We start from the raw sequence: 72,089 nt of genomic DNA, 5'->3' as shown, positions 1-72,089 counted from the left end.
AAGGCTGATTCACCATCACTTACTCCTGAGACCTCCAGCCAAAATTTGGCAAAACCACTCATACCTTTGCCATCAACATTAAGAGCCGAATCTTGTGCCCAGATAAGCAGTAAGTTAATTATGCAACATTGTAATCCGCACCATTAACAAATGTCAGGGGTAGTAGGTACCTCCTGTAGTCATATTTTGATATTCGACGATCCGTTGAACAGATCCTGGAAACATAAAAATAGACAATTTCAATTAGTATCACCTTGTAATGTTAAAAAAAACGAACAATACGTATAAGTTTTTTAATGTTTTTGTTCTATGTATTTTATGTTAATGTATTAATATCATAGTAAGCCATTGACATAACATACAGTAGTTAAATCTGACATAAAATCGTTGGTGTGGAATTGTATTTTCTTCAACTTTTGTAGTAAACTATTTTTGCCATCTCTTACCATTAGGCCAGTCTCACTAATTACGTTCAATGTAAAAAATTAAAATATACAAAGTTTGAAATGAGAAAAAAATTAAGAAACTCAATAAAAAATCTTGTTGTATTTTTCCTGATGATTTCTGGTCACGAGCTTTAAGTCAATCTGAGGGGGGTCCGATATCAGGAAGTGCCTAAGACTTAATGTCAGATTAATATAAGTAGATAGTGCAGCACTCGTTGACAGCTATACGAAAGGGTCTTCGAAATAGAGAAAGAATTCGTGGAGAAAGAATATTAGCGATGCTACATTTAAGACGCACCAATGAATCTTATAATACATTGGGACTCGGCCATAGTTTTAAAACGCATTAATACTATGGAAAACGCATTAAGGGAACCTGCAGGGTTAACTATTAAGAATATAAAATTATTGCAACCTCTGGTGTTTAAAGTTTAAAAAATTGTACTGCTGGAAGTCGATGGTGACGCTTTAACCACAATAACTTTCTTTGCAATAATTAACACGACACAATTGCAAGCAGATATTTAAATAAGAATAATTATAGATGTTGGATGGTTGAATAATTTTAATCAATCCACTAACATAATCAGTCACTAAAGTGATCAATCAATCATTTTGATGTATTTCAAACTTCGTCAATGTATATCCTGGCAGAAAAAATTGTTGAATATTATTAGCTAGCATAAGTTATTAGCTAAATATTACATAGTGTAGACTATTATTTGATTTTCAATTTATAACTTAAATTATCGTATTAAAACTCAACAAGAATAAGAAGCGGAAAAAGAAGAAGAATAAAACTCTCAATAAGAAGCGGAAAATAGACCAAAGAGAAGCATCAAAGAAGGGGATAAATTTGGACCGGTACAAATTTGCCCCATTGCATTTGGAAATACTAATGTGAGCTGGTTGTAAATGATGCTAATTTGAATTAATATTAAAATTAACTCTTAATTATCATGCCTATAGTAAAATACCAAGTTAATATATTATTCCAATAGCCTAATCTTAAAAAAGTCCTATCCTTTGTTTATGGTAGACCTAGGCCAACAAAAAAAAAACAAAAAAAAACCAACTTTGTTAAAAATCAAACTATGAGCACTAGTTTTCATTGCAATATTGCAGAACCTACATTTGTTACCTTAGAGAAATCTTAAAGAGTTGTTAATTAACCTATCTTTCTTTATTTTTAGAGAAATGCCTTGAAGTTCCAAACCACAACCCGGCAAAAGGCAGTATGGGACCAAGTCGGCATACTCTGCCCAGCTGTTGCAATCCGTAGTCGAAGAATTATAAGAAGCGGAAAATAGGCCAAAGAGAAGCATCAAAGATGTATAAAATCCCTCGCCAAACTTTGGTAAATAAGTTAATAATAAGCATTGCCAGTAAGTATGAAAACCTGTAATATTTAGTGAAGAGGAGGAAGACTGCTTTCTTGTCCACACAATTTATGTCAGTAAAGTGAGCATTCCAATTGGCATGTATGATTTACGACTAACAATAAAGGGATACCTTCATTCAACCAATAGGAAGAAACAATGTTTTAAAAACAATATGCCAGGATATGAGTGGGGGAAATGTTTTCTCAAACTACTTAACACAGCTCTAAAAGAATGTTTTGCAAAATCATTTCGTAGAAGCGTGCTGCAGTCAAAGAAGAAATAATTAATAGTTTCTTTGACAACTTTAAGAAAGAAATTGAAAATGTTCCCGATTGCAACATATTTAATATGGATGAGACTGGTTTTTATGACAATCCATCATCAAAGAAATTACTTTTCCCAAGACCGTTGCGACACCCTGAAAAGGTCCTGAACAAAAAAAAAACTTGCTATACAGGTGTGGTTTGCGGAAGTGCTGATGGGAAACTTCTCCCTCCTTACTTCATTATGAAAGGCAAAAATAAATGGGGTGATTTGCTCCTAAATGCTTCGCCAGGAGCAAGATTAAACATTACAGACAACGGGTGGATGGAGCAAGATGTAATGAAAGATTAGATCGGACACATGTTTTTACCTTTGGCTACACAAGAATGATATAGTCCGAAAAAAGATATTTATTTGCGATGGGCCTCCCGAAACTCTTCAAAAGCATATACATATAACAATGCAATCGGTGTAGCGAAACTTTTAGCTATGCCAAAATGTCCCCTAGAGCGGCAGAAAGGATTTGTAGAGCTGCCGCCTCGGCGAATACTATTACAATTGTGAGGTAATAGAAAAAATAAAGGCAAATTGATTATAGCAAGAAGGCCAGAAAAAAATGATGACACATCTTACAACAAATTTGGACCCTGTCCAGATAGTTTATGGTTTTCCAAAACACTTTGTGGCATCATGCCAAGTATAGTTGTAGTAATAAAGATACTGATGAAAATGATAGAAATCATTTCACTTTTGTCACTTGATAGAGACATTTTCTCCAACACAAGATCAACCAGAAGTTTGGCTCCAACAGGGCGGAGCCACAGCTCACACTGCTGGGCGGTCCATGGAAATGTTAAGAGAGTTGTTCTCTGGATTAAGAGGAGACATTTCCTGGCCCCAAGGTCACCCAACTTATCACTTTGTGATTTCTTTCTGCGGGGCTACCTAAAGGCTGAAGTGTACAAACATAGTCCCAGAACTCTGCAAGAACTAAAAGAACTATGGAAAACTTCAGGGAAAGACTTCGGGAATGTCTTAACAGTTTGGAACATCATTTATCGGACATAATTTTCAAAACCAAATAAAGTGTACTAAGTGATGTAAAATAGCATCATATAGTATATTCACAATAATAAGTAATTGTTCTGTATGTTCTTATTCTTTTTGCAATTGCATATTGAAACCAGTGAGGTTTTTTTGCTGGATTTTCCTGATTGGTACTCTTTTTGTAGGGTGCAAGAACTAAAAGATGCCATTAGGCAGGAAGTGGCAGCCATTCCAAGGGAAGTTAGACGAAGAACCATGGAAAACTTCAGGGAAAGACTTCGTGAATGTCTTAACAGTTTGGGACATCATTTATCGGACATAATTTTCAAAACCAAATAAAGTAAACTAAGTGATGTAAAATGGCATCATATTGTATGTTCACAAATATAAGTAATTGTTCTGTATGTTCTTATTCTTTTTACAATTGCATATTGAAATCAGGGAGGTTTTTTGCTGGACATCCCTGATTGATACTCTTTTTGTAGGGAGGTTTTTGTTGATCTCGTCGCGAACCAAGATATCCGAATTGGTGGTGTTAGACATATAGTAGAGATTGATGAAACTAAGTTCGGAAGGATGAAATACAATCGAGGGCGTTTAGTAGAGGGACAGTGTTTTTTTTTTTTTAGGTATTGATCGTGAGACAAAGGAAACATTTTTGGTACCGGTTGAAAGCAGGGATAGGGACACGCTGTTGGCTGTAGTGAAGCAGCACATTGTACCTGGGACGAAGATCATTAGTGACTGTTGGCGGGCTTATAATTGCTTGCAACACGAAGTTTATGTACACGAAACAGTAAACCATTCAATTGATTTAGTCAACAGTCACAATCAAGCCCATGCCAACACTATTGAGAGAACGTGGAGGGGTGTTAAAGATAGAATCCCAAAGTACTGAAGGCGTAGAGTTCATTTTGTGGGGTATTTAGCTGAGTATTTATTTAAGGCTAAATACCCTAAACTAAACGATCGAATCCACCACTTCTGTTTCGCTGCAGCAAAAGCCGAACCCACCTCAAATAAGGTAACTAATAATTATTGTACATATTTTAAACTGAGTAAAATTAGGCTAGATTTATTCATGTTTATTTAGTTAACACTAATTATCTTAATAATAACGTGGATGATACATGGTCCATTGATAGATTTGTCATTTTTATGGATCAGGTGGCTGAAGGCTACTGTAATTTGTAAGGCCCCGAAAGAGCCGCAATTCTACCTACAGGTCCGAACGGTTATATTTAACCACAGTACACAAGCCCGGTAACATTCCTTCACCAAACATGATGAGGGTGCCACTCAACAGACGGACATTTCTCGAACCAGCAAATTTATGTCCCTCGTCCAATGCTGCAACCTTCCCTGAAACTACAGTATAACATTAAAGACCCTGTTAGAATATGTTCCAAATGCAATCATAGGAATGCCTTAGACTGGTTGAAACGTCCAAGAGCTAATGCCGTAATTTATTTAAAAATTATATATTTATAGTTATCCATTTAAAATTTAAAAGTAGCTGGTAAAAAAGAGTTAATGCCGTAATTTATTCGTTACCAATGTATCTTAATATCTTCTTTAAAATAATAGCCAGCCAACGTACACACCAGAGGGGACAATTTACAACAATTATCCTCAGTACAAGCCATAATAAACCATAAAAATAAACTTATATCAGTTTCGGGCTTAAGTCTCATTGTGCCACTTACGGAAAGAGCTACTTCCAAATCAGGAAATTAAAAAAAAATAATGTTCTCAGGTTAAATTTAGATTTCTGGAATCTAAATTTAATTTACTGGAATCGATAAATTCATATATACTTTTAGATTGGCTTTTAAATCTATTCAAATCAATAAAGTTAACTTTCATTTGTTATAAATGCCTTTAGGTCAGTAACATGCTATTACAACTGAAGTAAGCCTTAAAAATGTATTACTTTTTAGAAATCTTGAAGATGCCCAAGCGGAGGAATTATGATGTAACGTTTTCAAACCTAAGTTGGCATGGTAAAAGAAAACGGTTAAAGCAGATGGAAGAACTCTCCCTTAAGATGGTAGAACAATTATGAACACACCAAAAGATTTTGAGAGTATGCAAGTACCTCCTGGGAATTATATTCATATAGGATTAAAAAAATCAATTGTATTTTATTTAACTATTTAATTTAGCTATTGACATTAAAGTACTACATATCTTGGTTAACATCAATGGTCTGAGCCTGTATCGAAGTTCTCCAAGTGAAATGATTCCGATCCTCTTTTCATTGCCAACAATCCAGCAGTTGGAGAATCTTGTAATCCCAGTTGGTATTTACTATGGTACAAAGAAGCCATTTGACCTTTCATCTTTCTTGTGTTTGTTTATAGAAGAAATGAATGACATATTAATTAATGAGGTGTCAATGAATGACAGATATGTACAAGTTAACTTTCTTGGGTTTTGCTGTGATGCAGCTGCAAAGAGTTATTTAATGGGTGTAGGGGGTCACAGTGGGTACAATAGTTGGACAAGATGCAAGGTAAAAAGGAGTGTCAGTTGGCCCAAAGAGAAGAAAGAGAAGAATCTTCTTACAAATAAATAGTCAGACAAGGACCAATGAACAATTCCTAGAAAACAGTGATCCAAGACGTACAACACCCTTAACACAAATTCAAAATCTCAACTTTGTCAATGATTTTATTCTTGACTATATGCATTTGATCTGTCTTGGAGTAATGCGTAAAATGCTATTCACTTGGTGTTCAGGGCAGCCTATTACAGCAAGAATTTCAGTCAGCCAACAAACAATTTTGTCCGAAAATCTTCTCTCTTTAAGGAATGCAGTCCCTGAAGAACTTGCACGACCTCGTGAACTATAAAATCTGAAATATTGGAAGGCAACTGAATTCAAAACGTTTTTACTTAATTTAGGATCTGTTGTTTTAAAGGATATTTATCCAGACAAGTCCGGAGACTTTTTGACACTTCATATTGCTGTAATTTTACTTAATAGCAATACATGTAAACATAATTATAAGCTCCGTTATAATCAAGATTTGTTAGAACTCTTTGTAACAAATACAATTAACTTGTATGATCAAAGTTTGATAACACATAATTTTCATGGGCTAATACATGTAGTTGATGATGTCATCCACTTTTCTCAAACAATTCCTAATGTCACTTTACACACCATTTCAGCTTTTCGATTTGAAAATCATATGCAGAAAATAAATCGAATGGTTGGATCCAAATCTAAACCCTTAGAACAAGTGGGTTAAAGAGTTGGTGAGCTTAAGGAATGCCTTAGACTGGTTGAAAGGTTCAAGAGTTGATGCCGTAATTTATTCGTTACCAATGTATTTTAATATCATCTTGAAAATAATAGCCAGCCAGCGTACACACAGGAGGGGACAATTTACAACAATTATCCTCAGTACAAGCCCGGTAACATTCCTTCACCAGACATGATGAGGATGCCACTCAACAGACGGACATTTCTCGAACCAGCAAATGTATGTCCCTTGTCCAATGCTGCAACCTTCCCTGAAACTACAGTATAAAATTAAAGACACTGTTAGAGTATGTTCCAAATGCAATCATAGGAATGTCTTAGACTGGTTGAAACGTCCAAGAGTTGATGCCGTAATTTAATCGTTACCAATTTATCTTAATATCTTCTTTAAAATAATAGTATATCACTATCATTTGTTTTAGATAGGCCACTATCATTTGTTTTAGATAGGCCTAGTGCTGTGTTATAAGTTAACTAGTCTATAGATTACACAAACAATATGTACGAGACGGGACACAACCTTCAAGGTTACATGATGGTTTTTAACGATTAACTTATTATGAATATTGTGACCCCCGTAAATTAATATTTTTAATTATATTATCATGCTTTCGTTTTTATCTATATACCATTTTGATAACGGCTGTGTCACTGCCCTATAAATATATTTTAAAATGCTTGTCTTGTTTTATTATAATTTTTATATTTGTATAAACTTGTTACAGAGTCATTGGCAAAAGCCAGAGAAAATGTCAAGGTCTCCGAAATCCATTCTGATCTTGGTAGTGGAACAGAAGAAGGAAAAAGAAACGGTCTGAAAACATAAAACAATTAATTGTAGAAATTCAGATCCGGCTGTATAGTATTTAAATAAAAAGCCAAAGATTAAATGTGGACGATACGAGATAGGCCTAAGCAGTGACTCAGAAAATTCAAGCTGTGTCCTTTTGTTGCCTCTACCTGAATTAAAAAAATTCTATTTCTTATATAACTGATGTATTAACAGTTTCTCCCAAGACAATTTCTGGAAAAAGATATAGGGAAAAGGAGCGAGAAGAGTCAATAACAGCAAAGTAGAACTGTGGAAACTTCACAACACCATAACATACTTCTCAGATACTACTTCTTCGACTGGCAAAAAGCTATCAAAGATGATCTTTTTTTAATTTAGGCCTAGAATTGATTTAAAATCATTTCTTTTGATATAAATCTGCAAATGTTTAATGATGAAATAACATAGTTTAAAACTTTGGACGGTAAAATGTTATGATGGCTAGATAAAAAAAAATCTATATAGGCTACTCACTTTATGTCACATGGGTTTTAGCGAATTTCCTATATAGGGAATAAGCTAATACCGTAGTACTCATGGTAAGACCTGGACCCGGGACCGATTTACTTTTTCGTTTTGAGGTCCCTAGAGGCCAAATACACAATCCATTCAAGTTCATATATAGCGATGGTATATATATTTATATATATATGAGTCGTATAGTTCCAAAACCTGCCTTGTCCACAAAAATTGGAAATTTGATTTTTTACGCCATTTTTTCCAACACTGAAACTTGCATCTGTTAAAGTAAAAAGTACGACCCGAAAAAATCCTATACCATAAAAAGAGCTGAAAATTTCAAGTTAATTCCAGAAACAGTCTTATCCAAAGATAAATGGTTCCAAAACGTGCCTTATCCATGTAATTCCAAAAGAAGCCTACTACAGATACTTCCACTATATTAAGTACTCTGTGGTAATTTCCATAAATTTGACGCTAGAATTTTGGTACATTTTCTTCGTTCTTGACGAACTTATGTGCTAAACTAAGACAAAATTACTTATCACGATGGATTCTAGTAGCGATGGTAGTTTTGTTTCTGTTCAAGAAAGAGGCAGGAAGAGAGTGAGAGATGTCGCCATTTGGAGAAAGAGTGTAGCCGAGCATGAAAGGTACGTTTCGTAATAACGCTAAGTAGGCCTAGCCTGGGCACATTTTTTAGGTTAAGATATCCTTTCTTTTAGCATCGTTTGCCAACTGATCAGAAAGTTTAGCCTACAACCATAAAAAAACTTTTAAGATCTAGATAGCCTTCATAATTTTGTAAATTTTTCAGCTAAACTTCTAAAAAGTAGGCCTAGTGTTTCAAGATTTTGGTTTTGTTACGGATACTCAGGTCAAGGTCTCCCATGGGATGCCTGATTGTGGACACAATAAGAAACTACAGTACGTTTTAACGAGTTTTGAGGGACGTCGGTTTAACCGGAAAACCTTTTATTCGGACTGGCCTCGGTCCCGAGGAGTCCAGATAAGAGGGAGTCTACTGTAAGTACAGATTTGATGATTAAAATTTGATGAATTGGTGATAAATTTCTGTTGCATGTAATTAATCTAGATTTTTGTTTGACGTGTGCTTATTTTGTACACATTGTGCATAATGATGATGTTAATTAAGTAGGCCTGCTGTGGGGCTATAGAATACGGGGGCTGGCTCACATCGCACTCTGATGAGGGTTTTCTCAATCGTACTTAACTTTTACAACAAGCAATTAAGTTTAACAGCCAATGTTTTTGGCCTTGGGTGACCATAAAAATAAACTTAAAACCGTTTCGGGCTTAAGTCTCATTGTGCCACTTACGTAAAGAGCGACTTCCAAATCAGGAAATTCGATAAAAAGTTCTAAGGTTAATTTTAGATTGCTGGAATTGATAAATTAATATATACTTTTAGGTTGGCTTTTAAATCTATTTAAATCAATAAAGTTAACTTTCATTTGTTATAAATGCCTTTAGGTCAGTAACATGCTATTACAACTGAAGTAAGCCTTAAAAATGTATTACTTTCTAGAAATCTTGAAGATGCCCAAGCGGAGGAATTAAAATGTAACGTTTTCAAACTTAAGTTGGCATGGTAAAAGAAAACGGTTGAAGCAGATGGAAGATAGCAGTTCTGAGAGTTTAAATTATCTAAGTGAAAATGATTCCCCAACAAATATTATCACTCACACTCTACATCAGTCAAATTCAGAAAATGAATCCACTGACACTGTAGTTGATAGCAGGGCCTCTGTATTCCCAGGTGGTATTTACTATGGTACAAAGAAGCCATAAATTACCTTTTATCTTTCTTGTGTTTGTTTATAGAAGAAATGAATGACATATTAATTAATGGGATGTCAATGAATGATAGATATATACAAGTTAACTTTCTTGGGTTTTGCTGTGATGCACCTGCAAAGAGTTATTTAATGGGTGTAGGGGGTCACAATGGGTTCAATAGTTGCACAAGATGCAAGGTAAATAGGAGTGTCAGTTGGCCCAAAGAGAAGAAAGAGAAGAATCTTCTTACAAATAAATAGTCAGCCAAGGACCAATGAACAATTCTTAAAAAAACAGTGATCCCCGCAATGCTGAATCTGAACAGAGAAATAAAGATGCCGCGGGCGCTTTATCGGGATACTCTGCAAGGCAGCAACGATTCAATCGAACCCCCACTTGAGGCGGTCATACTGGAGCGAAATGCTCGTATGCACGCGCTAATAGGGAACGTAAAGGAGAATCTGGAGAAAGCGTACCAGAACCAAGCTCGATACTACAACCTCCGCCGCCTACTTGAAAGGAGGAGTCTTCTGGCCCCCGCTCCACCCACAATATGGTCATTTGATTCTATCTTCTTGGTGGCGTGGCGACAATGTGGATTCGCTAGGGTCAAACGCTGGACTGGGGAACAAAATATCCTAGACCGGGACGTCATATTGTTTCCCGTTCATTTAGAGGAAGAATTCCACTGGGTGTTGGCGGCAGCATTTCCTAAGATTTTGGAAATCCACATATATGATTCCCTGCGACGATCACGCCCCAAACTGACCAAGGAGATTCAATCCTACCTAAGCGAGTATGCGACATTCCGGAAAAGTCCTACTATCAGCTGGACACTCGTCCCGAGCTCAGCCTGCCTCCAGCAAAGCCCCGACGGGAATGATTGTGGGTCCTTCGTCTGCTTCTTCGCAGAACAGATATTGAAGAGGCAGTCAACTGACGAAGTCGAATTCAACCCCAGGGAATACCGCAAAACTGTGACCACCGCCCTGAGAAGAACAATCATTATTAGGAATGAACCTCTCTTTCCACTGACCGACAGTCAGCTGGAAACCAGTCGTTGAAATTATGGTTTCAAGTCCGAGGGGGGAAGAAGTGATCGTGATTGCCTGGGATCCCGTGCTAGAAGCCCTCAACGAGGCCATAGAGGAAGATTATGGTGGGACCCCGAGTCCATGTAGGGCCGTAAGACCCGGGGAAAACTCAGACGCCATAGAAGACATATCGTCACCGTCGTCACCTTGTTTGTCAATTCATCCTGTGGAGGATCTAGACATAGAAGAGGAATTTATTGAAGCCCCAGACGAGGTTACCTTGGAAGAGCCGCCTCATGAGGACTGTGCCCTCAGACCCCTACCTAAGAACCAAATCGAGCTTCCACCGAGATCTCCACGGAAACGTTCACCTTCACCCGACCGTCCTTTCCAACCACCACCTCCAGTGGTTACACAGCGGTACAGAAGATATCGCGCTAAACGGAAGCGAGTGTGGTTCCCTGACGGCAGTTTAGTGAGAGTGGACGTTCGGAAACTATCTCCTCATATGCGCTAGAGGACGCAATAGTTTTGTTAATGCTCACCATATTGTTAATAGTCTTACTTCATTATTCTTCCAATCTTGATTTTTGTTATAGATTTCTATACCGTTGGGATTCGCTATTTCACTAAGTTTGTATGTGATCCAACATTGTACATATAATTGATCCGTCCATTTGAACTTATTGTGTTTGTTTTACCACTGACTCTTATTATTGTTGTAGGCGGGGAACTTTGTTTGTAAATATTGAGCTTTGTGAAGAATCAGAATTTTGTATTTCCAATGTTTTTTAAAGTCCTACCCCTGGATTATTGTTATTTTGGAAGGATCTATGCTTAAAAGTTCCTTAATGTGTGATATTGTTGTGTTTTAATGTGTGATATTGTTGTGTTTGTATTGTTTATCGTTCTTCTATAAAATGTTTGATTGTTTGATATGATAATGGCTCGACTTCTTCTACCAGGTGTCACTATAGTTTATATTGTTTGTAATGGAAAAATAAAAAAAACCCACATGACTAATACAAGGCCTAAACCCAAATTGTATATCGTAAGCCTATACTTACAGATTAATCGGAATCGCCATGATAATCGTAGGCGTAATGAGAAAACAATTGTTTTGGACTATGCCTCTGCAGACTGGATTAGGTTGTAAATTGTTAGGCCTATATGTAAATCAGGGGCTAAAAATGAATTTTGATCAACTTAAGTTATTGTAGTAAGCCTATATTTCATTATCATTACTTACCACTTTTTGCTAAGACTTTCCCGGTGTACTCCTTGGTTTTTCTACCACTTATTTTCCCCTTCCACATAACCTTTACAGTTTCGTTCACTTCAGGTTCACGATCAACAATTAGTTCGGCATCATTTCTAAATAGTTCTGAATCTTCGTCACAGTCTATTAAATAAAACACAATGTAAGTTACTTATTCTAGAAATGAAACTGTAACGAGATGAGAAACAGAAAAATGGCGTTGTTTGGTTGTTTTGTTTAAACACTCCTACTCTACTGGTATCTAGTTCAGTAGAATAGGCAATGTTTTCCAAGACTACCACACTGCCATTCTTCAAGCCACAGCAGTTATATGGTGGAATAATTAGTACAGGTAAAATAATACAAAAACACTCCATATAAACAACAAAATTTGTACATTCATGAAATTTCACCTGTGAGTTACTAATAATATGAGAAATGAAGATCCGATGAGTCCCCAAAATTTTGGGCGTGCTAAGGCCCTTTTTGGGGCCCTTTTTGTTCCGAAGGGCCCTTAAACCTGAATAATTTTGTTTTTACGTTTAAGGTCGTGTGAGGTGTGGTTTTCGATGGTTTTAGTTATTTTAAATCGATTGGGACTAGTTTTATGTGTATTAAACCACTCCGTACAGGGTGTTTAGAAATATTATTACTTTTTACGATATTTAAACATTTATTCATAAAGTGATAAAATTAGTTACCTCCATGCATGCTCTATATAAAAGGGGATTATTGAAAATAACTAATTCTTTACTATATAAGAGGGAAGGATCTCAAGGAGTAAGAGAAAATATTAAATACCCCCGTCACAGCAAACCTGCAGACTAAGCGAATTTTAATTTGCCCGATTTTCAATTAAATCTAATAGTTTAATGAAAAAAGGGTCTAATAGTTTAATGAATACTTAGGTTTGCTGCTACAAGGAGGCTAATAAAGTGTGTTTATAGTAAAATCTTAACAGCCTAGTATAAAACAAATACCACTCCATACAGGGTGTTTCGAAATATTATTACTTTTTACGATATTTAAACATTTGTTCATAAAGTGAAAAAAATTAGTTACCTCCATGCTCTATATAAAAGGGGATTATTGAAAATAACTGCAATTCTTTACTATATAAGAGGGAAGGATCACAAGGAGTAAGAGAAAATATTAAATACCCCCGTCACAGCAAACCTGCACACCTAGCGAATTTCCGTTTTACTTACTTGATTTTCAATTAAATCTAAAATAGCGTTGCGTTTAATGATAACCTAGGTTTGCTGCTACAAGGCGGCTAATAAAGTGTGTTTATAGTAAAATATTAAAAGCCTAGTATAAAACAAATAAATTTAATAAGTTTGAGTGCTAATAATGGACCTTCACAGTGGCGAATTTTGAACAGTGGTTCTTCTAAAATATGAGTTATTTATTTTGAAAAAAGCTCACCACCTCTTCTACCCACTTGTTCTAAGAGTTTAGATTTGGATCCAACCATTTGCTTTATTTTCTGCATATGATTTTCAAATGGACAAGCTGAAATGGTGTGTAACGTGACATTAAGAATTGTTTAAGAAAAGTGGGTGACATCATCAACTACATGTATTAGCCCATGAAAATTATGTGTTATCAAACTTTGATCATACAGGTTAATTGTATTTGTTATAAAGTGTTTTAACAAATCATGAGCATAACGGAGCATATCATTATGTTTACGTGTATAACTATTAAGTAAAATTACAGCAATATGAAGTGTCAAATAGTCTCTGTACTTGTCTGGATTAAAAATATCCTTTTAAACAACAGGTCCTAAATTAAGTAAAAACGTTCTGAATTCAGTTGCCTTCCAATATTTCAGATTTGATAGTTCACGAGGTCGTCGTGCAAGTTCTTCAGGTACTGCATTCCTTAAAGAGAGAAGATTTTCGGACAAAATTGTTTGTTGGCTGACTGAAATTCTTGCTGTAATAGGCTGCCCTGAACACCAAGTGAATAGCATTTTACGCATTACTCCAAGACAGATCAAATGCATATAGTCAAGAATAAAATCATTGACAAAGTTGAGATTTTGAATTTGTGTTAAGGGTGTTGTACGTCTTGGATCACTGTTTTCTAGGAATTGTTCATTGGTCCTTGTCTGACTATTTATTTGTAAGAAGATTCTTCTCTTTCTTCTCTTTGGGCCAACTGACACTCCTTTTTACCTTGCATCTTGTGCAACTATTGAACCCGGCCTATTATCATTGCCTACTAATGAGGTTTGAGGTTTGAGGTTAATACCGTAAAGGTTTACTTACCTTAGGCCTAAGACCACAGCGCAACGTATAGTCCAAATTAAAGAAAATATAAATAGTTGATAGTGGTATTTAATCCGATAGTAAATAAAATTGCATATTCTCTGCGGAACTGTAATTAGCAATATAATAGCCTATCGATATATTGTATAACTTACCTAAGGTGTATATAAAGTTGTTTCCCAATATCTGTTCATGTTGCGTAAAATGATTAAAGATAATTTTTTTCAACGTAGGTAGCTTAGAAACAAAGCACCCCTGAGTTCGTATAATTAATAAAAAATAGGGTAAATTTTTAATGAAGCGTAGGCTACAATTAAGATAAAATGACTAAAACATTTTTTTGTGTAGGCCTACCCCATGTCGGTAAAATGAAATCAAAGGTTTAAGAGTTTTAGAAGCATAAATAGGCTAGGCCTATTATGCTTAAAGGTAGAGGTATCATAGTAGATTTTATCACTGATTTTATTTGAAAAAACTAACAGTTGTCTATTGGATCATACAGATTTGTTAATTTAACTTAAACCACTCAGGCAAGCCACTGTGCCAACTGATATAAAATGGGTTTTCCAGACTTTGTTGCCGTATGCATTTAAGCAAAAAGCCGGAAAAGCCCCAACAACCCTTGATGATGATGAGGTCGATGCAGACGAGCCAACCATGGGCCTACCAGAAATGGAGACAGTCGCCAAATTTACCAAAAGCCCACGGATTTTGCAGCCAGCCATAACAGATTCAGTAAAGAGAATAGAAAGCTTCTCAGGTACCGTCAGTCGGGGCTACTTTGCTCCTGGGGGTATAACTTTGCCCCACTTCTGAGAAAAGATGTCAGTGCCATCTAGTGGCATTTTAATGTAACATAATGACTTAGTTACAGGTTTCCCCACTAGGTATTATCACTGTTCACATTTAGATACAATCTTGTGCTCTTCGGCTATCTTGTTTAGTTGTTTTGGTGGTTTAAAGTTGATGAGGCAAATGTTGATCTAAGTTTACCTCCAAAAAAGTGTTACCTGTACGAGATTCAGCGTAATTCTGAAGGTAAGCAGAGTAATATTTCATTGCCTAAGCTAATAATAACTTAATTTATGCAGTCATTTCACATATAAAACGTATTTGAACCCGCTCTTATGGGTTACTTTGCCCCACTTAAAAAAAAATAAAATCATAACAGTTGATTTTCATGTTTTTTGAGGGTAGCACTACTCTTTCACATTAGTTTAGAGTACAAATCAATATTTATACCTGAATTTAAGTGACAAACAGTGGTGTTTTTATAAAATAATGAAATCAAGTACTCAAAAATGGAGCAAACTAGCCCCGACTGACGGTAAGCCAATTTTTCAAATTAAACAACTTGTGTCGCTTCGTTAAAATGTTTGTAGTCCAAATTTATCATTTTCTAAAAGCGAACACGTTAGTCCTCTATATTATTAACTAGACTATTAAAGGAAGCACCATCAATTGATCGATACTTTAATTTACTGTCAAAGATGGCATCGTGTATGTTAAAATGCATCACAATTTAGGCTAAGCCAACGTAGGAGTAAAAAGTTATCAAATTTACTGGTGGTGGCGGATATTAAAGAGAATCTTTGTATCTTTTTTTTATTTTACTTCAAAAATGTAGTCTAATCTTAAGCCTGGCTACACTTCTGTATGAGTCATATAACTGAATATACAGAATGCAGCCAAGATTTATGCTACGCTGCAGCCTTGTAAGTATCAACAGTATTCAAAAATCAATAAATGCACAAGATACAATTAGTTTTTTTTTCAGGTGGTGGTTCCAGAGAACAACAATTGACTGATGGAATTATTCATATTGTTACGCATGACCTGCAACCTTTGTCATTTGTTGAAGATAAGGGCTTCAGAGGTCTCATGAGAACAGCTGTGCCCCTATATCCTGTCCCGTCTAGGAGGACCATAACAACTTTTCTCAAGTACAAGTATGAGGAAGTGTCAATGCAGTTAAAGAACTCGTTGAGCGAACTTAGTTCGGTTGCTCTAACTACTGACATTTGGACGGACAACAACACACAAAGTTATCTTGGAGTGACGGTGCACTACCTTAAGCAATTAGATATAAAGAGTTGCACATTGGGTCTTAAGCCCTTAAGTGAATCCCACACTGCTGATTATATTGGAAACAATTTGGTGAAGATTTGGGTATCGGCATAGATAAAATAAATGCCGTGACCGCAGACAATGCGGCTAACATTGTTAAAGCGATTGAAATGAACATTGGTAGAGGGAAACATGTCCCCTGTTTCGCGCATACGTTGGCTCTTGTGCCAACAAAGGCTATTGCAGAAACTGCAACTTTACCAGACTTATTGCAAAGTGTTAAGAACATTGTAACTTTTTTCCGTCAAAGCGTCAATGCTAGAGTCATGCTAGTGAAATCCCAATCAGAAAAAGGAGAAAAGTTTAAAATTAAAACAAGAGGTTCCTACCAGATGGAACTCCACTTTTTTATGCTGGAACGTTTTCTTCTATTCAAAGACATCGTAAACTCCATCTTAATCAACTTTCCTTCGGCACCAGCAATGTTGTCTGCACAGCATCTTCTAGTACTCGAAGAAACCTTATCACTAATTTAAGTCCCTTGAAAAAGCGACAAGCGATATTTCGGGGGGGAAATTTGTCACATGCAGCAGAATTATTCCTTTGGTAAGAATGATATTCCTTAAAACTGAAAACACTGTTGTAATCACTGACACAGGAAAGTTGTTACAAAAGAATTTGATTTTGGAACTTAACAAAAGGTTTAAAACTGTCGAAGACAACATGCTGTACGCAATTTCCACGCTGATTGATCCGAGGTTCAAACAAATGCATTTTAATGAACCTAGGGCTCTTGCCAGGGCAATAAACAGATTAGGAGTCTTGATCAAGTCTATTCCAACAATTCAAGGAAATTCCAGTGAGGAAGATGAAGATGGCACTGCAGGCAGTCAAGTAGATGATTCTGACGACATTTGGAGCTTCCACAAAATGCAGGCGTCCAAAAGTATTCCTATTGGTGATGACAACGAAGGTATGCCGACTGAACTCCGGCAGTTCCTAAACCAACCAGTGATACCTTTAAAATCAGACCCACTGTCCCAACTAGAAATATATAAAGCTGCATTTCCAAGAGTCTACCAGGTGGCACGAGACTATTGATTCATCCCAGCAACGTCAGTTCCAGCAGAAAGGTTGTTTTCGAAATCCAGGAACGTGATGAGTTTGAAGCGAAATAGAGTAACTCCAAAACATCTTCATGAAATAATTCTTTTGAATTCTGTTGACAACGGTGTTGCTTACGATTGTTAAAATGTTCACTTACTACAATCTGGATTGACTAATTTATAGCCTTTTAAAGACTAAGAAATCGATCATGATACCAGTTCACTAAATTTTTATTTAATGTATATTCCATAATCTTACGTTTAAGTTGAATTGTTTACTTACGATTGACCTTTTGATTTGTTTGTATTTTTTCTTATATATTATTATCTGCTTAATGTTTGTAAATAGTCTTCGGTTATATGATAGGCCTACTTTTCTTATGTGTTATACAGAATACCTTCTCGGTTCTCGGTTACTGCCCTAAGTTACCCATCTACCCTAACCTACCATATGTACCTTGTAACATGTTAAATTTCGCCATGACATTTTTTGTGTAAGGGGCCGATTAGCTCCAATGCAATGTCACAAATGTAAATTTGTAAATCCCGCCAACGTTTGAGTCGGCGGCTTCCATTCGCACAGCGCCGGGCGCTCTGCGCATGCCCGACTGGACCTGCGCACAAGCGTCGTCCCCGGCAATTGCACCACACGCAGCTCCTAGAGACAGTCGAGGCCAGGACACGAGAGAGCAGACTTCACGTTACCTGATAGTCGAGTCAGGGAGTCGACCATACCCCCTGGTACGAGGGCACGAGACAGACGACTGTCAACCACGCACGGGTCTCCGAGGACCAAGTACGACGACTCTGTATAAGGTAGTCATCACCTTGCTTTAAATAGACATTTGTCGTACCGTTCGTTCAAGTCTAGTACAAGATCAAGTTTCATTGAATATTCTGATAGTCAGCTTAACGTAAAACTTGCTTGCGCTAATTGTTCAGTATATTTAGCATTGATCAAGAGTTAACATCATTGCAGCTATACATTGACATTTTGCCTCTCACATAATTCGATACTTTTACATGTAATTAGTAACTGAACTCGATTAAACAATAATTACATTCAACTTACCGTATCTATCATCCTCACACATACGAGGAAACCATTTAGCTGTTGTAGTCTTATTTACTGTGTGTTGTGTGGTTTTAAATTATTAACTCAACGGCTTTAATCGAAGATATCTAACGTTTTGTGGGACGAATTATCTGTAGTGTGACAGGTAAATACTGTGCGACATCAAGACGTGTTATTTGATTGAATTATCGAGATACTAGCCTATTTGTGTAAATATCTGTGTAAACCATCCCGAACTGTGGTTCGCCCGCAGCATCCTGCGATCCTACCTGTGGTTCGCCCACAGCAAATAGCTTTAGTTAGCTTTAATTCCCTGTGGTTCGCCCACAGCATTTAGCTGTAGTTAGCGCTAATTTCCTGTGGTTCGCCCACAGCAATTAGTCTTACTTAGTAATAGTTACCTTTCCCTGTGGTTCGCCCGCAGCATCCCCCGATCCTACCTGTGGTTCGCCCACAGCAATTAGCTTTAACTAGCGATAATTCCCTGTGGTTCGCCCACAGCACTTAGCTGTAGTTAGCGATAATCCCCTGTGGTTCGCCCACAGCAATTAGCTTTAGTTAGCTTTAGTTCCCTGTGGTTCGCCCACAGCATTTAGTCGTAGCTAGCGATAATTTCCTGTGGTTCGCCCACAGCAATTAGTTATAGTTAGTGATAATTACCTTTCCCTGTGGTTCGCCCGCAGCACCCTCCGATCCTATCTGTGGTTCGCCCGCAGCACTTAGCTTTAGTTAGCGATAATTCCCTGTGGTTCGCCCACAGCACTTAGCTATAGTTAGCTTTAATCTCTGTGGTTCGCCCACGGAAATTAGTCATAGTTAGCGATAATTCCCTGTGGTTCGCCCACAGCACTTAGCTTTAGTTAGCTTTAATTCCCTGTGGTTCGCCCACAGCATTTAGCTGTAGTTAGCGATATTTCCCTGTGGTTCGCCCACAGCTCTTAGCAATAATAACCTATCCTTAACTGTGGTCCGCCCACAGCACTCCCCGATCCCTAACTGTGGTTCGCCCACAGCATGTGTAAATAGGTTACTAATATTTTTGTGCTTTATATGACTATATTTCAGGTTTTAACAGTGTAGTAGTGACTAATACGTGTGTCTTGAATAACGGTATTCTAGGTGATTGTAGTTTTAGCGATTACTAATATTTGCGTGTTTTTTATATAACTGTATTGTAGGTGTTGGTTACTAATACTTGCGTGTTTTTATTTAACTGTATTGTAGGTGTTTGTGTGAAATAATCATATTTTGCAGCTTAGCTTCTTCCAGTTCCCCAAGATCGACGTATCCGTCCTAACTGTGGTTCGCCCACAGCGATCCGTCCTAACTGTGGTTCGCCCACAGCAATCTGTCCCGAACTGTGGTTCGCCCACAGCACTCCGTCCCGAACTGTGGTTCGCCCACAGCACTCCGTCCCGAACTGTGGTTCGCCCGCAGCGCACCTTTCTTTCCATATAGAGAACAAATATGGCAATGATGATAACGTGGGTTCGATTGTTGGAGATTTTATATCTCATACCCTTTGTCTGAGCCATCCGTTCTCTTTTCAGAATATTAGTTCGCCCTTTACTGTCGATTCGTTTGACATTTCGACCCCTGGAACCGCAACCCAGCGCGACTAGCTATCCGGCAACCAGGTCAAAACCGGACTCGCGTATTTTCCGAACGCCTCACCCGGAAATACGTCGTAGGTTTTGGCGCCCGAACAGGGACTTTTATTCGAATAAATTAAAGATTAATTTTCGTAAAATTTGCAACTAAGTTGCTGGCGCCCGTTCAGAATGACAGGTGGAACGACTACCACAACCGCTGTTAAGCCCAAGACGACGACTACGAGAACAACCGCCCCTTCAACGATAACTCCGTCCACTAATGTTGCTACGACCTGTAGACCGGAATTAACTACCACGACTGACGTTTTAGTAGTAACTACCTCCCAAGAATTGTTAACACCAGTCACTACAACGGCACAGGCCAGAAGTGAGCTCCTACTTCCGCTCGAATCTGATTCTAGAGTTAATTGGGTTTACAAACTGTCCAAAGATGCAATTAGACAAATTTTAAGGGACTATAACTTGTCAGACGAAGGTAAAACTGACGAATTAAGAAAACGACTTGTAACTGCTATCAGGAAAAGTCCAACTAAGGAGATGGACCCGGTAACTTTGTACAGTGATGTTCTTCGTACGAGCCCATACCAAACCACGAGCACTACTGATTCGACACTTACTACCATGGCTCAATTCGTAACCCCTGTTACAACTAAACAAGTAAAAACTCCATTGACCGACCCACGAGGTAGCTGGATTTTCGATTTAAATAGAGACGACTTGGTTAGTGAAATGAAAAAGTACGGACTGAGAACTACCGGACATGCAGTGGATCTTAGACAAAGATTTGCGGATTATTGGTGTGACCACGCGGCTGGAGGCTTCACCACGTCTACTACATCTATCTCGTTGGACTCTTTGCATGTTCCCGCTACGACCAGTAGATTCGTGGATTATCAACCCATACATCAACAGGAGCTTGATACTACACAAGCTGACGATTTGTTAGGAGCACCAGTTTTTCAAACGAAGGAAAATACCAATGTGGTTTTTACTTTTAACAGAGGACTACCTTCAACTCATGCATATGATACTCGGCAATCAGAGAAATTTATTATCCGGGAAATGTTAGGCCTGCCACCCACGGCTGATTTTCGTACAGTACAAGAAAAACTTTTCGCAGCTCAGTCAGGAGCAGACCAGCGTGGTCGAAGGGCAGACCCTTTGAATAATAAATTGTACGAATACGGCCCTTCAGCACTCCTTCCTCATAGTTCGTATGGAAATAGAGAGCAGACATTCGAATCTGTACCAGTAGACAGTAGGATGCAATTTACACGTTTACCTCAAGGAGACATTCCAGAACGTAATTTTGAACCTAGGTCAGCGTACACATTACCTGATGCTTCGACAATATTTGCTAAAAGCTATGCTCCGACGAGAAATCTAAATGCTGTGGCAGAAGTTTGCAATCAAGTACGGAAATGGAACTTAAAGTTCGATGGTGAACATCAACCAGTATTGTTTATCGAGAGACTAAATGAGTTAGCCGAATCTTATGATATACCACCGCCACTTCTGCTTAAAGCAATGCCCGAGATGTTGAAAGGAGACGCTTTACTATGGTTCCGGAATAAAAAGGCGCAATGGTCCAATTACCGGGAATTCGTAACTAGCTTCGCTGAAAATTATTTCCCTCCAGACTACCGAAGAAAACTTACCGAAGAAATTGAGAAGAGGACACAAGGTGAAAATGAATCGATTAGGAAGTTTGTTGTTGCTCTAACCACGCTAATGCGTAGAAGAGGAGGCTATACACAGGACGATATACTCGACCGTCTGTTCACCAACATGCGACCAGAATCCAAGTTAACAGTAAGACGTAACCACTGTCACACCGAGGACGATCTGGTAAATATAGCCGAAGGGTATGAGAGTTATCTACGTGATAAAAGAAGTTTTCGGCCCCCGCCTAATCATGCTCAATCATTGTTTACTGAAACTGCATACAATCCACGAAATAAAGCATTTACTTCGTATAAAGTTGATGCTATCGAATCCCGACCTTACTTTAAGGAACACAAGCCAACACAGCAAACTATCTTTCAAAATAAGGAAGTGACTCGTAGAACAAACAGTCCTACCAACAGATCACAACAACAATCACGTGTGACGTTTGCTCAAAGGACACCCCCTCCCAACATTTTCTACCCTAACAGTAGCCGACCTGTGAGACAATCTCAAGAAGAAACACGATATGTAGAAATCTTAAAGCGTAATGAAGGAACTGGTATCAATCATGCCAACAATTCAGAGGACTACGTTTGCTGGAATTGCGATGGACGAGGACACAGATTTCGGGACTGTCGTCATCCAAAAGTTATAAGGTGTTTTAATTGCAAAAGAGAGGGTGTGTTAACCACAAAATGTCCGTGTAAGGCGGGAAACTCAGATCGAGACCGGAAGGCAAGAGGTGGACCGAGTCTCGCTACAATAAAACCACCTCAATAGAGTGGGAAAATTGGCTAAACAAAGTTACAAATTTCAATTTTAACACGTGTTCCAAAGTTAATGAATCGGAAAACAGGATTTTCATTACAGTCGAAATTCAGAACGTAAATTTTGATGCCTTGATAGACACGGGCTCAATGATCACTCTAATCGGAACTGATGTTGCCGATTATCTTCGAGATCATGGTATAAAACCTCAGATGGTAAAAACAAATATTTGTCTGGCCGACCAATCTACACGTACCGTTGACGAAGTTTTCGAGTTTGAATGTTCAGTTGGAAATAAAGAAACTCGAGTTCGAGCTATAATGGTACCTAATCTGTCTGTATCCATAATACTAGGAATGGACCTTATCATTCCTCTAGAATTGATTACCGTTAACTGTAACGAATCCAGTGTTACACCTGCAACAGGAGCCAGGAACACTTTGAAATGTAACTTTACAGTGCAGTGTAGAAAGAGAGCGCTAAACAAAGTAGCGGATGCATTGTCGAGACACCCAGTGAATGAAAGCGAACAATGTAAGAACCTCCGCACATGTGTGGTAGAAAAAGGAGAATGAATCGAAGAGGATCCTATGCCACAGTCCAACGATTGGTACAGCAAAATGTTCCAATCTGTAATGAAAAATCCTTCAAGACATAAGAACTACACGATCCGTGACAGGAAACTTTACAGAAAATTCCGGTTGAAGAATGGTGATCTAGATAGAACAAAACAGTGGAAATTGTGTATTGTTGAAGATCAAATACGTCAAGTCCTAAGAGAATGTCACGACCAACCCACTGCGGGACATTTAGGATGCAACAAAACGATCCAAAGGATAGCTCAAAGTTATTTCTGGCCTGGATTACGTATGGATACGATTAAGTATGTTAGAAGTTGTGAAAGTTGTCAACGCTATAAGTTGAGCAACGTAAGGCAATTGGCAAAATGTATTTCAGGAAACCTCAAGGACCTTGGTATACAGTCTCGAGTGATATTATGGGCCCACTACCACGAACGAAGAAAGGAAATAGATTCATCGTAGTTTTCCAAGATACGTTTAGTAAATGGGTAGAGATAGCTCCTTTGAAAAACGCAACGGCAACGCAAATTTCTAAGAAATTTGTAGAACTAGTACTCCTACGACACGGTACCCCGGAGTGTATACTGACAGACAATGGGACCCAGTACGTGTCGACAATTTTTCAGAAGCTAACAAAAGACTGGGGCATCGAGCATAAAACGACAGCACCTTACAGTCCACAAGCAAACCCTACGGAACGAATTAATCGAGTTATTAAGACCATGATTTCCCAGTATGTTCAAGAAGACCACCGATCGTGGGATGATCATCTAGACAAGTTCCGGTTTGCCTTAAATACTGTTGTCCATGATTCAACAAAGTTTACCCCAGCCATGCTGAACTTCGGACGAGAGCTCCGTACTCCTTTGTCATTAAGTTCCCAAATTATTGAAGAAAGTTCCATCAATCTACCATCGACACAACAACTTCATCAACTTCGAGCGGCAACGATCAAGAAACTACAGGAAAAATGTGCTGAAAATCTACGGAACGCATTTAACAGGCAAGCTCGGTACTACAACCTCCGCCGCCGAGATAATCCATACAGGATTGGGCAATCTGTTCTTCGACGAGCACATACGTTGTCATCCGCGGTAGATTATATTTCCGGCAAATTAGCCCCGAAATTCGATGGACCATTCATTATTCACGCCGCTGAGGGTGCTAACATATTTGTGTTACGTGACAACCAACGAAGAATCGTAGGAAGGGCCCACGCAAAGGACTTGAAACCCTATTCCCAAGGCTTAAGACAACCCTAATGAGTCCTGATTCCAAACATTTCGCTATGATACTGTAAATATTGTCAATTCTTATTGTCAAGCTACCACTTCTTCGCCATGTATAAGTTTGATCCTATCCACAGATTAGTGTCGTATTCGTGTACTCATGAGTAAGAAAGATCTCTTTTCTTTTTCATGTTTTCTTTTGTTTCTTAAAGGTAGGGGAGGGTGTAACATGTTAAATTTCGCCATGACATTTTTTGTGTAAGGGGCCGATTAGCTCCAATGCAATGTCACAAATGTAAATTTGTAAATCCCGCCAACGTTTGAGTCGGCGGCTTCCATTCGCACAGCGCCGGGCGCTCTGCGCATGCCCGACTGGACCTGCTCACAAGCGTCGTCCCCGGCAATTGCACCACACGCAGCTCCTAGAGACAGTCGAGGCCAGGACACGAGAGAGCAGACTTCACGTTACCTGATAGTCGAGTCAGGGAGTCGACCATACCCCCTGGTACGAGGGCACGAGACAGACGACTGTCAACCACGCACGGGTCTCCGAGGACCAAGTACGACGACTCTGTATAAGGTAGTCATCACCTTGCTTTAAATAGACATTTGTCGTACCGTTCGTTCAAGTCTAGTACAAGATCAAGTTTCATTGAATATTCTGATAGTCAGCTTAACGTAAAACTTGCTTGCGCTAATTGTTCAGTATATTTAGCATTGATCAAGAGTTAACATCATTGCAGCTATACATTGACATTTTGCCTCTCACATAATTCGATACTTTTACATGTAATTAGTAACTGAACTCGATTAAACAATAATTACATTCAAAGGAACTTACCGTATCTATCATCCTCACACATACGAGGAAACCATTTAGCTGTTGTAGTCTTATTTACTGTGTGTTGTGTGGTTTTAAATTATTAACTCAACGGCTTTAATCGAAGATATCTAACGTTTTGTGGGACGAATTATCTGTAGTGTGACAGGTAAATACTGTGCGACATCAAGACGTGTTATTTGATTGAATTATCGAGATACTAGCCTATTTGTGTAAATATCTGTGTAAACCATCCCGAACTGTGGTTCGCCCGCAGCATCCTGCGATCCTACCTGTGGTTCGCCCACAGCAAATAGCTTTAGTTAGCTTTAATTCCCTGTGGTTCGCCCACAGCATTTAGCTGTAGTTAGCGCTAATTTCCTGTGGTTCGCCCACAGCAATTAGTCTTACTTAGTAATAGTTACCTTTCCCTGTGGTTCGCCCGCAGCATCCCCCGATCCTACCTGTGGTTCGCCCACAGCAATTAGCTTTAACTAGCGATAATTCCCTGTGGTTCGCCCACAGCACTTAGCTGTAGTTAGCGATAATCCCCTGTGGTTCGCCCACAGCAATTAGCTTTAGTTAGCTTTAGTTCCCTGTGGTTCGCCCACAGCATTTAGTCGTAGCTAGCGATAATTTCCTGTGGTTCGCCCACAGCAATTAGTTATAGTTAGTGATAATTACCTTTCCCTGTGGTTCGCCCGCAGCACCCTCCGATCCTATCTGTGGTTCGCCCGCAGCACTTAGCTTTAGTTAGCGATAATTCCCTGTGGTTCGCCCACAGCACTTAGCTATAGTTAGCTTTAATCTCTGTGGTTCGCCCACGGAAATTAGTCATAGCGATAATTCCCTGTGGTTCGCCCACAGCACTTAGCTTTAGTTAGCTTTAATTCCCTGTGGTTCGCCCACAGCATTTAGCTGTAGTTAGCGATATTTCCCTGTGGTTCGCCCACAGCTCTTAGCAATAATAACCTATCCTTAACTGTGGTCCGCCCACAGCACTCCCCGATCCCTAACTGTGGTTCGCCCACAGCATGTGTAAATAGGTTACTAATATTTTTGTGCTTTATATGACTATATTTCAGGTTTTAACAGTGTAGTAGTGACTAATACGTGTGTCTTGAATAACGGTATTCTAGGTGATTGTAGTTTTAGCGATTACTAATATTTGCGTGTTTTTTATATAACTGTATTGTAGGTGTTGGTTACTAATACTTGCGTGTTTTTATTTAACTGTATTGTAGGTGTTTGTGTGAAATAATCATATTTTGCAGCTTAGCTTCTTCCAGTTCCCCAAGATCGACGTATCCGTCCTAACTGTGGTTCGCCCACAGCGATCCGTCCTAACTGTGGTTCGCCCACAGCAATCTGTCCCGAACTGTGGTTCGCCCACAGCACTCCGTCCCGAACTGTGGTTCGCCCACAGCACTCCGTCCCGAACTGTGGTTCGCCCGCAGCGCACCTTTCTTTCCATATAGAGAACAAATATGGCAATGATGATAACGTGGGTTCGATTGTTGGAGATTTTATATCTCATACCCTTTGTCTGAGCCATCCGTTCTCTTTTCAGAATATTAGTTCGCCCTTTACTGTCGATTCGTTTGACATTTCGACCCCTGGAACCGCAACCCAGCGCGACTAGCTATCCGGCAACCAGGTCAAAACCGGACTCGCGTATTTTCCGAACGCCTCACCCGGAAATACGTCGTAACCTGCACTTAATTGTAAGGGCTAACCAATATGTAATGACTGATATATTAAAGACTGAGAAATCGATCATGATACCAGTTCAGTAAATTTCGATTTGATGTATATTCTATAATCTTACGTTTAAGTTTATGTCATTAAGTGTATGTCATTTAAAAGGGTAAATAAAACAGTGTGTCTTGTAACCATTTAGTGTGTGTTAATTTTTTCCTTATCAAATATAACAATATTCTTATATTTATATTTCTCAACATTTTAGACCTCTGGCTCTGGTCCTTCAAAATGTCTATCATTAGGCCTACTCTCTATCTCATGTTATTCCCTTTTTTCAATCATTCTCTAAATAGGCCTAATATTTTATTTCCATACTTATCAAATCAGTCTTTACTTCGCTGAATTCATTCAATACTGTCTTGTCAATTAAATATAGCCTAGTGTAGCGTATGTTATTGATTACCTATTCGTATTAGGCCTAAGTTATATTTTGATTGGTAGCCTATCAAAAGGAACATCATTAGGCTACCTTTGCTAAGTTAGGACTTTTTTAAATTTACCAACACTAACAGTACTAACACTCAACAAATTCCATAAACACTAAGTTGTGGCCCAACATTAGCGCAGGTGGTTTATTTATTGATATAAATCCAATTTTATTTTCTCCAAGCTTCCTCTCCTCAAAGTTTGTAGGAATTTTATTCTACCATCCTTATAGACAGTAAACAGTGATAAAACATTGTTGTACTTCCAACTATGTTTTGCAAATAACCTCAAAACTGGGCCATAATTATTTATTAATGAAAATGCTCATTAGTAATAAGCATTATTAGTCATAATATGCCTACTATAAGTACCCGCCAGCATTGAAAGTACATTTTTATTGTCTATAATTATTCATGTGTAAAAACTAGGAAAAGAACAAAATCTGTTGCGGATTTAGAGGTTATGCTGTAGTTTATGCAAAAAAAGACATGGAAAAAGGTTTATCTAAGGGAATATATTCCACTAACAATCTTTAGAAGCATGTATGTAATTAACATAGCATTTGTCTCTGCATCTTGTATATTTGAAATATATTTTTTTCTCATAAATAAACGATACGATACGATATTTGATCCGATACGGGTAAATTTCGATACATGAGGATACGATACGATACACGTATCGATACACTATGTGAGTATCGATACATTGACCTGTATCGCCCATCACTAACTCCAACTCACGGTCTCGGCGAGCGCCGCGCACATCCAGCGCTGTGGCTGGGGTCCCTGCGCAGGCGCGGGCGACAGATGCGCGGCCCGGCAGTGAACCACAAGATCAGCTGTTTCTGAACTTGTGTCATCTGCTAATTTGTTATGTTTGCATTTTGAAACTTAACTTCGGTGAATTGGCGAAGCGATTCTGCTAGTAAGGGTTTAGTTTGATTATAAATATTCACGAATTTTATGAACTCTTACAGCCTGGTGCAGTTTCGTGGCCATAGGAGATCTTCATTCAGTTTGATTGTTGTTCGGTGTTTATCGATATGCTTTTTGTTACAGACTTATCACAACAGGATGAACTTAATACTGTGGGAATTCATGAAGTCCCGAAAAAAAAACGTCACGAACCAATATATCCGAATTGGTGGTGTTGGACATATAGTGGCGGTTGATGAAACTAAGTTCGGAAGGATGAAATACAATCGAGGGCGTTTAGTAGAGGGACAGTGTTTTTTTTTTTTTAGGTATTGATCGTGAGACAAAGGAAACATTTTTGGTACCGGTTGAAAGCAGGTATAGGGACACGCTGTTGGCTGTTGTGAAACGGCACATTTTACCTGGGACAAAGATCATTAGTGACTGTTGGCGGGCTTATAATTGCTTGCAACACGAAGTTTATGTACACGAAACGGTAAGCCATTCAATCGAGTTCGTCAACAGTCACAATCAAGCCTACACCAACACTATTGGGAGAACGTGGAGGGGTGTGAAAGATAGAATCCCAAGGTACGGAAGGCGTAGAGTGTATGTTTACTTTTTATAAAAGAGAAAATGGTAAATTCTTAATAGATTTCATTCGTAAAATATAAAACACAAACATTATAATAATATTGATTTAAACAGGCCTACAGGTACCACAAACTACATTTAATTTATATGTTTAATACTAGCGTATTCATTCATGTTGTAGACAATATAATATTAAATTCCCTACTGTACAAACATATTTTTATTACTTTATACAGTAGAGAAAACATTTACTCATATGGCGAAAGGTTAGAATTTCTTATTCTTAAACATTGGCTTGTTCTATTTCAAATTATTTTGACCGAGGCATGAGGGATGTCATAAGATGCACCCAAGGAAAAAGATCCATTAGCTCTTCGGAGAATGAGGAAAAGGGTTGGGGGAGGCGAAAATAGGATTTTTGATGACGACACAAACGATGAAAGTTCTGAGAACGAAACCACTGGGCCCACATGTTAAAAAAACACACCTAAGCTATCTGCAGAAGAGGCCACTAGATATTCCCCGCCAACTTTTCCATCCTTGCTAGTTCGCCGAACTCCACAGCCCAAAGCCCACAATAAGCAGGCGCTATCTATGTGTTAAGTTGCAAAGGGGAGGAAGCACTTGTGTGCTTTTGATGAGAACATTGTAAATACTACCTCCAATGCACACGTCTTGTGGTGCAATCTGTCACGGAAGTTATATGCTCAATAATAAATATTTAAGTAACTGTTCATTTATCATAAATGTATTTTATCTGTAAAGGAAATTTATCTTATAGGTACCTATTTTTTGTGCATGTAAACCTTAATTGATGTAGCTTGATTGCATGTATCTCTCTGATTACATTGTTTACTATTTATTGACATGATCTATTGCATTTTACGTATAATGTTCAACGATCAAATAATTTCGTTCTATCTATCTATCTATCATTTACCATACCAAAGTCAATTTAATATCAGGCTAAGGTAAATTATATGAATCGGAAAAAATGGAATGAGTTTTCATGTATAGCACTGATGTATGGAGATAATGTCTTTTTAAACCTTAAAATAATTCTGGCCTAGGTAGACAATAAGTCAACTGTAAGTATACGGTACGTCAATATTGACGTCAAATATACGTCATATTTATGTTCAAGATTGACTATTAGTTTACAAGACAATATCCCAATACTGTATCAGAAACAAAATTAGACAATTTCAGTGTTGAGGAAAGAGTCGGCTCAAACCATTTGAGTTTTTTTTTTATAATAACCGTGCATAGGCAGATCTAGAAACCAAACAAAAGGCTGCGCTCAGCGCACGTCGACGTCGTCGCCGAGTTGAGCTAACATTTCAATGTTCTGGACAGGGGACGGGAACAAAAATACAGTATTGCAAGTGTGGCAGGTGGCGGCCATTTTGAGCGCTGGCAAAAAAAAACAAGCCCCTTTCTCCTCTTAGTCTCAGTCTTTCTCTTTCATTACGCCTTCGCCATTACGGATCTATCTCTCCCGAGGTGAACTATTCTAGTGTTTAGATTAGTACAGTTTATAAGCTTCTTTTTAAATTTAGGTTATATTTAGTTTACTCGAGTATTTGTATAACTTAGTTTTTGTGTTAATTGCTTGATTGATTCTTCGACTTCGCATTGACCCAAGGTAAGTGTGTGGGTTACTATTTTAACAATTCAAATTAATATAATTTAAGATAGACAAGTTAACTTCTTGTTAAAAATTCACCTTCCACAACTCACCATAAACCCGATTCCTGAAGTGTGAAACTGTGTAACTAGGTGTACAATGCAGTTGTCTGCTTGCATTATTGAGCGGAGCTAGCATATTAATCCAATACTTTTCTAAAGTCAACGATACATCTGTTTCTCGTAAATGAGATTAAATACTTGCAGTATCCAATGTCAATAATCTATTTATTTGCAGTATTCAAAGTCAATTATAAGTCTGGTTCACGTAAATGAATTGTCTACTTACAGGAACCAAAGTCTACGTTTCATCTGGTTTTCATATATTAAATGTCTACTTGCAGTATCCAATGTCAATGATACATTTGGTTCACATAAATAAAATGCATATTTGCAGCATCCAAAGTCAATGGTACGCCTGGTTCACTTAAGTGGAATGTCTATTTACAGGTTCTAAAGTCAGTGGTACGTCTGTTTCACGTAAACGAATTGTGTACTTGCAGTATCTAAACTTAATAGTGCATTTGGTTCACGTAAATTGTTTTCTTTCAGTATCATAAATCAATGATACACCTGCTTCACATAAATAAGAAATCTACTTGCAGTATCCAAAGTCAATGGTCCATTTGGTTCACACAAATAAGATGCCTGTTTGCAGTATCCAAAGCCAATGGTAGGCTTACTTCGGGGTTTACTTAAATGGAATGTATATTTGCAGTATTTAAGCTCAATGGCACTTTGGTTCACGTAAATGAATTGTCTACTTGCAGGTCCAATGGCTATTTGGATTCAAGTTAATGGTGCATCAGCCTTATTCCGGCGACACTAATTATTGGTTATTCATTTTGTAATAAATTATGCTCAATGATATTAATCCTATCGTTCTTTTCTTTTTCTCTGTACGGTATTTGTAATGCACTATTTCGATGATTCGTTGACTAACATATGTTGCGACTCTTGTTTCCCTTTTTATTATTATCTCGCAAATAATGCCATGGCAACCAATTAACCCATAAGGCCCATGTTAAATTTCCAAAATGTTTAATTCACGTAGGGAAAAGCCCTGTGGTCCGATTTGTACAATTTCAGATTTATACCTTCCCATGGTTGGTTACTACTATTGTGCTAAATTTGGTGCAGATCGCTTCAGCCGTTCAGGAGGAGTATTTGTAAAAGAAAAGCAGGAGTGTAGTATAAGAGCTTCGCTCGCTTCGCTTCGCTCCGCTCAAAAAGTGTATTTTCCCTCTGGCCAATCTTTTATTTTCTTACGAAGGCCTAATTCTCACAGTTATTAAAATTATCGAGCCAAAAGGCTTAATTAACTACCTACATAAGAAATAGTAACTGGTAGGATTTAGGTTAATATGAATTCTCCTAACCTCAATGAACAATTGTTCATGTCTTGAGAATGCTTCTCTCTAGATTGGCTAATAAGCCTAGGCTATGATGTCGTTAGAAGAGAAACGTTGACATTAATTAGCTTATCAGTCTGGGCAGTTCAAATTTGTAGTTGATTTGTTATACTGTTTGTTTTTTGTTTTTTTTTAAATTGGTATTTAGGTTTTAAACTGAAAGACTAATAGGCGCCTTAAAATAAGAAAATAAATAGCAAAACCTAGAATACAGATGAAACTATTGTAGTTTCCCTAATAGTGAAAAGTATTGTGAATAACAGATCAAAAGTCTTTTCCAAAATGGGGGCCAAAATCTGCACTTTTCTGTTTTTTATTGAAATTCTGACTTTCCAATCAATTTTAGTAAAAAGTCGTGAGTACATTTATTGTTCCTCTTGAAATTTCCTTTAAAATGATACCAAATACATGCATCTATAACCAAAACCGTAACCCGTAAAAATAATAAAACTTCAAATAATAACAATTTTTATAATTTATTCATTTTACAGCTAAAACTATACCTTTCACTAAATAATTCAGGTTATCGTAAATCCCGTGTATTATATACGTTTATTTACATGAGATTGGCAACAGTAAGATGCTTTACAGTATTTAGGTATATTCTTCAGTCAATGCCAGGAATTGAAGCCAAAGATCATGTATTCAAACGTTCAAGTTTGTATCATTCAATTTTTAGCTATTGCTAATAAATCAGCATTGATTGTTGACGGTGACAACATTCACATAGATCCACAACTCCTTTGTCAGAGACTTGCTTATGCGTCTAAAATGGACTCTGAGCTTCGGAAAACTAAGTTTTAGTACGAAATATGTAACACTATTTGATATGCTTGTATTAATGTTGAAATCATAGTACAAACCAGTATTGGCAGATAAATTCGGTATTCAGAATAACTTTTCAACTACTGAACTGAATGACATATTCTATTTAATTCCTGATTCAGAATGAAATAATGAGTCATTATGTGTATAATCGTTATGGGTGATTCTTCAATTAGGGGCCATTTTGATGTCCCAGAGTTTTTTCTATGTTATATGTGCATAAAAAATAGTTTTGGTATTTTTTACATTTAAAACTTAAGTAACTAGACAAAAATGTGTGAAAAATAAATATATAATATGCCTAAGTAAATAAGAAAAAAATTTAAAATACCGGAAATGTCATTAGCATGGATGTCCCTACCTCACTTTTGTAATTCTAGTTGCATGTCATAACCTCAAATAATATAATATGGTAAATATCTTACATATTTTAACTTACAACCTAATAACAAACGTTTACATGAAAAAGAAATTTTTTTCTATTTTTATAATACTACGGAAGAGCTATAAAATGCTGTCCTCAGATGTAATTGACATTAGCATGGACTAATTTGAACTGAGTTTTTAAAAGGAGGGAAATTTTTCTCCGGAGTGGGAATTGCAGTGGCAGCACTGCCACTGCCTCCTTTCAGATGTAAAAATGATTGTTGGTGGAATGTTTTGTTTCCTGGTGTAATCCAGTAAATTTGTATTTAAATTTACTCATAGCAAGAAAGTTTTGGGGTAGTTTTGATTTTTTCCATTTCTTATGTATTTTGGGGTGCTGAATCCAAATCTGAGGTTTGCCAACAAAAATTCTTGACGCAACATTGACAAAAATGAGAAAAATATGGAAAAAATTATATTTTTCGTAATATTTAGCTTATAACTCAGAAACTATCAACTTTTCGTTATTAGTCTATATTATAAAAATTAAAGTACACAAAATTTGCTACAAAATGTACCCCTAATGTGGTAATCTCCGATGAACCGTTTAGGCTCCAGAGCTATTTGAAAATTGGAACATTTTGTGTTAGTTTTTAAATTTCTCAAATTATTCTGTCAATGAAATATATTCATTATATATGCCCAGGAAAGGTCATATATTATTCCGAAGTGTTAAAATTGATTAATTTTGTGTTACTGAACCGTTAATTATTTATTTAGTGTACAGACAACATACACAAACTGTTGCCGTTTAAATTATCCTCGCTCAGAGGGTTGTAATGAGGCAGGTTCTGGCAAACATTTCGATGCATTATTTGTGAGCTAGCAAATTTTGTGTACTTTAATTTTTATAATATAGACTAATAACGAAAAGTTGATAGTTTCTGAGTTATAGGCTAAATATTACAAAAAATGTATTTTTTTCCATATTTTTCTCATTTTTGTCAATGTTGCGTCAAGAATTTTTGTTGGCAAACCTCAGATTCGGATTCAGCACCCCAAAATACATAAGAAATGGAAAAAATCAAGACTACCCCAAAACTTTCCTGGTAAAAACACAAATTAACTGAATTAGTGCTGTTACATCAAGTTTTATTGTAAAATTGAGGTCAGTATGTTAATTGGTTGTCATTAGAATGGACTACGCATAACGTAGCCTGTTATAAGTAAAATATAATCTTTGATAGATAGTACTATAAGAAATTTATAAAAAGATAAACTAATTATTTTTATTATTTCAGGAGGATGCTCCAGCAGACTTGGCAGGAAACGAAATACGGGCCCGTTCTCCCCATCCTACACCTGAGAAGCCTGTTCGAGGTCGAAAAAGGAAAGTGAACATGTCTAAAAAAGAGAGAAATAAGAAAAGGAAAAATGAAGGTAGGCCTTATATAAATAGAAACGGGCGTCCTGTCGCTGCCCATTCTGTTGGTGAACTTTGTAATTGCCCTCTTAAGTGCCAAGATAAACTACCAGAGCCAATAAAAAATCAAATATTTGATGGTTTTTGGAATCTAGCAAATTTCGACAAACAAAACGCTTATTTGTTTGGCTTAATAGAGGCTTATGATGTAAAGAAAAGGTACGGAGGGACGGCACCTGAGGAATCAAGGCGGCAAAAATCTTATTATTTTAAGTTGAATGTAAACAGTAATCTGGTTAAAGTATGCCGAAAGACTTTCATGGCTGTGCATGGCCTCCAAAACAATAGAGGTCGGTTGAACAATCTTTTGAAACAAATTAAATCATCGTCTACGCCAACAAATGACAAGAGAGGAAAGCACTCTAATCGACCTAACCGAGTCCCTGAAGAAAGCGTTGCCTCTATGCACAGCCATATAAAGTCAATACCTACATACCAAACTCATTACAGCCGAAAACAAAATCCTAACAGAAGGTATTTTGATTGTGACCTTAATATTACATCTTTGTACAGAGATCATTATCTTAATTATTGTACAGAACAAAATGTGACCCCAGTATCGGAAGACAAGTACAGGCGTATTTTCAACGAACAATACAATATAGGGTTCAAATTACCTAAATCGGATACTTGCAAAACATGTGATATGATTCATATTAAGTTGAGTGAACCAACAACAAGCGAGGAGGAAAAAGCAAGTTTGCGAAATGAAAAAGAATTGCATTTGAGAAGAGCTGATGCTATGCAGGCAAAGCTTACTGAATACACAACAGAAGCTAAGATGCATCCTGATAGGTTGCATACAATATCTATTGACCTGCAACAAACACTACCCACCCCTAAACTCACCTGTGGCCCAGCATTTTACTTACGGAAGCTATGGACCTACAATGTTGGTATCCATGACTGCGGAAACAATCAAGGTTACATGTTTATGTGGGACGAAGGAACCGCAAAACGAGGCAGTGAAGAGATTGGTAGCTGTTTGTACAAATACATAACTTGCATGAATATCAAAAGCGAAAAGTTGGCTATATTCTCGGACAACTGTGGTGGCCAAAATAAGAATTACAACCTTGTAGCACTATACAACTATCTAACTTCGACAAAATTGTTCAAAGAAATTGAACATTATTACCTAATACCTGGCCATACCTTTCTACCCTCGGACCAAGATTTCACAAAAATTGAAAAGTTCCAAAAAAAACATCCACTTGTTTACACGCCGGATCAGTGGAGGGACATAGTAGTGAAGTGCGGACAGAATAAGAAGTTTGTCGTTACTCAAATGAGCTGCGAGGACATGCTTGATCTAGCTGATTTGAAGAAAACTTTAAAAACAGTTCAAAACAAGACTTAATTCGGAGACAATCCTATGTTTAGCAAGGCGATTTGTTTCAAATTTGAAGAGAAATCCCCAATGACCATGATGATAAAACATCGGCTTAACGCTGAGTTTGCTTCTGTCTCGTTGAAAAAGAAAGGAAAACCGGGAGCTGCCCAAGCTTTGAAAAAGAGATCAAGCAAATGTAATCCAGTTGATAAGAAGAAATTGGCTGATGTGAAGAAACTTCTTCCATTCATCCCATCGGCATATCATCAATATTATAATCAACTTGAAGAAAATAATGATGAAGATAATAATGAGGATAACAACCCAGAAGTAATTTAATGTATGTACAAGAACACGAAGAACTTGTTTGTATTAATTTGTTATGTCTTAGCCTTTTTACCATTGCTCTGACGTCGAATAAAGTGTTTTTCAGGAATAATAGTGTGATTAATTTATGGAACAAAGTGCTAACCCATGAATGTCTTTGTGGAACATAGTGCTATCCTACCATTTAACGTGTAAGGTTAGGATATTATTATTTTTTTGGTTAGGTATATATTTTAAACACTAAATTAAAGTGTTATTTTGTTGTAGGATAGTATAACAAACAAGTTGAGAATTGAAACCCAATTATAAAGTATAAAACCAGATTTACAGATTTAATAAAAGTTTGAACTCGTGATTACTCAAAAAGTCATCTAAGAGGGTTAGCACTTTGTTCCGCCGACCCCTTCATTTAAAATCATATGTTTTTGTAGTGCTAACCCATAAATATCAGTTAGCGAACCATTCCTTGAGGCAACACAATGCTAACCCTCAAGTGCGTAGTTACAATGAAAGTTTGATTTCAAATACTACTAGTGATGGAAATACCAAACAAATTTTGCTTTACAAGTATAAAGTGTTTTAGCATATTACAGAACAATAAAGCTGTAAAAATAATAAAATATACGCTTATTAATAAATAAAATGCTATCACAAAACTTTTCAGGTTAACCTAGAGTAATATAGTGCTAACCTGTACTTACATTATTTTCATCTTCTGATGACGAATTCGGTATGAAGTCAGGATCAGCATCACTGTCGTCAACAGATACGTCACTTTCTTCATGTTCATCAATAAAAAGTTGCCTTCTGACCTGTTCGTTGTCCATATGATCACCCATCATATTTTGCACAAATGGCTTAGCACTGTGTTGACACCAATATGCCTGACAAAGAACAGGGAGGCGACGTAATGCACATCGATACTAGAGCTACCTACCGGACATATCAGCAACTCCATGCAGGCAACTAATAGTTCATATAAAACCCCGCTAGAATGTGCTGTTAGCCTGATTTGGGCAAAAAGTAGGGTTAGCACTTTGTTCCGCCGACCCCTTCAATTATAATACATACTCTCATTGATCACATCAATTACAAGGATTCATGTGTGTTAGTCTTAGTTTTGCATGGGTTAGTTTCAGTAAGTAAAAATTCAAAGATGGCCGCTTTGTCATTAGCATGGAGATATGATTTGACATTAGCATGGATGTTTATTATCCATGCTAATGACATTTTGTCCATGCTAATGACTGGCTTTTATTTTTAGTCAATAACTATATATATGTTTATTTATAATTTTATATATTTTAATAGATTTTATTTTTTTGCATTTATATAGGTCTATAGAAAACGTCCAGATTTAATCGATGATTTTATAGCAATTTATGTGGTGGTTTTAAATTAATTTTTCTTGACTTATTTTCTTATGGTTGTAGTAAAGATTTTGGCTATGGTTTTGGATATGGTTCAATACACAAAGATTCTAGCTATGGGTTTACAAACAATCTGAAATGTGAATGGGCCTAGACCATGTAACTTATTGCCGTATGATTCTCTGTCAAAAAAACAAACCCACAAAACTACATACCTTCAGCTTATTACTACGATAATTTTAACACTAAATCTTTGGTCTGTTTTGCACTTTTATATTAGGAAACTTCTTGTTAAAAAAATTAATACAGATAGATTTCTAACACAGATGATGTGTTGAAATGAACCAAAACCTTTATAAGCTGTTAATGCAGTTTTGGAATTTTTCAGTTTAATTTATCAAAAATGGCGAAGAAAAAACCTATGAGTAATGAAGAGAGGTTACGGAGAAAAAAAGAGTGTGAAAAGAGAAGAAGAGAAAGGATTAAATTAAGTGCTGAAGCTACTGAAGCGTTGAAAAAACAAAAACATGACATTTATGTAAGATTAAAGAATCAGGGAAAAGTCAAAATGATTAATCAGATGACCAGAAGAGAGAAGAAAGAAAGACGTAAACGTTGGAATATAAACACACAAAATAGACGTACCAGAATTAAAGCTGCACAAGAAGCTGAGGGATGGAATACCCCTCCAGAAACTGACAATGAGGATAACCCAGATGTAGTAATAAACCATCAGGAACCTACACGTGATAATAATAAGTTGGTAGCTGGGCCAATTCAAGATCATTCTCCAGAGCTACGAGGACAATGCAGTAGACAGAACAACAGTGGTAGAAAGAGAGTTCGTAGGGATAGATCAGCAGCATACAGGGAAATAAGCAAATTAAAAATTGAGATAAAAAGACCTAAGAAATCAAAAGAGAAGTATAAGAAAAGGTTTTACAGAGCTGAAAACAAACGTAGGGCTACTCCAAACGAAGATACAACACCAAGGAAAAAAGTGAAAGAAATCATAAAAAGGAATGGAAGTGTGAACACAGAAGTAAGAAAAGAATTGCTGTGGAGTGCTACAATGAAATTTAATTTGAAAGAAAAATATAAAAACTTGAGGTCACAAAAAGAAAAACAAATTTTTTCCAAAGTAGTAGGAGGTAAAGTTTTGAAAAAATACAGGGTTGTAAACCAGTGTACGGGGTTTCTCCACAACAAAATGTCAAAATCAAATGCAAATAGACTAACCACTTTCTCTTATGAGCGGATGAAATCTGGTACCCAACAGTTTGTTAAAAACCAAATTAAAACATTTTTAGAAAGTGATGTTAATTCTACACTCTGTCCAGGTAAAAGAGACGTAATAAAAAAAGATGGTGTTTGTTATCAAAAGCGATACTTAAATGGTACTCTACGGGATCTGCATAGTAAATTTGTTTTAAGCAAATTAAATGTGAGTCTATCCCTATTTTGTAAACTAAGACCACATTGGATCGTCAAAAAAAATGTCAATGCTCGTGACACTTGTTTGTGTCAACGACACGAGAATATGCAACTATTAATTTCAAAGTTGCATTCCTTGAACGTCATTAAAGAAAACACACCATTTGAAATAGTCAACAACTTGACATGTTCATGGAAAGAAAGAAAAGACAAATGCTATAAGAACCAAGGCTATAAATGTAAAAATAATAACATATGTTATTCAAATTTTGACTCAGAAGAATTAACAGAATATAACGAATGGATATCAGAAACTGAAAAAAGGATAAGTAGTAAAACAAAAAAAGAAATCACTGTGAAGGTTGTAAAGAAAAGAAGAACAAACTGTACAGTTTTAGAACTTGTTAAGAAGTTCCAATCTTTGTTAGACCCTTTCTTACTCCATGAAATGAATATTGCCTACCAGTATGATGCTATAACAGAGTTAAAGTCTAAACTTTCCTCCAAAGATTTACTTCTGAATGTAGACTTTTCTGAAAATTGTATTTGTAAATATTCTTCCGAAATTCAGTCTGTGCATTTTGGCGCTTCAAGGCAACAGGTGTCACTCCACTGCGGTGTTGCATATTCAAAGGATTTCACAAAGGCTTTTGCTACCATATCACCTGTTCTTGATCATGATGCTCCAGCAATAATGGCACATCTTAAACCAATTTTAGAGTACTTCACTGATCAGTGTCCGGAAGTAGAACACCTGCACCTACTGTCAGACAGTGTAAGCTCTCAGTATAGAAATAAATCAATTTTTTTTCTCATGGCGACTCGCATACCTGATCTATTTCCAAATTTAAAATCTATTACATGGAATTATTCAGAGTCAGGTCATGGCAAAAATGCTGCTGATGGAGTAGGAGGCTCTCTAAAAAGAATCGGAGACGAAGCTGTGGCTCAAGGAAAAGATATCAATAATTTTGAAAAGTTTAACTGTTACAGTTAAAAGTAGACAAGATTTATGTACTTCCCATCGAAGAAAAGTTCATATTAGAAGAGGGACAGTTCTTGCAGGAAAATGTGTCAAAAAGGCACTATGTCAGTACACCAAGCTTGCTGGTCAAGAGAAAATGAAGGGAGTATGATGTTTAGAACTCTTAGTTGTTTTTCTTGTGGGCCTGGTGATAAATGTAACCACTATCATCTCGTGAAGCTAAATGTTCTGACCAAAGAAAATGTTCAAATATTAGAAGAGCTTCCCATGAAAGATCAAGAAAATCTACATGCTACAAAACCAGTAACCAGACTGAAATATGAGGATGTTTATGGCTCAGATGATAGCTTGGATAGTGGCGAAGGTAAGAGTTATTATTACAATCAAAATAATACTATGTTATTTTAACTATTTTACTTTTACATAAAGAACGTTTTCTTGTGGATTTAAAAACAAAAATAAAAACATGTAGCTTAAAATGATATAACTCAATTGAAATCATAATATAAATTCTTATCTTAATAACTGGTTGTTAACAGTATTTTATGATAAATATTCTTAACATATTTTCACTACCAATTGTATGCTAGATTCTTGTTTTTAATTTAGATAGACACAAAGTCAAAACGTAAAATATACCAGTTCATTGAAAGTCAAGCCGATTTTTATTTTACTTTATTGTATTATTAATTACATAATCTGTATAAATGATTTTTGTTTATAGTTTATTAGTAAATTAAGACCCTTTCTACAGGTGGCTCACGACTGAAGATCGGAGGCTGGGTCGTAGTCAATTATGAGGGGACTAAATATCCTGGAGAAATAGTGGGAATGGACAATGAAAGAGCGGAAGTAAAAGTTATGTACCGGTATTCAAGTGATGGAAACAAGTACAAATGGCCTTCGAAAGAAGATAAGATGAAATACAAGTTTAGTGATGCGGTGAAATTGATTGATCCACCTGTTCCGTGCAGCAGTCGGTCATCATATTTCACTTTTAAGGATTTTTTTTAATTTCCTGGATAATTTTGTTGTTGCAATATTAACATTACATTTCTATTATTTCAAGTAAACAGATGTAATTATCCTCTATACAAATATAATGCCAATTATTCATATATGTTGGTCTTTTATTTACGAAACCGTCATTAGCATGGACCTAATGTCATTAGCATGGCTAGGTTAGTTTAAAAAAGGTCATAAAACATAAAAAATAAATAAAGTAGCTCTGCCAGCAATGTAGGCATGCCCTATGACAAGTAATAAATCATTTCAATTGATAAAATTGCAGAAAAACCTTTTTTGTTATTTTTATTTTTTTACCAAGTCAAAATGGCCTCTAACTGGAGAATCACCCTTATGGTAACTAAAAAAACAACATTTTTATTCGAAATATAAAAATACCCCCGCCGCAGCAAACCTGCAGACTTAGCGAATTTCCATTTGCCTGATTGGATTTACACTCAAATCTCTCCTTAAAAATATCACATTTATTCCCTAATTAAATAGAATTAGTTTATCGAGTACTTAGGTTTGCTGCAACAGGGAGGGTAAAAAAGTTTTTTTTAATGTAAAATGTTAATAGGTACTGTAGTTTAGTAAAAAATTAATGTATTTTGATCAAAATATGTTCATAAACAAGTAAACTACAACAGTTGACTTATTCTCCATAAGAATAACATGGGAATTTTAAAATTAAAATTTTTTGAATTTTCTCCGTAACCCTTAGGCGCATAATAACGCTTCTATATACTAAATTATTTGTTTCTTTAAGCTCTACATAATGGTTTGGAAAGAAATTGTGAAATTTTGTGTTTTAGGGTCAAAAATGGGAAAAACCTATTTTTATCCCAAACCCCCCCCCCCATAAACCCCCGTTCCTATAGTCCGATCATGCTGGTTCGCGAACTCATTCAAGTTTGTCCTGCTTTACACCTTTAAACCCAATTTCATCAAAATCGGACAAAAATTACTCAAGTTATCGCGTTCACGGACACATATACGAGGGTTGTTTTTTAAGTAAGGGCCGGTTGCGTGTATAGTCCAGTAGTTCGCGCGGATGCCGCAACAAGCCACCGCGCCACTTCCCGGCATCCTTCCCGTTCTCAGTCACTGATGCCAGTTGCAGCGCAGATCTGTAGCTGACGTGTACGCATCGCTGTGCTACTTTATAATGTTTACGATTATTGAATCGCCCGCCGCGTGTGAGATACGGTCAGTGATACGTTTTTTGACCGCTAGAAGCCTATCAGCTGCAGAAATTCATCGTCAGTTAACAGAAGTTTATGGCTTGAATGCAATGAGTGAAGGTAAAGTGCGACAATGGGTTAGAGAGTTTAAAAATGGCCGTCAAAACGTCCATGACGAAGAACGCTGAGGCCGGCCCTCTCTAATCACTGATGATTTGGTGGCTGCAGTCGAAACAAAGGTTCGTGAGGACAGAAGATTCACAATTTCCACTCTTTCTTTGCAATTTCCACAAGTTTCAAGACCAGTTTTGTACAAAATTGTGTCTGAAAAGCTTAACTTTAAGAAATTGTGTTCTCGGTGGGTACCCAGACTCCTCACAGAGGACCACAAAGTGAAGAGATTTACCAGTTCATTGGACTTTTTGACTCGTTACGACGAAGAAGGGGATGACATGTTGAGTCAAATTGTCACTGGAGATGAAAGTGGGTATCTCATATCACTCCCGAAAGCAAGCGACAATCAATGGAATAGCGACACACAACCTCACCCGTCAATGTCAAAGCCAAACAGACTCTGTCAAAGCGCAATATTATGGCAACTGTGTTCTGGGACCGGCGCGGTGTTTTGCTAGTGGACTTTATGCCACAAGGAACGACGATTACTGTATTACTTTGTATTACTGTATTCTGTTTTGTTTATTTCAGCTTAATTTAACCAATCAATTTTATTAATAAACTTAAGAAGTCAAAGGGGGTGAAGCCCGTGGGTAACAGCTAGTTTTTGTAAAACAAAAAATCACATGTGTGATCCTAATGTTTTAATTTAGTAGGCTCTACTTATATACAATAGTAAAAAAAATGTATAGCAACCAAAATGATAACTTTGGTAATCGATTGTTGGCTTAGTGGTAGAATTTTTTTGAATATTTTGTCAAATTTCAGATTAATGGAGACACTCAAAGATTTTGTGGTGGTTGAGTTCATTGAAACTTGTGAAGTTGCACCTGCCCACAAATCGTGGATTCGTTGGAGCGAGGAAAAAGTAACATGCTATTGACCTGAGCGTGACCAGTTAAAATTAGAGGCCAAGTTTCCGGCAAAACAAGCCGATGAGTCTGATGTAAAAAAATTGGACGAAATGGGAGATTAGAATGATATCATCTACGAGTAGGCCTATGTGTTATTATCATTAGTTACGTCATCATAAATGTAATTGTAACCTTGAAACACCTCTCTAATATAAAACCTAATCTTAACTGCCCTATACTGTAGCCTACAGTATATTTAAAACCATCCTACCTTAAACAAAAATAAAAATACAATTTCTTGGTCTTCAAGAAGGCAAATAAAGACAGGTATTTTAAGTGGTGAATAAATTGTTAAGAACAGTAGTTAATTTTATTTAGGTATTAACTCAAATAAAACAGGCAGAAAACACGCAACAAGGCTTCCGTACACTTTCGATTATCTGAGCCCCCGGGTTATCCAAGGTCGTTTTAGACCTTAATCTTTACGTCACAAGTAGAAAGGCCCGTTCCTTAAACATTTCTACGAAAGTGGTAAAGGCTAATTACGCCAGTTGCTTACACTACTTTATCTAGTATTTTTTGGCTGATTGTTTTTTTTTATTTTGTGTTTAAAATGTCATTACCTATAGGTACTCTTTCTGTTACTTTTTCAGGGAATAGGTACTGCTAGCAAGCATTCTCACGATAATTACTTTTTTATGTATTTAAGTAAACAAATGTTATTACCATATTTTTTAGCATTACCTACTAAATGTATTAAACAGTATATTTAAAACATTAAAATAAAAACAAACAAAATTAAAGTATCTCCTAAATGATTATCAGTGAAGGATAAAACAATAAAAAGTTTGCAAACATATTATTTACCCGTTAAATGTCTTTGAATTGGATGGTAAAAAGAATATTTCATATTTTCAGAGTCTTGTCACACTAGTGCTGTAAAGTTAGTACAACAGTGCAGTAATATAATCTTTCACTTCAAAAAATTGAATTGAAAGGGCTAGTTAAAAAATTGAATTGAAAAGGCTGGTTAAAAAATCTGCTGTAGGTTAAAGTTTTATAATGACATGTTATTGTTTTAGACAACTTGAAAACTACAAGAGGGATGGAGCAAAAAGCACAATTCACTTCTGATGTATACTCCGAAAAGGAAAGTGGGAATAAACAAAGACAGAGGAGACCACCTAAAAGATTTTTCCCAAATTCATAGTCGGGTGATAGTCCTGTGGGGACACAAAAAAACGCAGAAGGAGGTCTCCTGTAAAACCATCTTCATCTTGAGAAAGTGATTTACCGACCCCCCAAAAAGATAAGAACTCCTCGAAAGAACAAAGCATTAGGTTTAGACTTGGTAATCCGCTTCACCGGGGCTCTTTTTATCATTTTCCGTTTATTAGTTCAACCCTTCCCTGTACTAGAGTCAAAGATTTTAACCAAGACCAGAAGACACAAACTTGATGCTAGGTTTGGTCAATAATCAGTCTTACTAAAGAGTAATATAGTTGATCATATATTATAACTCTATAAACAACTTTTAACAACTAAACCAGGATATAGTGTAGTTTATAATATTCACTGTTATGAAGTCTCTTAGGCAAGCTAGCAGTGGTGTCTCAAACCGGCCTTAATATATCTAGACACCACCTCTAAGCTATCAAGTTCGGCTAACATTACAACATTAACGTCACATATCTGTTGCATAAATATAGCTTTTTTCAGGTCTTTCTCAACATTGAGAGAAAACTTGCTTTTCTCATTCAACCTTCAGTTCATTAAAACGATTTCACGTAAGCAATCTTTTTTGTTTTGCGTTTGGTAATAATATACTTTAATATAAGACTAATGAAATTAATTTTACATTTCACATTTTCAATCAAGCAGTTTAATTATTGAGATTTCTAAGTGCTAGTTAGTTTACTAAAGCCCAGCCATTAAAAAAAGCTAACCTATCACAGCTCATCCGAATCTGATTTAGATGAACCGGAACATTTATGTGAAGATGAAGGTATGTCAGATGAAGATTTTGCCAATTTGGAGGATCCAGACGATGAGAAGATTGCAGTTGGAAGCTTTATTCTAGTGAAAATCTGTTCTTACAAAAATTGTTAAGTATTTTGCAGCTGAAGTCATTGCAGTAGGTCAAAGTGAAAATTATGAAGTTAAATATCTTAAGAAAGATGCTAATTCTCAAAAGTTTACACGAGAAGATCATGAAATTTATGGGCTTGATAAAAAATATTTTCTTTTCAAGTTGTCTCACCCAGTTTTGTCTGGTGGGTCGTGCCTTACTGTTTGCATCAAGTGTAATGACTGTGGCTATGAGGTTTCCTCAAAAAATAGTAAACAACTGGCTGGTGGTAGAGCAGAAATCAATGTAAGGACTGTCTACGCGTTTAGGTCCATTGGAAAAGGAGAGCAAGGTGCGCGAACTTGGTGCGGTGTCATGAACTTGCCCAGGCCTCTAACGTTCAAGAGGTACAACAAGCTACTTTGTACTGCTACTAAGTCTGTGTGTGAAGAATCAATGAAAGAAGCAGCCAAAGAATGTGTTCAGGAAAATGATGGGGACAAAGATGTGACAGCAATTTTTGACGGCACGTGGCAGCGACGCGGATTCTCATCTTTGAACGGTGTGCTGACAGCAATAGCTGCCAATACTGGAAAAGTAGTTGATGTAAGAGTATATAGCAAATTCTGTAGATGTAAGAATAGGTTAGACAATAACCATAATTTGAATAAATGTCAGGCAAACTTCAATGGCGCAAGTGGTATGATGGAGGTGGCTGGTGCAGTTGACATGTTTTATCAATCGGAGTTTACGAGGGGCCTCAGGTACAAGTTTTTTTGGGTGACGGGGACAGTGCTGCGTTCCCAACTGTTTTGAAAGAAAAGCCCTATAGTGATGAGTTGATACCTGAAAAACTAGAATGTGTTGCTCATGTCAGAAAAAGGATGGGAACCAGATTGCGCAATCTAAAAGTGAAAATGGGTTAAAGGATACACGGTCAATATTATTGCGCAATATTTTACATTGCACAATATTATTGAACGTGTATGGGCTAGATTGAAGGTAAAAATCAGGTTGCGCAATATATTGAGTGAATACAAAAAGTTTTGAAAATTATTGCACAATCTTCAATATATTGAATCGTGTATGGGTAGTATTGTGCAATATCCTGTCAGTCTGTCAATTCAGTTGCTGTAGGTAGGAGTCAAGAGTGGGTTTACTATTGTGTCTTGTGAATTGTTTATAGTAAAAATGACAAGTGTAGAGGAAAAGAAAATTCTACTGGAAGTTATAGAAGTGTACCGCTCATTACCGGCTTTGTGGGACCATGGGTCCAAGGACTACAGTAATAGAACCAAGAAGAATGAACAGACCGAAGAATTACTGAAAAAATATCAAGAAAAATACCCAGAAGCTGACAGAAAAGCACTGGTGAAGAAAATTAACTCTCTTCGAACGAATTTTCGAAAAGAATTGAGACGAATAAAAAACTCTGAACGAAGTGGAGCTGGAGCTGATGAAGTTGTTGAGCCTACATTGTGGTATTTCGATGAGATGAAATTCTTGAGTGATTTAGAACAGCCTACAGAGTCAGTTAACACCATGTTGCTAGACGAAGAGGAAGGAGAAAACGAACCAAACACAGCTGCTGTAAGTTATTTTTACTTGTAAATTGTATTGTGCAAGTATAGGGTACAATTACAAAGAATTAATTTGATTACATTGATTAAACTCATAGCTTAGAATTATTCGCTATAATGCCCTGCATTTAAAGTCTTTTTGCAGTAAAACCAAAACCACTACGTATTTAAGTTTTTTATATGAAGTTATATTGCCAAGAAACCTCGCCTTCGTTGTTGAAGTAGTCACAGTATGCCTCTTTTGTGCAGAAATAGCACTTGTGAATTTGAGGTCTTCAAAAGAATTTCCTGTGGCAAGATAGCGGAAAGTTAGGGACAAACGTTGACTCACGGAAATAGCATCCCTCATACTAGTATCGGCTTTCTTAATATAAGGCTCAACCAACTGTAATAACTCATCAAACGTTTCTGCGTCTAATCTAAGAAAGTTTTTAAAGTCACTAGGTTCACTTATTCGAAGCTCATTTAGCAGTCTTTCATGAGTAAAGTCCCTCCTTTTTTTCAACCACTCCTTCATCCATATCCTCTTCTTCCTCTTCTTCGGCGTTCTTTATGCGCCACCCAGTATATATATATATACACATACAAACTTCCTCTTTTATAAATATACAAGATTATATGTATAATGGTGCTTATATTGCGTTATATCTAATTTTGTTTTAGAACTTCACTATTTTTCATACCGTCATGGGATAGAGACCTATAATTTGAGCCCTCTCCCACAGTTCTACAAATTTCCATTTACTCACTATTTTGACGCAAATATTCACCTAATGTGGTGCTTATAATTTTTTGTGATGCCCTCATGCTAAGAAAATGGAGCTTGCAAAGTGCTACCCTAACTGTGATTTTATTTATAAAGTTAATCTTTATTTTGCCTATTTGTTTCAGGGAGAACCGCAAGAGCAAGCATCAACCACAGCCCCAAGGAGATGTTGATGTTTAATTGTAGTTTTAAACAAATTGTTAATAAATTTTGATGTAAATTTTTCAACCAAATTCAAATATATATGTTTTTTACCTATTCATATAATCTTTTTTGTCCAACCTTAAATAAATTTTACAACAGAAAGGTGGTTTAAACATGATCTGATAATAGGATCAAGGTTTTTTTATAAGGGCAAGCAAATTAAAATAGTTTTTTTAAATTTTGGTTGACCCTCAAATCAAGAAATTTGGCCATTTAATTTTGTAGAATGTTATCAAAAGCAATTTAGTACATCAGATCTTGGTACATTTAGTGATTACTTGACATTTTTAAGAGAACTGCATATTAAAATTTCTTATGTTCTTACGAGGGAGTATCATGTCCCAGTATTATACAAGTGTTCAATTTTAAAATCAAAACAGAATAAAAGAAATTGAATGCATACAAATGTCAGCAGTTTCAGAATTGAAACAAGTAAAGTCTTCAATTTAACAACTTGAATCTAGAGACTCGCTGAGTTAACAAGTGCTGTTTAGGAAATATAAATGTGTTTGAGGAAATCCCATTACATTGCACTCTCTTAAAGTACTAAAAAAAGGGATAAAATTAATTTAGGTATGGTTGTTGAAGAGTTGTCATTAAAAGCTTCATTAAACTTTCCTTAACAAGCTTGTCACAATTGTAAATATGTGAAGCTTTTCAAACAATAAATAATTCATGATTGTGGCAATCTCACCTCTGACAAGGTTGTCACAATCAAACATGACAAGCATGTGACAACCTCAACTTTTGTCAAATAGGAAGCTTGTCGCATGATTGTCACATGCTTGTACGCTTTTCAGTAACAAGTTTGTGACAAGCTTGTCACTTGTCAGCAACAAGCTTGACAATTGCTTGTCACAACCTTAATTTGCTATCTGGGTTAGCTCTAGCCATACCTGGACCCTCAAAAGAATTTCTGTTTGATATAGAATGTGAAGATCAGCCTCATGCTAGAGATCATCTGACACCATCTAAGATTCTACAAATGCTCTCGCCAGTTCCATATTTAAAGAAAAAAGAGACTGTTCGTGGTAGGGCCGCAAGTGTTTAAGATGAAAAAGAGAAGAAAATCAAAGAAAAAGACGAGAGAGAAAAACAAAACCAGTTAAAAGACTAATGAGTGGCCAACAACCAAAAAATGTAGACCCAAAATAAAACTGCTAAAATAACCAGTTTGAAATGTGTGATGACAGTGACAACAAGCAAAGAAGACTGGATCAGATGCATGAAAACTGCACAAAGATTGGACATATTTGTGACTTCTGTGGCAAAAAAAAACGGAAATTAAAAAGACCTTTCAACGTTAAAATAAAAACTAAAAAACTATGATTTTGTATGATGTTATGACATAGATGAAAAAACGGGTCCATCTATCCTGGAATTACCCTAACAATGGTTACTTTTAGAGGCTTGTAGAGTACGTACATTTCCAAATTTGATGTTGTCATGGCTGAAAAAGAGTTACTTCCGAAGGGTCACTGTAACAACTGGCTGGGTAGCTGAGTGGTTATAGTACTCGCCTAGTAATCAAAAGGTCGCCGGTTCGATCCTGAGAAAAGTCAGTAGCTTTTTGATGGTTCGAAACTGGACCCAGCTGTTCCTGATCATTGGGCTTTAAATTAATGATCCTGACTAATGAAACAGCTGATCTTAGTCAGTAACAAAGCTACACAGATCATTAAACACCATTCAACACTCATCCTTCACCCATATTTGGATTAAAATACGCACCTAGGTGGCGTCCCCATCTCAATGATTGATAACTGATGTTCACTATTTGAGCAAACGAATACAAAATGAGCTTTTTCATCTCTTATCCACTAAGATTCAAAACCAAATCATAAGTGAACTAAAATATAACAAAATTTATTATGCCAGAACACAGGACTGTACACCAGATATTAGACTTAAAGACAAAATGGTGTTGAGATTTAGAACCTCTTAGATATCACATTAAGGAAATATACGATGATTTGTATCCATCCTCTCAAGACCAAAAATTAAATGCTATTAGAAAAGACTTATCAAATTTGAGAAGGAATGTCAAGTTCGCGTAAGAAAAAGAGACAATCTTCCTAAAGTGAGTGAGGATGAACCTATGCAGGCCTATCTTTCGAAGTAATATTTTTCTTTGTAGTGTCTGATACAACAATCAACTCTTTATTTATATAATATTATCAACGGTTCCACCATTTTTTACAATGTAATAATAACAATCAATACCTAGCTAGATTTAAAATAAATAACAAACAATAATGTGCAATCAATATTAATAACAATATTTACAACTTAACTATAATCTATTTACAATCAAGATTTTGCAATTTGATAATCAGGTACACATGCAAGTGCAATGATGCAGACAGATAATAAAAATGCTCTTAATAAATACATAAAATACCGATTTAACAAATTCATGAAACAATAAGTTCCAATTAACAAGTTAACATACTACTACTTTAAAGACAAGTAAGAGAATGAGTAGAATGAGACTATTCATTCAAAAAACATACTATCTGGATGTTTTTTAATGTCGATAGCTTCTCTGATTTTTTTATGGTAGAAATAGGGTTCTTTGTCGAGTATTTTAACTTTGTCAAAATCTATGGCGTGTTTTGTTTTAAAGCTATGTTCTGCTGCTGCCAATTTTCAGTATTTTCTTGTTTTGTCTGGCAAATGTGTTCTTTCAATCTAGTTAAAATCATGCGTTTAGTTTCTCCGATGTAAACTTTGCCACAGGAACAAGGAATCGTGTATACATCCGGTGCGCTTATGGGTAATTTGTCTTTACCATTGGGTAGGAGTGAGCTAATTTTTCTCAGAGGCTTATTTAGTGGCGTGATGTCGTATTTTTTGAGAATCCTGCCAATCTGCTCCGATGTGCCTTTCACATAAGGAAGATACGAATTATGTCTTCTCTCTCTTTTTTCACTGAATTGTTGGTTATCGGTTGCTGTTACTTGTGCTAGCTTGAAAATCCTGCCAATCTGCTCCGATGTGCCTTTCACATAAGGAAGATACGAATTATGTCTTCTCTCTCTTTTTTCACTGAATTTTTGGTTATCGGTTGCTGTTACTTGTGCTAGCTTGAAAATCCTGCCAATCTTCTCCGATGTCCCTTTCACATAAGGAAGATACAAATTATGTCTTCTCTCTCTGTTGTCACTGACTTTTTGGTTATCGTTTGCTGTTACTTGGGCTAGCCTCTACAATCCTGTCTTTTAAAAGCTCTCTTAATATTCATTTATTGTAACCGTTGCTTAAGAGGGCCGAAGTTATCACTTTTTCTTCACTAGTCCTGTTCTCCATGTCTGAGATGCGGATGGCTCTATTTATCAGTGTGTTTAATATGCCATTTTTCTGTGCCGGCTGGTGATGTGATTGAGCGTTTAAATAACTGTTGGTATGTGTAGGTTTTCTGTACAAAGCGTGGCCGATTGTTCCATTTTTCTTCCTTTTAGTTAATACATCCAAGAATAGCAGTTTCCTGTCTCTTTCCTCTTCCATCGTTAACTTTATGTAGGAGTTAATACTATTGAGATGGTCCAAAAACTCTGTAAGCTTATCTGTCCTATGAGGCCACACTGCCCAGACATCGTCCACGTATCGGAGCCAAATCTTAGATTTTGGGGTCGCAGACTCTTAATGCATTTCTCTTAAAATGTTCCATGAATTTGTTGGCTGCTACAAGAGGTAACGATTAACTCATCGCTACCCCTTCAGTTTGTTCAAAGTAATTTCCATCGAAGTAAAAATACAGTATGTGGAATTTAGGCAAATCTCTGCTAACTGAGCTAAGCTGTAATCCAGGAGTGTTCTAATGATGTCTACTTTTTCTGGAATACGAATGCAAGTAAAAAGTGATTCAACGTCAAAGCTCACTAAGAAATATTATTATCATCCAGTTTAATGTGCTTAATTATGTCGATGAAGTGTCTGGAGTCCTTAACAAACGATTCAGTTAGCCCAGCGAACTGAGAAAGATGTTTAGAAACAAACTTGGCGATGTTGTACGTAGGCGATCCTATTGAACTGACTATAGGTCGCATAGAAATCCCGTCTGTGTGAACTTTGGGAAGACCGTAGATGATCAGAGGTCGTGGATAAGAGTTAATAAGATGGCGGTGATTGTATTCTTCACTAAGCTGTGGCATAGAACGAATGAGTTTGTTGATTGATGTGGTAATTCTAGATGTCCCCGGGGTATCGAATGACTTTGTAGGGACCTTCATTTAGCATTTTATTTTTGTCATTTTGTTTTTGAAGTCTTCCTTCTTCATTTACGACTGTTGCAATGCCTTTGTCCACTGGAAGTACAATTTTCGAATAATCCTTAGATAACTTGCGTAAGCCGAATCCCTCCTCCCGGGTTAAGTTAGATTGTGGTGGCTTGGCTTTCGTAGTACTGCTGAAACCTCCTGTCGAATTTCTTCAGACTCCATGGTTGGAAGATTCTTAATAGCACTTTCAAGAGTAACAACAAATTCCTCCGCAGGTATTCTGTTCGGAGCAATAGCGTAGTTCAGTCCTTTTAAAAGAAGAGACTTTGTAGCTTCATCAATGTTTTCATCTGCGAGGTTGATAACCATCTTGTTGCTATCAATCACTGAAGGAACCAGTGAGGCAGATTGTTTAACGAGAAGAGAATTAAACTTCTTAATATGGTTCTCCTTAGTTAGTTCTCCAATCCGATCAGCTTTTTGTGTAGTAATACAGTCTAATTGCTCCCAATCGGACGTTTCTAGTGTGGCCTTCAAATGTTCTTGTAGTTATATAACTTTCTTGTCAATATTGTGAAGCTCAAGACGTGCATCTGCAATTTCACATTGTAAAATCGCATTCTCCGCTATCTTGAGAATTCTGTAGATCGGGCGAGTCCTCTTATGGTGCTTTAAATTGACACAATTCGGTAGACTGTTCTTGTCCCTGGATCTCTTCAAAGAAGGCAAGTCGTGCTAGATTCTTCCTAAACTTGACTTTGAATGTCCCGTACAAGTTGGTCTTCTTATCAATGTCCTCCCTGTAGAGGGTAATAATCTTCATGCGTAGACTTTTGCGGCTGGTGTCATTGAAATCCATGGTGATGGTTTTCGGCGTCAACCGCGTCGTCAGTTGTATTTCACTAGTAAGGGCGAAACGTCTGGCAGTGAAATACAACTGACGACGTGGTTGACACCAAAAACCATCACCATGGATTTTAGTGTCTATGTTATCCAACTGTCATGGTTTGCAGCCTGTAACTTCGGCAAAAAGATATTCTCATGTTGGAAGAAAATCTGTGAAATTGCCAAGACCTGCTTGTTTTTCAGAATATAATCGGTATATAGGGGAAACGGATAGAATGGATGAAAACATCGCTAAATACAGAATAGCTATTCGAAAAAAAAAATGGTATTGGTCATTGTTTTCTTGGCTTATTGATGCTTCCGTACATAATGCTTGGTGTCTCACCAAAGCTAGTGGCTGGCGAGAAACACAGCTAGAATTCAGGAGGCTACTAGTGGAAGCATGTATAAAGAAATATGGCAAACTTAGCAAGGGAGGTGGAAGGCCTTCATAGACTAGATCACTGTCTGATAGACTAGATCACTGTCTGATAAAAAAATATCAGACCTTGTCAAGTATGATGGTGTTGGCCATTTAGTAAGTAATACCACTGAAAAAAAAGCAACAAGCAGGAGAGGGCTGTTCTTCAATTATGAGGACCATGTGCACAAAGTGTGAAGTTGGACTCTGAATAGAATGTTTTTTGCCATTCCATACTAAAACTTACAAGCCATAGTTTTATCGATAAACTGATGACCAGTAACGCAGCTTTATTATTAAAAAAGAAAAGCGTCATTAGAGAAGGAAATTATAGAGAGCAGGTGGATGGCTCCATTTCAATTACAAGGACTCTTATAAAATTAAGGTGGACTAAACACCATTAATATACAGAAAGAAAAATACTGTCGGTGAGCCTTTCCTTATCTGAAATGTAGTTTGGCTTCAGGTGAGAAAAGATAAGTTGGGTGTTCTTTATTATAAGACAAGCTTTGCTGATGCTGAATTTAAAAGCGTTGATTTGAGAAGAAATAAGAGAAGAGAAACTACCTTGCCTTTATCAATTTCACAGATAAGAACAGAAAAGAAGAAAATAAGCACTGATATGAGAAGTACAAAGATTTGATGACACTTCTTCAATGGGTCCCTGAAGATACAGGGCTTACTTTAAAAACCTACCACATGGCGTCAGGGAAAATGATTTTCCTGACACAAGCTCCACTTAGTAGACGTGGACATTAATTATTATGTCTGCATTTTTTTATCTGAGTTGTAATACAAAATAATAATATCAAGTCCATAACATTTTCTTTCATTGGAGCCAAACAATTGTAAGTCCATTTTGTTATGTAAAAATTGTTTTTTGAAGCAAAATAAATTGAGCACTGTAAAATGTATGTAAAATTATATAACTAAACACATTTGCATCAACATAACTTAGTGTATTATTTTGAAATAACCAATAAAGTCAACTTTTTTTGGTTTTTCGGCTCTCCTATAAAGTTTACCGAATGTGACTTGGGCTCATATGGTTCTGAGGTACAGAACTGTTGAAGCTCGAAAGATGGGGCCTCCTTGTAAAGATAAATGTATCCTCTCTTGTTCAAAGAACTTGGCTGAAAACTTAAGATCTCTTTTATTTGACTATGACTGGAAATTAGAATCACTACAGCACCAACAGGATTTCTTGATGTCGTGCATTGAATCACTTATTCCAAAATATCGCCGCATATCTGCCGCAGAGCCAAGAAAGAGTTGGAATTGCACCACAAGAGGTATGCATTGAAATCCAAAGATCTCTGAAGAGACCACATCAATTCAAAACCCCAAATTGAGAGCCATTATGTGAGAAGAGACACCTCAAGAGAGTTTATAGATGGCGGGTTGACGATTGCAGAAATGCACAGACACTATTCAGCCGAGCATTCTGCTGCTGCTAACTACGATACGTATATTTAATACTGAGTTCAACATAGCCTAGGGTTTTTTTTTGCCCAAAAAAGACCAATGTGACCAGTGTGAATCTTATACAAATGCAACAGGGGAGGTTGGCAACAAAGAAAAGGCTAATCACAGGGGAAATAAGATTAGCTGTGTATGACTTGCAAGCAGTCTTGCAAGTACCAATCGGTCAAACATCAACTTTTTTGTACAAGACACAACTCAACTGTTTTAATTTTACAGTAAGTATCATTAGTACTTAGGTTACGTGCTTTTTTTCAACATATTTATAGTTTTGTTTGCAATAACTGTAATCTTTTTTCAAGATTTTGTATTTGTAAATGTGAACTAAATTTGCAACAGAAAAATGCTAGTTGTATTATTACGTAGAGTTTGCATGATTTAAAGATTTGTGATCAATCTCTTAACGATTTAAAAAAAATGTAGATACTTTTTTTTATTTACAGGTAACTGAAGTTGGAAATGACGTAAGCTTTTGCTTCCTTTGGCACGAAAGGCTGGGAAACAGGGTTGCAAATGAGATAGCGACATGTGTTTATCGGTATATTGAAGAGATATCAAACAAGAAGCCTAAAATAGTCGAAGTTTACGAGGCTGCAGAGAAGATGCTGTTGGAACTGTTAACCCATTGGCCTACTTGGACGGAACATATCCGTCGCACCGCCATGACGCTCTAGCATTCCTAGACGGAACTGTTCCGTCTCGCGTCATTGCTAGTAGTTTTATGTTTTGCCACTAGATTGGAGCACTTACTGGGACGATGGTTGGTACTGCGTGAAACTCTATTAAATTTGCCAGTATTTCGTTTTATACGTTGGCTAACCTGGAGTGCGAGACAAAAATAATACTCAAACAACAACAGCTGTTTGTGTTTAGTTTTGAGGTTGTGTTTGCCGGTCGGAGTAACGATGTCTCGTAAGTGTTTGCGATCAAGTGAAATAGATAGATTTATAGATAACTGTGAATTATCATCAAATGATGAGGATGATGAGGATCAAGTGTTAGATAGAGTGACATTAGAACAGCTGTGTGGTGATGAAACAGATAGTGAAGGTGAAGTTCAAGTGTCAGAGTTTGCTAGGCCTACTAGTTCACACAACGAATCGATTGTAAGTAATGATGTTTTACCTACACCTATTGACATTGATATTATTGACGAAACTATTGATTTAGATATTAGTGGAAGTATAAATTTGTCCAATGAAAACTCTTATTAATGTCAGGTGGAGCAAATTGAGGCCGAACAAGAAGGCATAAACCTACCAAATGGACCAGATTTCCACACACCACCTGTAACTATCAATGATGTAGATATTGTTACTGATATGCCTATTGATCACATAAATGAGGTAATTGACCAAGTTATTAGGAGGGAAAATGATGACATAGATGAAATAATAGAACAGGTTGTTAGAGGGGAAATCGGACTTTCACTTGACAGTCCTTTTGTTTGGGCGGATGGACCTAATGAACCTCACAATATAGTATTTTCAGGCCATAAAGTAGGAATAAACATTCCCAACATAGATTCACTGCAGACAGAATTAGATGTTTTTTATGCATTTTTGGGACAGGATTTGTTTGAAATGATAACAAGATAAACTAACGAATATGCCCAACAATGTTTCGATGACCCAAATAGAAAAGCCCTGAAATCTGATGAAAAGTGGTCTCAAATTGGTATAGATGAGATGAAAGCTTTTATTTTGCTGTCACTAATAATGAGCATTGTAGATAAACCATCACTCCAAAGTTATTGGACAAAAAAAAAAAGATTTTGGAGACAAAAATATTTGCTGAAGTCATGTCCTTCAAAAGGTACCAAACAATTATGAGGTTTTTACATTTTTCTAATAACAATGAAGCAGACCCAAGTGACAAGCTGGGGAAAATCCGCCCTGTCATCGACTATATTGAGAATAAGTTTATGAATAACTACACCCCAGACAGGGATATTTCAGTTGATGAGAGCCTAATGAAGTTCAGAGGAAGGCTCTCATACATACAGTTCATTCGAACGAAACGTGCTCGTTTTGGAATCAAAGTTTTCAAGGAAAAAGTTGGAAAAAGTTTCCACATAAACACAGGGGTAAGACAAGGAGATGGAATTTCTCCAACACTCTTTAATATAGCTATAGAAGCGTTACAAAAGACAAAAAACCTTCAAGGTGGCATAAAACTGGGAGTAGACTTAAATATATTGGCATTTGCAGATGATGTGGTAATTTTAGCAGAAAACTCTGGAAACCTTTGCCTATTAGCTGAAAACATTATTAAAGAATATGAGAAGGTAGGATTAGAGCTAAATTAAGAAATAACTAAAATTGTTCACTTCGGCCGAAACGCTAACAATGGAGATGTAAATTTCTACATTGCCAACTATTCAATTAATTGTGAGGATAGCTTTAAATATTTAGGAGTTATCATCAATAGTTCAAATTCTGAAGATCTGGAGTTATAAAGTAAACTAGTAAATGCCAATAAGAGCCTTGGGGCCTGTACAAAACTTTTGTCATCCAAACTTTTATCAAGATTCTCAAAATTAAGTAAATACAATACCGTTATACAGCCAGTGTTATTATATGGAAGTGAAACATGGGTCCTCTCCAAAAGAAATTAAGAACGTTTTGATGGTATATGAAAATAAGGTACTTCGTCAAATATTCGGCGCAATTTATGAAGAAGGAGTTTGGCACATTAAGAAAAATAGAGAGCTGTGTGCCCTAGAGCCTGATATAATAGCGCTTATAAAATCCAAAAGAATTAGTTGGCTAGGACACAGGATGGCACAAGACTAAGGAGGTTTGTGAGGCCGTACCTACAGGAAGACGTCCATTGGATAGGCCTAAATTAAGATGGTATGACCAAGTCAAAAAGGATGAAGGAGAAATCCGGATGGTGGAGAATAGAGAAGAGTGGAGGCGGCTAATCTACGATGCAAAAAATCAACTGAGATTTGTGACACCCCATCAGTAAGTATTATCAAAAAATCTGGCCAAAACTCAATCAATAAATCTTACCAACTCAGTTTTGGACCTTTACATATAACAAAGCAATAGTCTTTAACAATCTCTCTTTGCTGTGGTAAAACTTATCACAACTCAACACCCAAAAATAATGGTTTAAGTCATTCAATCATCCAAAAGGCTCTCCAACAGTCTGACAAGGAATCTAAAAAAAAAACTAAAAAAACATTGAAATCTTTGCCTAACTGAACTGAGAAACAACCATCCCACAGCCTACAACCTGAAATGAAAAATGTCCCACTTATCTCCGATAAGCCCAGTCTAGCCTACATTTTAAGCCTACCCACACCTGGAAGACATCAGCCTATTTTGCCAACTTTCTCCACTAATCAGAAAATCACTACACGAGCCATGCAAGCAGATAACACTTCATCAAAAATGCAACAAATCTGCAATATATGCAATTACAAATTATCCACTATTGAAGAAGAATTGTGAGAGGGTTCAAGCTGTATTTCTCCCTGCAAATGTAACATCCTTAATTCTACCCATGGATGGAGTGATTGAGCGGCTGAAGAGACAATATCGTCGTAAGTTTATTGGCTCAACCCTAGAGAAAATGGAAGAAGGTAGAAGGTTGTTTCAGGCTTTCAAATGATAAACATCAAGGATGTAGTGTACACTACTGTTGCTGAAACATGGCAAGAAATGTGCCTTCAACACTTGAACTCATGGCACAAACTGTGGCCGAACATGAACAAACAAACCATTAAAGAAGAAACCAACGTCCAAAATCTAGATGAGATTATGTATGAAGAAGTCTAAACAGATCATGCCGCAGACACGCCGGCAATCTTACAGGATCTTTAAACTCTACAAACAGAAGTTCAGCCTAATGATGTCGACAAGAGGATTGAAAATGTCAACATGCATTGTTCATCGCAAGAAGAACTTTATGAGCAAATAATCAAAACTGCTACAGAAATAACGGAAGAAAAGTAAGAGGACGTAGATGATGGAGACACCGAGCCTGCACTAAGGGTTTCACATTCAGATGCAAAAAATGCAAATAGAATTAGTGCTCCAATACATCAAGCAGAGTTCAAACTCTACACCAATGGATATTTAGTGGGTCCGGAAATGGAGGAACATGGCAGCTAAATCACAGTTGTCCCCTGCCAAGCAAAAGAACATTAGGCCTACTGACTTCTTTCATCGTATGTAGATAATAAAGTTAGGACCAATAATGTTTTGTGTGTGGTTGTATGTATTTTACTTGTGTTATACAAATTTTATAAGGCCTACAATTTAGTATAATCAGGTATGTAAATTTTCTTGTATACATTTTCAATACAGTAGGCCTAATATTTTCTCCGTTAACTTACAGTGCCGTATTTAACTTGCTTTGTTATGTTCAAAAATTTATTCTAAAACATAGTTAAGGTTATGTTTACTTAGAACCTGTTTGTTTAACATCCCTAAATGAAAGAGCTACTTTTATAAAAAGACTTTTTTTGCGTTCGGACCATACCCCCGGTCCCAATAGAGAGGGATCAGTGAAGTTGAACTGTACCCAAACTCAGCATTGCAATATGACTCGGCTCGGGCCATTAATAGGCGGATTGCGGAGACATTTCTAAAGCAGATAGGGCTTGATAGCATTGTTTTGGGGGATGCTGTGAAGCGACTTTGAATGTGCCTTACACGTCATAGTCACTGCACGACTGCTAATTTGTTAGCTGTGTGAAGGCATTGTCAGCCTCCAACTACCTAACAGTAAAGGCAATGAGAAAAATACACAGTAGAGTTGTATCACCGGAGCTCATTGTAGTGAGGGAAAAAAGAAATATAAGACCCATAAAACAAAATATGCACCTATTCAGAGACAATTTTCATCAACAATTGTAGGCCTATTGCAAAACATCTTTGACATTCTACATGACCGAAACAGTAGCCCTAGTTTCACATTAAAAGCCACAATCATGTATTAGACTACGTCAAAGCAAAAGTCAAGGAAGTGAGCCATGATAACAATCATACCTAACATAAAGAGAACAATCTAGCTAGTAATGTCAAGTGCGGGATGAAGGCTGCGTGTTCGGGCGATGACCTGGCATCCAGGTCGGTCTCCGCCACTCATACTCTCCACAATCCCACAATGCACTTAGCGGGGAAGATGGCGAGACAGCCTGTCACTCAGCAGTTTACGTCTGCATACGATTCTAGACTGACGTTTAGCTGCTGTGAGTTGATGTTGTAAATTATGTTCAGTTTATTGTGCGTGATGGCTGTTGCAAAGAAAGTAACTCGGATTGACTTTGATTGTCCATTGTTTGGCTGTCCAAAGGGAATTGCCTGTGAGTAAGCTTCCAGCTTACCAAGATGCCATTAGGAACTGTTTCCATGAACAGTATGTACAAGCATTACAATAAAATAAAACTCTTGAATAAAACTGTACTATCTGTCCTCCCAACGTAACAAGCCTCTAACAGCCAATGGACTAAGGTGTAATAGAGTGCTTCAAAAAAAAGTATTGTCAAAAGCTTCTTTCAGAAGTTTTGTAAAAACTAGAGAGCGATGAAAACACTGATCTTATCCAAATGTTAAAAACAATCAACATGAAGGACTTGATTTTCATGGTAGCAAAGGCCTATGATGAAGTACAACCTTCAACATTAGTAAAGTCGTGGAGAAAGGTATGGCCGAATTTTGAAGAAGTTGTTGCAAGTGAAGGCAATGTTATTGATGTACACAGCCTTGAATGTGAATCAGACGACCAAGCTTATATCCTAAATAATCTACAGCAACTGCCTCACAGTGAAGAAGATGTTTTGGAGTGGGTAACTGTTGAAAAGGTGGACGATGAAATTTTGAATGACGAAGAAATCGCTCAATCAGTTTTGCAACGTCCCCCAAGAAACCCAAGTTGAAGAAGAAGGTGGCGACTGTGAGGACATTGGGTTTAAAATGAGCCACGCAGAAGGAATGGCAGCCCTGCAACTGGCTACAACCTACATCGAACAATAGACACTACAGCGGTTGACATGCTTTTTAGAAAATGGTGTGACTATGCTTGAAAGAAAACAACAGAAGAAAAGGTGCGGCAAAAAATTACAGATTTCTTTTAAATTTTGTGATTTGTGTGTGAAATAAATAAATAATGTCAGTATCAAGTGTACAGTACTTGTTTTTATAAGACAACACCAACATTTCTGAGGGTAAGTTTAAAATCCACACTTAACCTAAGTCTAATCTGTTTTGGTTGTGTTTTTATGAACTACAAAAAAATACAACTCTTGTCACACCATTTTGAAACCTACAAGTTTTTAAATTAATTATTTTGTATAATAATTTAGTAAAGATCACTTATAAGTCTATTTACGACAGTAAAATTAGTCTTCTTTATCTATCATCAGTAAGTTCGGCCATTTCGGTCCAGAGATGGCCAAATGAGAGGGAGTCTTAGGCCGGGCGCGCACTATCCCGACCACGACCAAACGCCCGACCGGTGGTTGTCATTCACCATGCGACCAGAGCACGACCCGACCAAGGCAACGAATGTTTTACAAACTTCAGTGTCAAGATGATTGTTGAAGAAGTAGTTGTTATGGTGCATTTGTATTGTAAGTACGTTAAGCGGAAGAAGACACTATACTGGGTATATCCAATGTTAACTGTTAGGTCTGAAAGGGCATTTTGCAACATTTTATGAAGAGCTACGTCAATATGAAGACAGGTTTCAAATGTGTCAAAATCCTGCGACATTTTACCAAATGAGTCACTTCACAGACCGGCGCAAAAAACTAGTGCTCACCGTTTGATTAGTCTAGGAATACTCGGGGTTGAGTGGTGTACTGGTCGGGTTGGAGGCAAGTCGGGGGTAGTGCGCGTCGTCCCATTACATTGTGTGCTATTTTTGGCTGCAACGACCAGCGGGTCGGGCCCGACCAAACTGGAAAATTTTGGTCGTGCGACCAGGGCCCGACCAGCCGACCAGTGCGCGCTGTTCCATTTATTCCTATTATAAAACTGGTCGTATCCGACCAGTCGGAGTCGTGGTCGTGGTCGGGATAGTACACGCCGGCCCTTACTGTAGGACTATACTCAGCTTATATTGCATTATGTTTGTGTTACTACAAAACATAATATTTTGTAGTTTGTGTAGGCCTACTCTTTACACTCTGTTCTCTCTCTGCAACAGACAAAATTATTTTACCATCGTCATTAAAACCTTATATAAAATTTAAAACAAAACTCATGACCTTTACAATCTTGGTATATTAGCAAAAGTCGGATTATCAAGATTGGACTTAAATCTTTTTATTAGGAGTTTCCTTTTATTCCTTTAATACCGTACAAAATGGTGGGAGATCAAGTGACAAAATATAATATACAGTAAAATATTTATCTTCTTAATCCTCAGTTTTGAATGTTTTCATAAAATTCTTTAATTACGATACCTCGTGCAAGAGTTTTGCTTTAACAATAACTTATTATTTGTAGTGAAGCTATATTTATAATCTACCTTTAATGATTAATTTACCTATTGCATTGTAAAACAAATATTTAAAAAAGTTAAGGATCGTTTGGTGTGCGCTAATGGTGCAATTTATAGGCCTACAGATGTGTTTGTCTTCTTCGTCACAGCATAAGTGTCATTGGGCTGCCTGTGGTTGCAATTGTATCATTTAAAAGGTGTATTGTGGTTGAAAATCCAGCTAGTTTTTAGGTGATATCTGTAATAGTTTTTGTTGGCAATATACGTTTAAGCCATATTAATTATTGTCAAGTTTTAAAGTGTTTGAAAACGACGTTTTCTAAATGAAATTTCTGTCCAGAAATTGTGCATTCAGTTTCAAAATGGCCAAAACAAAAGTTGACATTCAACATTTTGTTTTTACATGACAATGGTGGGCAAATTGCACATAAGATCAGCTTTGATCATTTCAATGGAAGGATTTTCCTTTAACCACTCTCTACAGTCTAGACATTGCTCTGGGTGAACCACTATTTTCCATATTAAGACTAGCTGCACAGCGCTTTGATGACAACTAAGAGCTCCAATTAATTGTGTATCATCAAAAGGCTAAACTCACAGTTGCCAACAGCAAAGAAACTTCAAGACCCGTCCAGAGGTATCCCTAATTTCTTTGGTGACTGTGTAGAAAAGTTGTATTTTAGTTGCTCTTTTATTAACCTTCTTATTTTATTTTAAAACATTCCTTTCTTTCTGAATAGCCCTAAACAATAATGGTTGCAGATGTTAATTTTTTTTTATTAGCTTACAGTCTTGCTCTGTAAGGTTCAACCCGAATTAGGACTGGTCTTGACTTTCCTCCAGTTGTTAAGACATAGCATTAAGTGAACTTGTTACTTCTCCCTAGTTTCTTTATAAAGGCTTTTATTTAAATGGATGAACGGACTGACCAATGGATCAACAAAGAAATTGTTAAAATGGTACAACCATCCGGGAGGCATGGGTGAAGGGGAGAAAAGAGAATCGCACATGATAATGCGCTGAATGTTAGGTACTTAAATGACAATAAATGGCACATTCAGTTTTAAATTTCAATGTATATGAGCGACTATATAGTCAAGCATCATATTATGAATCGTACCATACAATATTTCAGAAGGACAAGTAAACTAACTGCATATTTTACACGTTCAACAGAACAAAAACTTTAATGAGTTTGGACCGCTTTCCCTTAAAAGTGTTTGACTTCATTACAAAAATGCCACTGGCGTAGATACGAGCAAAAAAAAAACATAAAAACACAAAAAGCTTCTCTTCAATGATAATTCTATTACCATGGCCAATTTGGCCATTGCCTGAAGACTACGACACTACAATGTGTAGCTGTAGAATCCTGTTTATAAAGATAATGTTCACTAAGCTTAAACAAATCTGACAAGAGTGGAGTTAGGCATACAAACCTCCACTCCACAAAAGGTGTCTGCTCCTTGTGGTTTTGTTGGCAGACACTATTTGCACAGTTGACCAAACATGCAACTGAAGCTCAGGACAAGGCTTCGTATCGGTATCTACAAAAAGAAAATCAAGTTATGTGATAGGTAGGTATTGTTAGTCATCTAAAGAGCCTTAAGCTATTTTGATTTAGGTTGGCAAATTTCCAATGAATGAAGAAAAAAATAGTTGGATACCAGCAATTTGACCACACTTTTTACTGGATTGTATGCCTCTTCATTGGTTTTCGGTTCATACAAAGAAATATTTAAAGTTCTAATTTGTTTAAGGTGGCCCATGTTCCCACTGATGTTAATCACCTGACCATTCAGAGTAGGGCTATTACTGATACCGTACTCAGAATGTTTTGTTTTTATTTAGGATTCCCTCCTGTATGGTAGGCCTAAACGGGAAAAGGCAAAGTGGAGACAATGCTGAATAGCATCTTGGTCCCTCAAGATAAGGTTTCGACCAAAGTAGAGAACTTGCAAACAGGGAAAATACTAAATCAACAATTCAAAATTTCCAGTAGAATTTAAGGTTTCTCGTCATATCCTAATTTGTATTTAAGTACTAAGTTAACTTTAAGTGAATTTCCTATATAGGGGAATAAGCTATTTTCTTAGGTCTCATGGTAAGACCTGAACCCGGGACGCATTAACAAAGTTTTGAGGTCATCAAAGGCCAAAAACACTAACCGTTCAAATTCACTAGCCTATATAAATATAAATTTGTCTGTTAACGTAATAACTCATGCAAAAATGGTCCAATTTTGATTAAATTTGTCTCAAACCTGTAAACCTACGTTTATTTTAGCAATATTACGAACCAGCATGAACCGACTATAAGAACAGGGGTTAATGGAGAAAAAATTTGATTTCCCCATACAAAAATAAAATTTTGCAATGTGATGGCCTAGCCTATCAGATAGCCTAGTAAAGATATTACAATAATTGAGATCCTAAGGCCTACATAGGTTATGGCCTTGGTCACAGTATTAAGTTAACTTATCTTAAAACAAAAACTCATGGCTTCTACAAGGATAAATTCACAACAAATTGGGAATTCGAACCGCATAAGTGGTCGATGTGAAACCATACCGGTAGTGAACTAAGTAACATTTTCAATGTTTTGAGAGAAACGAGATTAAAGTTAGGATTCTAGAAAAAGAATTTTGTTTAACTTTAGGCCATCTAAACCTTTGGCCACAACATTAAAATATGTGAACTTTTATTGGTATTAGAGCTCATTAACATAAAATTCCTTCTTTTAATAACTTTTGTAATAGATAGAATTTTAACAACGCGAACACTTAACACTTAGGGACTTCTGTTGTTGAACCATTTTATTTATTTTAGCTAACTTTGCTCACTCTGGTTGATTGGAAAGTATAGAGTTCATAAGGCACTATGAATATGCAATATGAAACTTGGCAATTTATAATTCAGCCCCAATTAGTGGGCACTGGATGCTTAACTTATACTTATTAGAACCTAATATGCCTTTGAAAGTGTAGGTAAATAAAAATCATGAATCTCAATATTGTTGTAACCCTAAATAAAACTTAAAACAAATTTAAAGTAGGCCTAACTTGGTTCACTTTGGTTGATAGCAGGTTACCTTCATTAAAGAACGTACAAATGAACTACGGTACATCTTTTACTGTTATAAAATAAATGATAATTGAAATTATAACTTATACTTCACTGTAAACAGCAGAGAAGGAGAGCATATTCACTGCTAAACAAATCAGAAATAGCCTACTAAGTAATTCATCGTCAATCTCATCATCATAGACTTTTTTTCCTGTGTGATGACTCCATGTGGATAGGTACTTGGTTCACTCTGTCTGAACCAGCTGTTGGCAGTCTTTCTATCAACCAGAGTAAAATTTCCCTTTCACAGGGGTGTTATTGCAAATATCACTTAGTTCACTTTTGCTGAATATAGGCCTAGAGAACGTACCGTCACATGTGATCCACTTATAGTGCTATCTCATATTTACCAATTATGTCGCTTAGTTCACTATAGGCCTATATGGCTTTACTCCGACCAAGTTGTCCAGCACATTTGGGTTAGGTTACCATAAAATAAACATCATATGCCTAGGTATTAAAACCGTGTTTCTAACAAAAAAATATGCGACTAAGCTTCAGGTGTTGCCAGCTGTCCCACTTCTGTTATAACAATCCAGAATTTTGTTCAAAATTTTTGACTGTGAGTTTACTTAATGTCTGTTTTAAGTTAATCCTGGGGAGGTGGGACCGTCTAGATTTTCCCTAACGAAAGGTAGGTAGGATTAACTGCTCGGCTCCCTCTCAACTGTCATCAAGGAATGAGCTTCATTCGATGTTTTCCAAACATTGAGATTTTTCTATCGATGTTCGATGCTTTTTACATCGATGGTAGGTTACCAATATTCTTGTTAGGCCTACATTGGTACCTATTACGTTTTCTTTGAGCATCAATGTTTTAGACCAAGTAGGCCTAACTTATTTAAATAGTCTATCGATGTTTCCTATTTTGTTAACTGAATTGTAACCTAGCCTTACTTAGTTTGGTTGAAATTTTTAAAAGTTAAAATGTTGGTCTCAGCAAAAAATTTAATTTATTTTATTTAATCTAGGCTAGGCCCTATTGAAAAGATGAAACATTGAATAAAAAAATATCCCGAACTGGACTAGCCTTGGACAAGTGTAGAGTGAGTTGAGATAATTAAGTAAGTTATCTGTAAGGTGAAGTGCTTGTTCTAAATGCTAAATTAACTAAAATTCGATTTATATTTTTACGGTAGGCTAACTAATAAATTTCAGTGGCAGCTCTCCTGCTCTCTAGTATAATAAAATTATCAATACCGGTACCTTCATCTTGTAAATGTAAAATATAAGTAAGTTAAAACTGCCAATCAAGAACATATAGTTAGCAGCATAGACTAACTAACGAACGCAAGGGAGGGTTTAATCAATGCAAGCCTTTTAAACATAAGATATAAGAGTAGATGCAAATTGGTGAGTGACGTAGCCAGGATTTCAAAATAGGGGGGTTCGACCGACCGGGGGTCCCTCCGTACTCCGCAGGTAAAAGGGGGGTCCGGAAAATAAAACGGTCCTTTCTCTCTTGGCATAAAAATGAAACAGCTCTCTTGGCATTGAAAATAATTAACCCCTAAATCAAGACAGTACGATTATACGGTAATTTTAGATTTCATTAAACAAACAAATTACTTAATATATTTAAGACCAGAAGGGGGGGGTCCGGACCCCCTTCTTCCTGGCTACGTCACTGAAATTTGGTTAATTTTTGTTGATTACAGAGTGGACGGAAAACATCTAAGATTGTTTTGGCCCTGAAATATTCATGTTTTCCCGACGGTGTTACAAGATAAAGAACATCAACGGTTGACCTATCGATGCTCATCCCCAATGTCAGCAGGTGCTCAAACTAAGTTAACTTATGTTACTTAGCCTACTTATAGTCCTAAATTTGTTCTTTCTCATAGCCTACCACCTTAAAATTAACTTCAAAACACAAAAAGATAGCTTTAAGTTAAGAATGAAACTTTTCTAATGTTACCAATAGCCTAACTTATTATGGTTGCGAAATAAGTGGCTCAGTCTGTAGCGTAATAAACTTGGGAAGGACCTACGACAACTATGTCTTGGATTTCATTAGTAGCCTATCCTAAAAAGTTACCTACCAGACTACTAAAATCAGCAGGCCTTGGCTACGATTAACTTACTTATTTACCTTTGAACAGTTACGGTTCACCCCTTCCGTTGCTGGATACCTTAGGCCTACTTAAACGTAGGAGCCCGAGACCTATGTTAAGCTAGGCCTATGTGAACGGCCAAATGCTAGGTAAAAAGAGACCACCAAAGTAAAAACAAATGTCTAAGTTAGGCCTATGGTGTGCATCAATGACTGAGTAACTTATAGGCCCATTGCTTGCATTGAAGCTGTTTTAAGCCTATATAACGTACTGCCTAGCTATAACTGTTATAGCCTAGGACTAATTAGGTGGGCTAAATGATACCTTCAAAATAATTCAAACAAGACAGACAGAAACAGCCAAAATGGGTCAAGGCGAATATAAAACAAACCTAGCATATGATAAAGATCTAAAGACCAAACACAAACACAACGAAAAGAACGGGCTGCTGCATTGCATCAGTGGTAAAATAACAACGACAACCGGCAGGCGGCACGTCGCGTCACATTTCCGCAACAACGAAACGAACTCAAAGCCAAGCCACGCCATCAACGACTAACGAGATGGATCCCGATGGGATGAGAGTTCTTCTTAAAGTTGGAGTTGAGTACTACTGAGGAGACACGACGAGACACTAACACTAAACTCAACTCACTGAAGCACTAAAGAGAAAGAGACATTGAGAATTAATTGAGTTTTTTGAGTTGTGGCGAGGCGAGGCAAGGCAAGGGTGAGGCCGAAGGCCGAAGCGTGGAGCGGAGCGTGGAGGCGACGCGGCGTAGAGGTTAGGTAGGTCGGGCGGGGCGAGGGCGGGCAAAGAGGAAGAGACGGTGAGAGTAAGATGAAGTACGTTCTATCCTATTCTTTTCGAGCGAAGCGAAGCCAGGCTTAATAATTTGGAACTGTACCATGCAGCTTTTCATTATCCAAAGATTTCCATTGATTATTAACAACTAGCAGAGTACCCGTCCTTCGTACGGGGTTGGCATATAAGTATCAAATGCTTATAGCAGTTATGAGTGAGGACATGGTTTAAGAAATTTCGGTTCTTTTTGAAGTTCGTTCGCTACGCTCACTCACCTTTAGGTTGGAGCTCGTTCGCTGCGCTCACTTTCCTTCAGGTTAGCTCGTTCGCTACGCTCACTTGTCTTCAGGTTAGCTCGTTCGCTACGCTCACTCGCCTCCAGGTTGAAGTTCGTTCGCTATGCTCACTCACCTTTTGGTTGCAAATTAGCTGTTGTCATAAATGTAAAAGAAATAATGCTAGTGCTGCACCCTGTTGGTAATCCTTGTAACTTTAATGCTATTGAAAATCATAGAACAGAACCAACTTGTTTAATTGAAACAGCTGTTAAGATTCATTAATTCCATTTCTCATAAGGTTAACATGGGAACCTTTGCTCCAGAGCCACTGGGGCGGAGCCCGGAAGGATTTTTGGGATAAAAATATGCCTATATGTTAATCGGGAATATGAGCTATCATCATGCCGAATTTCAGCCCGATCCGACCAGTAGTTTTCGCGTTTACTTTTCCCATACACACAGACACCACCTCTTTTTTATAATAGTATAGATAGATAAAATTTCATTCTTAATCCATCTCCAACAAGAGTTAGTAAAAAGGCTTAAAACATGTTTTTACTTTTTTTTCGATTATGTCATAGATTTGTGATTTCCGTGTAATGAGAAATTTTCCATTTAGAGCACATTACGGAACATTGTTTATTAATCCGCAGATCATGACCATAATGGTTTCTATTTTGTCACACAGCTCCGGAGACGTTTAAAAATGCCACTTTACTAAGGAAATTTAATATACTCATTTAAAGGCAGATAAATTCCATCCAAGGTCAGAATCATAGATGTATAGAAGAGTTACAGCCGCCTCCAGGCACGGCCACCATTCTCCATGCTGCAGTCTGGAATAATTAATTAGCAACGTCGCAAGTAGTGCTGTTTAGAGCCAGACGTCCCATAATCTAACATGACAGACATGTGACACCCACTCAATTAATCACGTATAACTAATTAAATTTTAAATTTATAAAATAATTTATATATCTAAAAATTTTGGTTTTTCCGGGTTCGTTTGGCTCTTCTACCCGAGCGATTTTGATGATTGAGGTCTCAAATTGAAGCTATGCACACACAGATTTGCCATCAAGCATCGGCATATATTTAATCCAACTCAGCTTATACGTAAACGAAATTTCCTCCCCATGTATTTCTTATAGTAGTTCATTTTGGTTACTCTTTTCCGAGTTCGTTTTGCTCTTCTACACGACCGATTTCTAAGATTGAGATCTAAAATTATTGACTATGATTTATAGTAACTGTAGGAAAAATATAATGTGTAAGACTAGTGTAAATTGCCTTTGCTGCACCCGAGAGCTGTAAACATTTCTCTCGTGTCACTTCGCCCACTATAGTTATACAAATAACTATTTTACCCCATGTGAGTCACAGTGTCATGGGATAAAGTGTCGTGATACATGTAATTAAAACCCGATGAATATGTTATGGGCACCCTGTAAAATAAAACAATTTTAATCTTGATCGGAAGCCTACTATAGTTTTCTCGGAGAAGCCACGTAAATTGGAATTTTGGCTTCACAGACACAATGTCAGACAGACATAAATTTAGATAAGACTTGTTTCAGCTTTCTAAGGGTATAAAACGTAAAAAATCATCCACCGCTTCATGATTCTTCATGTCATAAGCTTCATGCCTGTGCAATACTCAATGCACAGACAAAAATGTAGTTTCATTTATGTAGATGAATACTTCAAGAATATATTTAATATTCAATACGTTGATTCCCTTAAATTAGTCCAAACTCATTGTGAGAGTTATTTATTTATTTCGAATTCACTCAGTTTTCCAATAAATCCTGCAATACTTGCAAATCCTGCAATTGCTCGAATTCAAGCAACGTGTTGTAGTAGCTATTTAAGCGTAGAATTAAAATATATTTTGAGACAATAAACACAAAAGTAATGTGAAAAGCTTTAAGGAAAGCAAAGAACTTTAATCTCTTGCAGCAGTGTTTGCTCTACCTTAATCTTCAAAAGCTCAAGCTTCGGTACAGCCAATTTGTAAACTTAAAGCCGCTGCTATATGAAGTTCATTGGGATCAGTCACGCAGGTTGTGACTTCGTATTACTTTGTCTGAGTGAATGAAATGAAATGAAATGAAAATCCTTTATTATTTCAATAGGCAAAATTAGGGCCACATGGCCCTTTCTTACACTTAACCTGCATACATAATTATAAATATAAAATACAATTTAACACATTATTTACACAAAAACAATACTTTTTTGACAAAACGAAAACAACATGTCTAACAACAACAACAGTCTCACACACTCAGTCAGCAATTACGCGAGTGCCAAAACAGTCCTAGGACGCACCAGCCGAGGCCATACGCTCAAAGTACATTTTTTTCAGTGCCGCCACGAACTGAGGACGACTATCAAGCATTTTGATGGATAAAGGTAAGTTGTTCCAAAGACGGCAGGCAGTTACAACAAAGGCCCTGTCATATGCTATACTCCTATGAAGAGGTATGCGTAACGTGAAAGATGCAGTGCGTGAACTCCTCAAGCTACCTTCGGCTATAAAGCTAAAGTCCCCTTCAAAATATTTTGGCAATCTGTTTTTTTAAATAGTGAAGTGCAGTGGAAGGGAACATAAATAAATAAGCAAAACATTTCCTTACCTATACTTATCGAACAGTGACGCATCTGATTGGAAATTACTCTATGCATTAGACTAAAAGTTTGTTTATTGCAAAACACTATGGAAATAAAAATGGGTCAAATGTAAAGCAGCCCACGGAGAAATACCTTACTTCTATGTGAGCAGCATTATAATGTGTAAGCAATGTAAAAACAGATTGCACAATATTAAATGCTGTAACAAGACAAATCACAGAATTGTTATTGAACGCGTTCGTTCAAAACCAAGCAAATCCTTGTTAAAACTAATATTAGCGAATTCCCCTAAAACAAAGAAAACATCCTATGTTTTCTGTGCCTAAAAAGGGAAGTAGCTATTACCATAGGTGGCATGCTAAGACCTAGACCCGGCACCGACCGATTTACTTTTTCAATTTGATGTATACAAAGGCCAAAAACACCATTCGTTCAAATTTTGATATACGTATATACAGGGTGATCAACTCAAGGAGGCCACCATTTGGATATCGGAAACGGTAAGAATTAGAAAAAACTTTAAATGGGGAACATTCCTTTATTTTTTGTGGCAGTTTAAAATATGATTTTATTTTTTCGAAATTCAGCCGCCATTTTCCAAAATGGCGGCCAACTTTGAAATTTCTTATGGAACACCCTATATTTTATCATGGTTTTGGATAGAACAGTCAATTTAAAAACTGTTTTATTATTGCCATTTTTTCGATAAACCCACTCGTTTAGGAGTTACAGCCTATGGAAAAATGACTTCCGGTGTACATTTTACATCATGTAGCTCCTAAACAAGTAGGTTTATAGCGAAAATGTGAAAAGTAAATAAGTCAAATAAGTCTTAAAATTGCATCCACATTCCAAAAAGACCATAAAATACATAGTTTTCCACTTTTAAAGTTTGCCGCCATTTTGGAAAATGGCTGCCATTTTTGAAATAATAGAAATAATAGTTTTAACAAATTGTATGGTCTTTTTGGAAT

General features: G+C 36.8%; 2 protein-coding genes and 1 long non-coding RNA gene across 4 annotated transcripts; 2 read left to right on the top strand and 1 right to left on the bottom strand.

Annotated features, from left to right (window-relative positions):
* Nucleotides 1–9,809: 9,809 nt before the first annotated feature.
* On the top strand, nt 9,810–10,565 carry LOC128984063 (sentrin-specific protease-like). Its single transcript, XM_054403347.1, has one exon. The coding sequence runs from the start codon at nt 9,810–9,812 to the stop codon at nt 10,563–10,565; it is 756 nt and encodes a 251-aa protein (XP_054259322.1).
* A 27,334-nt stretch (nt 10,566–37,899) lies between these two features.
* Nucleotides 37,900–40,055, top strand: LOC128984062 (regulator of nonsense transcripts 3B-like). Its single transcript, XM_054403346.1, has 2 exons — nt 37,900–38,538; nt 39,924–40,055. Exons 1-2 carry the CDS (start codon nt 37,900–37,902, stop codon nt 40,053–40,055), a joined length of 771 nt encoding a protein of 256 aa, XP_054259321.1.
* A 21,752-nt stretch (nt 40,056–61,807) lies between these two features.
* On the bottom strand, nt 61,808–67,923 carry LOC128985501 (uncharacterized). 2 transcript variants are annotated; one of them, XR_008490035.1, is made up of 3 exons: nt 67,790–67,923; nt 63,659–63,766; nt 61,808–61,913 (listed from the first exon to the last, which is right to left on the bottom strand). It is a non-coding gene; the product is annotated as an uncharacterized LOC128985501 (long non-coding RNA). The 2 variants fall into 2 exon arrangements; XR_008490034.1 differs by having other exon boundaries at nt 67,437–67,812.
* Between the last annotated feature and the right edge of the window lie 4,166 nt (nt 67,924–72,089).

This window comes from Macrosteles quadrilineatus, unplaced genomic scaffold (assembly GCF_028750875.1).
Source record: "Macrosteles quadrilineatus isolate MER2022 unplaced genomic scaffold, UCM_ALF_1.0 Scaffold_2__2_contigs__length_208266976, whole genome shotgun sequence".
Lineage (NCBI taxonomy): Eukaryota > Metazoa > Arthropoda > Insecta > Hemiptera > Cicadellidae > Macrosteles > Macrosteles quadrilineatus.
This window is presented reverse-complemented; position numbering and strand designations above follow the sequence as displayed.

Bases quoted from the DNA above. Each gene is read 5' to 3' on its own strand.
- LOC128984063 (XM_054403347.1), top strand. From the start codon at position 9,810: ATGCTGAATCTGAACAGAGAAATAAAGATGCCGCGGGCGCTTTATCGG.
- LOC128984062 (XM_054403346.1), top strand. From the start codon at position 37,900: ATGGCGAAGAAAAAACCTATGAGTAATGAAGAGAGGTTACGGAGAAAA. The intron at 38,539-39,923 runs GTAAGAAAAGAA...TAACTGTTACAG, and splicing joins ATGGAAGTGTGAACACAGAA to TTAAAAGTAGACAAGATTTA.